This window comes from Vulpes vulpes, chromosome 3 (assembly GCF_048418805.1).
Source record: "Vulpes vulpes isolate BD-2025 chromosome 3, VulVul3, whole genome shotgun sequence".
NCBI lineage: Eukaryota > Metazoa > Chordata > Mammalia > Carnivora > Canidae > Vulpes > Vulpes vulpes.
Window position 1 is genome coordinate 33,096,054 of NC_132782.1, and position 71,784 is coordinate 33,167,837.

Genomic DNA, 71,784 nt, shown 5'->3' on the forward strand with positions numbered 1-71,784 from the left:
GTGGCACGACCTCTAGCTTTGGAAAGAAAATCATAATAACTGTAAACTGTGCTCCACGCAGTGGTGGTAAGAGGGAGTTCCCAATGTACAGAGTATTTACACGGGAATTTTACTATTATCTTTGTATTTTTTTCTTTAAAACACAGATACACAAATTCTTAGTCACTGGGGCTAGTCATTCTTCTTCCTTCTACTTCCACTAATTAAGCCGATTTTGCTGCCCTTTAGCACCACACCGAGAGGGCCACAGAGCAGAGAGCACACGGGTCCATCAAGTAAATGCTCCAAGTGTGTTTCCTTTGTAAGTCGGGGGTTTCCATTGCATGATCTTAAAGCAGTCGCACCCCCTCTGTTTGCTTTTAGTTTGGTGGGTTTGATGGGATGGAGGCTGGCGCCTTCGCTGGGTCTCCCTGCAGGGGTTTACTCTGGTGCCTGTAGCCCTGTGTAATGAACAAACCTATTACGCTGACGTGAATGTCCCAAGTGAGAAAATGAGACCTTAAAACTGCCTGCATAATTATTCTTCCCATCCCTGACCGTTGCAACAAATAATTCCTGTCGATTTCTGTAAGCAAGCCTCCCCTTTTTCATGATTATTTTCATAAAATGAAGCTTGTGATGAACACTGCCCCCAAGAATGCAGATTCCATTTCACTAATAGGCTTGGCGTTGGCCGCAGGCTTTTGGGAAATGATTAAATATTACAAACGTAAGACGTGTTAAGGGCACACGGTGTGTCTGAACTGCAAAAGTCGAGTGAAATGGGACAGAAAAAAAATATGTCATCCTAAGATGCAGGCCAGCGTGGCTGAGGGGGCCTGGGCTGAGGCGCAGGAAGCAGCAGCCCAGGTCCTGGAAGGCCCAGCAGGCCCCAGGGAGGCGTTTTGAAGCAGAGAAGGTCCTCCCGGTCCCTGGGACCTGGAGTATTTGCTCTTGGTGTCTTGGCCCAGGAAATCCCTAAAGTCCTTCCAATCTCAGTTGCCACAGGCCTTTTCTCGGAGGCGTCTCTGCTGGAAAACTAGTGGTGGGGACAGCCACAGCCGCGTCCTCGTCCTCGCCTGGCTCTGGGGGGCAACCGGCGAGAGCTGCCCCCGTCTGCGAACCGCGCGGCCCGAGGCTGAGACGCTTGGCCTTGTCGGGGCTGAGGGGAGGCCGGCGGGGTCCGGGTGCGACAAGGCCCTGGGGCCTGCGCGGGGGTGGGCAGCGGGGGGGGGGGGGGAGGGAGGGGGGGAGGGGGAAGAGGGAGGGAGGGGGAAGGAAGGGGAGGAAGGAGGAGGCAGGGAGGAGGGAGGAGGGAGGGGGAGGAGGAGGGGGGCAGGATGGAGGGGGAGGAAGGGGGAGGCAGGGAGGAGGGAGGAGGGCGAGCAGGGAGGGGCAGGGGTGTGGCGGGAGGTGGAGGTGCGGTCCGCAGCCTGCCCCGCCCGTGCGCCCGGCCGAGCCCTCCCGGGGTGGGGGTGGGGGTGGGGCCAGGGCACCCGCGCCCGCAGGTGGGGCTGTGGTCCCGGCGCCCGTCACCCGCACCCCCACCCGCACCCCCACCCGCACCCCCACCCGCACCCGCACCCGCACCCGCACCCCCACCCGCACCCCCACCCCCACCCCCACCCGCACCCCCACCCGCACCCGCACCCCCACCCCCACCCGCACCCCCACCCCCACCCGCACCCGCACCCCCACCCCCACCCGCATCCCCACCCGCACCCCTACTCCCCTCGGGCACGGTCCAGGCGCAGGCTGCCTGCCGGGCCGTGTCCCCACCGCGGCCCCATGGGCTCCCCTCGCCCCACCGGTGAAGCCCTCGGGCGGGCGGTCCGGGGCAGAGGGCGGAGGTGGGGGTGGGGGGGCAGGGGGTGGGGGCAGCAGGGGCAGGGGGGCAGGGGGGCAGGGGGGCAGGGGGGCGGGGGCAGCAGGGGCAGCGGGATTCCCAGCCCCCTCCAGCGGGTACCAACCGGCTGCCGCCCCACCGAGGGCCTGGGGTGGGGGGGGCGCCGCAGGGGGAGGCCGTCTGCACCCCGAGGTGGCTCACCCCGCTGCCCCTGCCACCCCATCTGTCCTGTCTGTCCCCGCCACCCGTCTGTCCCTGTTGCACTGTCTGTCCCTGTCGCCCTGTCTGTCCCTGTCGCCCTGTCTGTCCCCACCGCCCTGTCTGTCCCCACCGCCCTGTCTGTCCCTGTCGCACTGTCTGTCCCTGTTGCACTGTCTGTCCCTGTCATCCTGTCTGTCCCCACCGCCCTGTCTGTCTCTGTCGCCCTGTCGGTCCCCACCGCCCTGTCTGTCCCTGTCGCACTGTCTGTCCCTGTCGCACTGTCTGTCCCTGTTGCACTGTCTGTCCCTGTCATCCTGTCTGTCCCCACCGCCCTGTCTGTCCCTGTTGCACTGTCTGTCCCCACTGCCCTGTCTGTCCCCACCGCCCTGTCTGTCCCTGTTGCACTGTCTGTCCCCACTGCCCTGTCTGTCCCCACCACCCTGTCTGTCCCTGTCGCCCTGTCTGTCCCCACCACCCTGTCTGTCCCTGTTGCACTGTCTGTCCCCACTGCCCTGTCTGTCCCCACCGCCCTGTCTGTCCCTGTCGCCCTGTCTGTCCCCACCACCCTGTCTGTCCCTGTTGCACTGTCTGTCCCCACTGCCCTGTCTGTCCCTGTTGCACTGTCTGTCCCTGTCGCCGTCTGTCCCTGTCGCACTGTCTGTCCCTGTCATCCTGTCTGTCCCCACCACCCTGTCTGTCCCTGTTGCACTGTCTGTCCCCACTGCCCTGTCTGTCCCTGTTGCACTGTCTGTCCCTGTCGCCCTGTCTGTCCCCACTGCCCTGTCCCTGTCGCCCTGTGGCCCCCCCCCCACCTGCCCACCTGCCCAGCCAGGATGCAGCTCACTGGCCCCAACAGAGGGCTGGACAGGGAGGCTCCCAGCATCCCTAAAAGCTCCGTTTGCAGCCCTGCTGCCAAGAAGGTACAGCAGCCCTTTGTGCCTGCGGCCGCTGCGCTGAGATGTGCTGGTGATTTAATTTACTTGGGGAAGAATCTGAAACCCGGAACAGCTCAGCCGGATTAAGCTTCCTCAGGGACCCCCCGTCCCCCCCCAAGGAGGAAACGTACTTCAGCCATTCTGGATCCAGTGTGCCCGGGCCTTGTTGCTCACGACCTTCCTCTGTGGAGAGACACCAGGGAATAAAGCTAAACTCAGTAAGAAAAGCTTGCATCTTTCTAGCCCATTCCTGGTACATCCATTACCTAATATTTTATTTAAAAGCTCAGTCTCCCACTAATTCAAAATACTAATTTCAATTTTGGGAACATCCTGACCTGACCTGGGATGGAGTTTATGCTCAGCGTTGAAAAGGGAGAGAGGGAGAGAGAGAAAGGAGAGCAAGATGAGAAGGGCGCTGCGGCCAGGTGACGGGGTAGCTGCGTGGCTGGGGCTTATCTTAGAAACAACTTGTTTTAAAGACCTTAAAAAAAATGGCCTTTCAGGGCAGCAGCATTCGTATTCGTTAAGCGGCTGCTGGATTCTGATGGCCCCGCTCCAGTCACTCAGGTCCCCCTGGGCTGCACGACCCCGTGCTCCAACTTGGACCGTCTTTCCCTGAAGCCGCGTCCTCCTTCTCGCGTCGCGAGCATAACCAGGTGGTGACTGTCCTGGAATTTTAGAGATCCATCAATAAACACGGTTTAAAAAAAAAAAAGAAAAGAAAGGGATTCCCGGGTGGCTCAGCGGTTGAGCACCTGTCTTCGGCTCAGGGCGTGACCCCGGGGTCCCGGGATCCAGTCCCGTGTCGGGCTCCCTGCATGGAGCCTGCTTCTCCCTGTGCCTGTGTCTCTGCCTCTCTCTCTCTCTCATGAATAAATAAATAAAATATTTAAAAAAATAAATTTAAAGAAAAGAAGAAAAGTTACTTGTTTGCGCAGAGACCTGTGACATCCAATTTCCGGCCTCAAGCCTCGCCGTCTCCCCTCTGCCTGGTGCCCCACACGTCTCACAGGACTTTGCCCCCCAGTCCTGGGGCGGGGAAGAGTTCTGCAAGCTTCTGCCCTTGGCTGCGGCCTTCCCAGCAGCTCCCTTCACCATGAGGGTCTCGGGTGCACTCACAGGGTGGCGACGGAGCGGCCTAGACGGGGTGTTCCTTAGCACCCGGACCTCTCAGGAGCCCTCACCCCGTGGGCCGCCTGGCAAGCTCTTGGGGGTGGAGCACGGGAACGAGGTCTGCCCAAGCCACAGCCCGGGCCCTGCGACCCCTTCGAGCCGGTCACAGAGAGGAGGACTTGGCAGCGCCGCAACAATTGGTGTCCTTCCTTGTGATGCTTGGCCCCTGGGGGGAGCCTGGGTGACAGGGACGGAGCGAAAGAACCCCCCAGACTGCAGGAGGACCCGCGGCTGTCCACGCCCCTTCTCCAGACCAGGCCAATCTCCCAGCCAACTGCTCCCTTAAACTACCCCACGGCTGTTTTTAACCCAAGGTTCTACCCAAAGCTGTGCCTTCAAGGAGCAAGTGGACATTTAGAGCCCAAAGGCCAGTGAGCTGAGGCTCAATGACATGCAAGGGTTGTTTTTTTTTTTTTTTTTTTTGTATTATTTTGTTTTTCATTCTCTCTCTAAATGCGTGCAGGGGTATATGGTCCAGTGTATGATCCCCCAAAGGGCTCTTTTGCACACGGACGATACATCGCTACCACTTAGGAAAGAACAGAAGATTCATCCCCACGCGTTCATTTTGTCACATCCTGGAGCCAAAATTCGTCTCAGGGATAGGAAGGAGGAAAAGGAGCTGCTCCAGCATGGCCACACCGGGGGTGTGGGGGGGGGGACCCCGTTGACATGAAATCTTTCATGGGGTAAAATGACAGGAGGGTGACTTCTGAATGAAGACTGGGGATGACCTCGGCGTGGATCTTCACGTCAGTCGCAATCAGAACTGCAGTTTTCTCATTTCTGAAGTTGGGGAAACAAACATAAATAAATAAATAAATAAAAATTAAAAAAAAAAACAACAAAAATAAAGTCGGGGAAACAATATGTGCCCCCGTGCTCACTGTGGGGACCAGCGGCGATCGTGTTCAGAAAGCCGAGCCCAGTGCTTTGCGGGGAGTGTGTGCCCTGAAAGGGCCTGCGTGGGCGGGACTCAGAAGGGAGGCTCTTCTCCAAACGAGGTTCCTGTCGGGGCGTGAAGGGTAGAAGTAACGGTCGCTGCCACCAAACCAGCTGCCGCGGAGCCGGGCTTATCTGCCTGTCTCTCCCTAAAGGGGATTTTCGTTGTGGCGCCCCGCAAGATGAATCACTGGACACCAAGACGAGTGCACGTCCAACATCTATTACTGGGATCTTCCTTAATGCTTTCAACACCATCAAAAAAAAAAAAAAAAAAAAGGCCAACCAGCCAGTTGGAGACCATTCAGCACTAAATAAACATTTGGAATGGGGCCATGCATCTTGCAAAATTACAATCTGCTTAAAATAGATGGCCTCAGAGGTCAGCTTCCAATGTACTGCATCGGATGGCCACATTTGTTTACTTCTCTCCAAAGGCAATCTGGGGGCAAGGGCCTCAGACAGCTGCTCGGGGCATCAGGCGCTAAGGACGGACGCCGCCGTTCCTTGAACAGGATGTGCCGCGCCACTGCTTCTATTTTAAAAAGGCCCCCATGTGCCGCTGCCAAGAAGGCAAGGGCCCCCCGACAAGTGTGCAAGCCCCACGGTGGGCAGGCCAGGAGGGAAGTGGAAATGGTGGAAGGAGGGAGGTTGGGCGCACATCTCTGTTCTAGAGCCCTGCTGGGTCTCTAACTTCCCCTGCCTCTAGCAGAATGACCTCGTGGCTTTCTGGCAGGCAGGGAGACAGACAGACGAACAGTCCTGAAAGCTTATTGAAAAGCTAGACGCGCCTCAAAGGTTGTTTTCACAAAGCGCTATTTAGGCAAAACGGCTAAATATTTCCCCAACGTAAAGGCACGCATTGAAAATAAGGAGGTGGGTTTATGGCAAAAGTTTCTTGGGTTTGCAAAAAATAAAACATGAAAAAATAGTTTTAGATGCCGACAGCTCTCCCTTTTCATCGCTAATGAAGTAATAATAATAATGGCATCACATACGCTTTCTTAGCAGAAAAAAAAATTTTTAATGGCCGAGAACGGAACTGCGAGACATTGAAGAGACTAATAAATTGGCTATTAAAACACGTTTTAGGAAATCATTAACTTTGAGTATGCCGTGTAAAGTAGTTCTCGAGTTTTTCATTGATCCACCTTAAAATGAGGAATAAAAGAGATGGCTCCAGCAAGTACGAATTTTCTTTGTACTTTCAGAATATTTCATTTGAAGTGAAATCCCAGTTCTTCCGAGACAGCCTGCCTTGACTGTTCTAACCTGCACCACTTTTCTGCTTTGCTGACGTTTTATGGGAAATATCGTTAGTCCACTGCAGTCTGGGGCTAATCACCACAGCTTCTGTGGTTTTTGCTTAACTGTTTCACTTGTGTTTGTTTTGCTTCCCCAAGTAGATGGTAAACATTTTGAGGTCGGCGTCTAAACCTTCTATTTACTGTGCACGTATCGGGCACTTGTTTAGTGCTCAGCACACAGAACCTCCATTAAATACTTACGGAAAATAATTTTTTTTGGATTGCTGCGGTTTGAAGGGGGGTGTCTCATATGACATATTGCTTCAATTAGTGCTAGCTAGCACGCAGGTAGATTAAAATCACCCGACTGCATATTAGAATTACCTGAGGGACACCTGGTGGCTCCATCAGTTGAGGGTCCGGCTCCTGACTTCAGCCCAGGTCATGATTTCAGGGTGCTGAGCCTGAGTCCTACCGTGTCGGGCTCCACTGCTTGGGATTCTCTCCTTCTCCCTCTGTCCCTCCCCTTGCTGGTGTGCTCTTTCTCCTCTCTCTCTCAAATAAATAAATAAGCATTAAAAAAATTACCTGATAAGCTTTTAAAACATTCTTATGCCCCACACTAGATGCTAGATTAAAACAGAGAGGAAAAAAGGGTCGCGTGTCTTTGCCATCGAGGGGATCATAAATTTAGGGCCTAATGCAAATATTGCAGGTAATCGTAAATAAGTATGATGAATAAATTCTTCAGATAGACGAGTTGATCATTTTTGGCTTCTTCAGTTACCATTAATTTCTGAGGATTTACTACAGTGACCTTGACTGGACCTGGCTACTTCCCAAGCCTTCTTCAATAGCTCAGTTCCCAACCATTCTCTAAGATGAGGTTATTTTCACAGATGGCTAAAGTCATCTGTTGTTTGCTCGATGTCGATTATTTTTGCTTACGAGTTATATTTGCACGTTCTAGGGGAAAAGAACATGGAGATGTAGCTTCATGTGTCACAGACACGATCTATTAATACTATGTATTTTGGCAAAGATAAATGCCAGATTTATCCTTTCACCTAGAAGTAGGCCAGATTTGTCCTCCCACATAAAATGCTGGAAGGACCAGCTCCTAAAATATTAGACATCAAGCAAAGAAGGTTAGAGGAAGCAAAGGAGGTGAGAACTGCAGGTGCCCCAGCTCACTCCCAAGAGAAAGACTCCAGACCACGGTGCGAGGAGGGGAACCCAGGGTGAGCAGGGCAGAGGACATGGAGGAGGGAGAGCAGGGGAGTCAGAACATCAGTAGGCCATAGAGTAGAATCCTGGGGGGAGAGGAAAACTTCAAGATTTGCTGAAGACCCCCCTCGAATATTCAACTAAGTCCCGACGAGCAAATGACAGTGAGGAAGCTGCTCAAGAGTATTCCAGGGAGCAGAGCCCAGGACAGGGTCTGTTTCCCACAAGACAGGAGACAAAACCTCATAAATCATGGTTGATGGACTAGAGCAGGGGAAGGCCAGCTATGGTGCCAGCCAAGGCAGCCCCACACTGACCACAAGGCTGTGAATGACATTTTATTGACATACAGCTGCGCCCATTTCCTTCTGTACTTGCTAGGGTCGCTTTCGTGCTACAGGGACAAAATTGAGTAGTTGGGACTGAAACTTGATAGCCCACAAAGCCTAAAATATTTACTATCTGGCCCTTTGCAGAAAACGTTTGCTGGTGGACACCTAGTTAAAGTACTAAGAAGGGCCTTGTGTAGCAGTGGGGAAAAACGAACCCCGGAAGGACTAAATGCTGCTCTGGTCCTACCTAATAAAACTTCTTTTTAAAAGCAAGATCTAAAGGGAAGAGATTACTTAATGAGTTACTTAACTACGTTCCAGAAGAAAGCTCAAAAATATCTTCAGAAGCACAACAAGGTAAAATTCACAGTGTCTGGCATCCCATCAAACGTTACTTGGCAAGCGGAGGCGCCTGGGTGGCTCAGTTGGTTAAGTGTCTGACTCTTGGTTTCTGCTCAGGTCATGAGGTCAGGATCCTGAGATCAAGCCCCACGTCAGGCTTTGCACTGGGTGTGGACCGTGCTTAAGATATTCTCTCTCTCTTTGTCTCCCCTCACCCCTACCCCCACTCATGCTCACGTGCACACATGCACGTGCACTCTCATGTTCTCTTGCTCTCTCTTTTAAAAAAAGTTACTCAGCAAGCAAGCAAAGAAGGAAAATATAATCCATTAAGTAGGGGGGAAATACCAATTAAAACTGACCCAGAGGGATCCCTGGGTGGCGCAGCGGTTTGGCGCCTGCCTTTGGCCCAGGGCGCGATCCTGGAGACCCAGGATCGAATCCCACGTCGGGCTCCCGGTGCATGGAGCCTGCTTATGTCTTTGCCTCTCTCTCTCTCTCTCTCTGTGACTATCATAAATAAATTAAAAAAAAATTTTAAAACTGACCCAGAGATGACACATGATAAAATTAATAGACGAGGACATTATTATGGTTGCATGCCACGGGCTGGTGCCTGGGGAAAAAATGGAACATGCCAGACAAAGACATGAAAGACCCAAATCGAAATGTTGACCACTGACGTATATGATAACATAAACACGAAGGAGAGTAAGTGGGGGGCATAGTGTAATTTTGCTGTCAGTGTTTGTGAAGTGGTTTACTATGATCCGAAGGTAGATCGTGATAACACACAAACATGTTGTGATCTCCAGAGAGAATACTTTAAAAAAGGGAACACAGCATGATGGTGGTAAGCCCATCAAATAAAGTCTTCATTCAAAATTGTCTTCATTTCTAACATTTCCATCCGTAGGCTAACATTCCCTGTATATATTCATGTTTCTCATCAACCTTTTCCATTAAGACTTTAATATATTTACGTGGTTATTTTTTAAAGACGGTGTTTTAGAGCAATTTCAGGTTCACAGCAAAATCAAGAAAAAGACATAGAGATTTCCAATATACCCCTGGGCCCCCACCCATGCTTAGCCTCCCCTGTTATCAACACCCCCCCGCCCAGTGGTACACTTGTTACAATTCATGGAACTATACTGACACCTGATAATCACCCAAAGTTCATTCTTGTATGCATTTTACGGGATGGAACTAATGCGTAAGAGCATATATCGATCATTAAGGACCATGCAGAGTATTTTCACTGTGCTAGAAACCCTCTGTCTCTTCCTACTCATCCCTCTTACCACCAATGCTTGATAATCACTGATCTTTTTACTATTTTCACAGTTTTACTTTTTGCAGAATGTCCTATGTTTGAAATCATGCAATAGACTCTTCTTTTTTATATATACAATGAACTGAGTGGGTTTTTTAAAAAGATTTTATTTATTTATTCATGAGAGGCACAGAGAGAGAAGCAGAGACACAGGCAGAGGGAGAAGCAGGCTTCCTATGGGGAGCCCAATGTGGGACTCGATCCTGGGACCCGGGGCCACGGCCTGAGCTGAACGCAGATGCTCAACCCCTGGGCCACTTGGGTGTCCCACAATAGACTTTTCAAATTGGCTTCTTTCACTTAGTAATATGCATTGAAGTCTCATCCGTGTCTTTTTATGGCTTAATAACTCATTTCCTTTTAGTACTAAGCAATATTCCATTGTCTGGACGTATCACAGCTTATTTATCGATTCACCTGCTGGAGGACATCTTGGTTACTTCCGGTTTTGGCAATGAAGGATAAAACTGCCACAAGTAGGCTTTTGTGTAGACATAAGTTTTCACTTCCTCTGAGTAAATACCAAGAAATGTGGTGGCTGGATTGCATGGCAAGTGCACGTCAGCGTTATCAGCGACCATCAGAGTGTCTTTCAAAGGGGTTGAACCTTTTCATTCTCCTACATTCTCACCAGCAATGAATGGCAGCGCCTGTCGCTCCACATCCTCACCAGCATTTGGTGGTGTCGGTGTTCATGATTCAGGCCATTCTAATGGGTAGGAAGTGGTAGGTCAATGTTTTAATTTGCATTTCTCTGATGACATATGGTGTGGAGCATCTTTTCGTACGTTTATTTGCCATCTGTATATTTTCTTTGGGTAGATATCTAATAATGTCTTTGATCCATTTGTTAATTGGGTTATTTCCTTTTTTTGTTAACTTTTAGGATTTGTGTATTTTAGATATCAGTTCTTCGTTGGATGTGTCTTTTGCAAATATCTTCTCCCAGTCTATGACTCGTCTTATTCTCTTGACCTTGTCATTTGCAAAGCAGAAGTTTTTGATCTCAATAAAATCCAATTTATCAGTCATTCATGGATCATGTTTTTGGTGTTGTATCTAAAAAAGCATCACCATACCCAAGGTAATCTAGGTTTACTCCTACCTTATCTTTAAGGAGTATTACAGTTTTGCATTTTATATTTAGATCTATGATTCGTTTTGACTTAATTTTTGTGAAGGGTGTAAGATCTGTCTTTATTCTTACTTATTCACTTTTTTTGCACCTGGACATCCAGATATTCCAGAACTATCTGTTGAAAAAACTATTTTTGCTCCTATATGGCTATTTTAAGGTCTTTTTCTTGAGAATTTTTTCTAAAAAACTTTACTTATTCATGAGAGACACAGAGAGAGGCGCAGAGACGCAGGCAGAGGGAGAAGCAGACTCCATGCAGGGAACCCGATGTGGAACTTGATCCCAGGACCTCAGGATCACAATCTGAGCCAAAGGCAGATGCTCAACCACTGAGCCACCCAGGTGCCCCTCTTGAGAATTTTAATAACTGGGACATGTATTGATCTACTATCTTTTTTTCTGCTGGTTATGGTTAACATTTTCCAGTTTCTTCACATGTCTTGTAGTTTTTTATTGAGTGCTGGACATTATATGTAAAAGAAGAGTGGATTGTCTCCCTCTCTGATTTCTACCATTCAGCTTTCCCTCCCTTCCCCCCATGAAAGACTCTTCACTATAGAAAACGAACTGAGGGTTGCTGGAGGGGAGTTGGGTGGAAGGATGGGGTAACTGGGTGATGGGCATTAAAGAGGGCATATGAGGTGATGAGCACTGGGTGTTGTGTGCAACTGATGAATTACTGAACACTACCTCTGAAGTTAAATGTACTATATGTTGGCTCATTGATTCTGAATTTTAAAAAAAGGAACAAAGAAAAGAACAGTGAAGACTAAAGTAAATAATATTTGCAGATGACATGATGTCATATGTAGAAAACCCTAATGACTCTACCCCAAACTATTAGAAATAATAAATGAACTTATATAACTCAATGCCAAAAAAAACCCCTCACAAATAATCCAATTAAAAATGGAGGACTAGGGCAACCTGGGTGGCTCAGTGGTTTAACCCCACTTGCAGCCCAGGGCATGATCCTGGAGTCCTGGGATCAAGTCCCACATCGGGCTCCCTGCATGGAGCCTGCTTCTCCCTCTGCCTGTGTCTCTGCCTCTCTCTCTCTCTCTCTCATGAATAAATAAATAAAACCTTAAAAAAATGGAGGACTAGAATAGACATTTTTCCAAAGAAGACATACGGATGGCAAACTGACACATACCACTAAGCCTCAGGGAAATGCAAATAAAAAACACATAAGCTGGGTAGCCTGGGTGGCTCAGTGGTTTTGTGCCACCTTCGGCCCAGGTTGTGATCCTGGAGACCTAGGATCGAGTCCCACGTCGGGCTCCCTGCTTGGAGCCTGCTTCTCCCTCTGCCTGTGTCTCTGCCTCTCTCTCTCTCACTCTGTATCTCTCATGAATAAATAAATAAAATATTTTAAAAAAGAAAAACCACATAAACTATCACCTTACACCTGTCAGAATGTCTAAAATTAAAATACACACACACGAGAAATAGCAGGTGTTAGCAGGGATGTGGAGAAAGGAGAACCCTCTTACATGGTTAGTCAGAACACATACTAGTGCAGCCACTGTGGAAGACAGTGTGGAGAGTCCTCAAAAAGTTAAAAACAGAAATACCATGCCCTCCAGTAATTCTACTAAGAAAGAAAATGAAAACACTAATTTAAAAAGATCCACACACCGCTGTGTGTATTGCAGCATTACTTACAACAGCCAAGATATGGAAGCAGCCCGAGTGTCCACTGATGGATGAGTGGATAAGGCAGCTAGAGTGGACATACACACGCACAGTGGAATATTACTCACCCAGAAAAAAGAATGAGATCTTGCCCCTTGTGACAACATGGACAACATTATGCTAAGTGAGATAAGCCAAACAAACAAAGACAAGTATCCTATGATTTCACTTACATTTGGAATCTAAATAGAACAAATGAACAAAGAAACAGAACTTTAAGTACAGAGAACAAACTGGTGGTCGCCAGAGGGAAGAGGAGGGGGTTGTGGGCAAAACAGGTGAAGAACAAGAGGCGCAGGCTTCCCGTTATGAGTAAGTCACGGCGATAAGAGGTGCAACGGGGCAAATACGATCCCCAAAAAGCGTGGGGACAGATGGTAGCTGCATTTGTGGGGGGCCTACAGGCCTTCAAATCAGTGGGCCCAAAACCAATGTAACACTGTGTATCAGCCACACTTCAATTAAAAAGATTTTTAAAGATATAATATCTGCACGACACCCTCACCCGAGAAGGGATATCTCTGTCAGGCCACCAGTACCGTGTGCCTTGTTCAATCTGCCCCCCAGCTGATGAGGTCTTTTTCACAATTAGAGTCAGGTCACCATTGACTTTAAGTTTCCTGGGCAGAATGGGGACGTTCTTCTCATCTGGGTTTGAAATCTGAGAACCTGTGAGACCCTGGAGAACTCTAGGAGTCTCTAGTTTTAAATTGCTAGGGAATTTAAACCCCAGCCCCGGCTTTCTGGGCCTGGGAGCTCGCCCTCTTCCCTGCGGGCGAGCTTACCCCCAACGTCTAGTTGAGGGTTGGTGAGGAACCCCTGCTGAGTTACCTCTCTCAGCCCTCCTGCTCTGCCTCTAGTCATTATCGCCTAGGCCGTTTACTTGGGGACGCATCCTGGGAGAGAGCTGATGGATAGATACAGGCCTGCTCCACACGTGGAGTCCCCAAGGTGCCCAAGCCATGGTGCCACCTTAGACTCAGCTGTTAGAGTTTCACTGGAGGTTTGCCAAGCTTTTCCTTTCTCCAGTCCGTGTCAGATTCCCTCCAGCTCCAGCTCTTCCACCACAGTGACGGCATCTCTGGGTCTCTCTCTACCTCCCCTAGGAAGTACCTGAATTTTCTGGAATTTAGTTCAGTTAGGCTTCTTTGAATCCCTCAAGTCCCTAATGGGTTAGAAACACATCTATGATTTTGTAGGCAATCTGACTTTTTTGATTGTTGGAATAAAGCAACACTTTCTTGGGACTTTCCCCATTCCAGCTGGAAGCAGACTCTCCAGGGAGCTTACAGCGTAGAATGCAATTTGGCCATTTGTCACAGTGATGATAAAGGTGGTAGACGTAAAACACAAGAGGTATTTATGTTAATTCAGACTGTAGATTAGTAAAAAAAAAACAAAAAAAAAAACAAAAAACAAAAAACTTAAACCACTGATTCTTGAGCCTTGAAGCTAATAACTTGAGCTATAGCTTCAATAACTTGAAGCTAAGTTATTTTAATAATTATTTGATACATTTGCATAATTTGCAAATTAATAAATTTAAAAATTAATAAGTTATTTGCATAAGTCCAACATTTTATCCGTAGGGGTAAGTTTCCCACAGACCTAAATAAAATTGGAGTTGGTAAGACCTTACAGGTCATTTAATCCCACAGTCCAGAGAACTCTAGGTATCCATGCAAGTCTATTTAGAGCTGCCATGAGATGTGAGAAGCCCAGTCTGCTCTGGTCCCTTTCCCCAAACATTTAATGCTGCTTTTATCAGTTTTCTATGTTGAGTTTTCACTTACACATCATTCGAAATAGAGGTTCTGGATCCTTTTAAAACTATGAAAATCACAGCCAATTTCCCCTACATGCACACTTGCAAAAACACACGAACACACAGATATGCCTACGTTTCCTTGTGAAGGAGACTGAGGCCCCGAGATACAAAGTGACTCCCTTAAATTCACACACCTAACTAATACTGGAAATGGTGCCAGAAACCCTCAAACCCAGTCCCTTTTCCTCTCCCCATGTTCCTCCTCCTCACTAATTACTCTTCCCGCCCTGGACTATTGTGAGTCTCCAGCACACCGGTCGGTTTCCGTGTGGAACCGTGGATGAGCAGGTTTGGCGGATTGATGAATGATTCCTAGGGCTTTGGAGACTCTCGTGTGACATCACTTGGACCCAGGTGAAATGGTAATCACCAGTGTATAAATGATTTGGACACTGTAATCTCCCCCTGTGATTTGGTTTGCTTTCTTCCGCTGATTTATTTAGACTGTGTTCTGCTACATCTCCTAACCTTGCTACCCTTGGAGCACCAATAAACGTCAAACAGATTAGACAGGCCCATTACTCAATGGGCAAATTTCTAAAAATGGTACAAAGGTGAAATCCCAGCAGTTTGAGATGATTGGAGTATTTACAGAATGTTAGGAAAACATCTGCTTCGAAGATTCAGAGGTTCAAGAGTTGATGTAATGTTTTATTAGGAGCCTACACCACCACTAGTCACTGGACAGAAAATATTAAGCCATTACAGAGTGAATGAGTTTTGAGTACCTATTATGTGGAAGGGGCTGTACGGAGTTTGGCCCTCTTATAGCCACTTAGAGTGAATACATTTTGCTTTTATCAAAAGAGAGGAGAATGGAACTCGCCTTTATGGTTTTGTTCAAAGATAAATGTGGGTAGAAAGAGGTATTTTTGTCTTCTGCACTGACCACTTAGGTTTGGCCATATAGCATCCTTGCTCTGGTATAATGTCACCAAGGCTCAACAAACAGACAAAAGGCGCTAATAGTTTACCAGAACCAATGCTGGAATCTTGTCTTCATCGTTACCATAGTAACCATTAATAGATCACCAATTAAGGAGCCAAACATCGTGCAAGACTCACTTGTCTCTACAAGACGTAGGTGCGATTGTTCCCATTACACACCTGGGGAACCTGGGGCTTGGCGAGATGAGTAAATTGCTTGAGTCCACATGTCGTAGGTGGTCAAGTTGGGATCCTAACCCAATCAGATGAATCCCAAGGTTCTTGCTTTTTCCACTTTTGTCATTGGTTGTACAGAATACGTTAGTTTAAGGTTGAAATAGCACCAACCCCCACCCCCGCCCCCCGCCAGAGAGGTTGTTCTGGTTATTCTATGAGCACGAGAAGTTTATAATCTCTCTCAAGGAACCATCCAGAGTAAAGTCTGTTACTGGGGGCACACGGCGATTACCAATGGATTAGTTCTAGAATCACACTTCTGTAATCTCGCCTTCACCAAGATTTAATTACGTCTCCGGCGTTTGCTTTGTGATGCTGCTCCCCTCCAACAGCTAAGGGACAGTTGGTGGAAGTCTGCAAATAAGAACACGCTCTGCCCGACGAGGGGGCAAGTAGCACAGGGGCCGCGCTCGGCAGGAGCCCACCAGTATCTCCAGTCTGTGACGCTCAGCTCACCGCACAGTGTCACACAGACACGGCTGCCCACACGTGCACGCATGCACACGCACACGCCAGAGAGAAAGGGTGAGAGGAGGGACGTCCGGCTTCCTTCCTCTCGCTTCGCGTTTCTAATGAAACAGCGTTGAACCCGCCACTTAGGAATCACTGAGTTTGGGGCTATGTCCTCAGAACTAGGAAAACATCACCTGACGTCCAATACACGCTCTGCTGACTGGTGGGTTTTGCGTCCCCACTAACCTGCAAAGGGAACGGTACTCACTAGACCGACTGCCCTCCGTGGGCAGCTCCTGGCGGGAACGCGGCCGTGGATTAGCACGCGCAACAGAAGGCTTTTGTGACCCTGGGAGACAGTCGAACCTGAAACAACCTTCCTATCCTGTCAGGTTTCATCACCAGACCCCACTGAACAAGTGAAGCCTATTTAACATCTGTCCGGGAAGGAAAAAATCCATGTGTGTTTTTTAGCCAGGATTTTTCATCCTGTTCTTTTTTATCCTGGGGATATTTCCTTCCACCTCACTTCTCAGCGCAGCCTCACTGTGCTACACCAAGTCACACGGCGTCCTGATGTCACCACATTTCCCCGCGCCTACGCTGCTGCCCGGCCCTCGCTCCTGCAAACGTGCCCTGCAGTACCTGGAAGCCAGCGTCAGGGCTCAACACCTGGCAGGCTGAGGCCTAGCAGCACGTTTGGACAGAGATGGCTCCATCCTCACAGCTGCCCAGGTTCAGTGCTAGAACCGTTCGGGCTCAAGAAAGAATGAGGCAACCTCGAGTCAGAAAGCAAGAGTGTCTTGAATAGCACCCGGGCTCCCACAGGTACACACACACCCGAGGTCTTGTCATGCTGTCAACTGCTTTTGCAGAAGGCGGCCCGAGGTTCCTTGGCATGCCAAGGGCAGCATGCGCCTCCAGGGAGCTCTTCACAGGAGATCCTAAAAATACCAGAGCACTAGAATGAGACCAAAATAACTGTATTCCCCTCGCTTTTTAGTAGCACCCTCAAGAAACAGATAGGTCTCTATCTCCACAAGTGCTCTCCCAAATTTCCAGCTTAAATGTCATGTCTTGAGGTCCCAAGCTTCCTCCATCCATGAGACATGGCTTAGGTATAAGTTCATCTCTGATCAGAGGAGCTGAAATCATGTTTTTACAAAAATCACTAGGGGGGATCCCTGGGTGGCTCAGTGGTTTAGTGCCTGCCTTTGGCCCAGGGCGTGATCCTGGAGACCCGGGATCGAGTCCCACGTCGGGCTCCCTGCATGGAGCCTGCTTCTCCCTCTGCCTGTGTCTCTGCCTCTCTCTGTGTGTCTCTCATGAATAAATAAATAAAATCGTTTAAAAAAAATCACTAGGCAGTCTACAGAGACCTGGATTCTATAAATTAGCAGCCACACTACTTGGGCAAGTCACTTCTCTCATCTGAAACATGAAAAGGAGGGGAAAGTATTAAAATGTGTTGAGTTACTGGGCACCTTAGCATCATAGCCTAAGTAAACAATTTCCAATATTTAGTCTAGTTTTAATTTTCTACTCTTTTTACTAAGTGCTTAAATTGAGCAAAGGTTTGGGAGAGATTCTACAGGCCAGGCATGGTGCTATGCACTCCAAGAACCATTAATACCACTTTCAAGTTGAAATACAACTTTTTTTTCAATAAAATTTGGAAGAATTGTTCCTTATGGTATTAATGGGCTGGTGTCTTACTCACCCTGTCACATAATCCTGTCCGGCATTTGTCGTTTTACTCTTGGAGGAATTTTTCCATTCCTCTCAGGGAGGTGTACTGTGACTTCACTCATCTGAGATTCTGCATATTTTTTTTTTACCTTATTTAAATTCAATTATTTGACATAGTGTATCATGAGTTTCAGATGCAGAGGTCAGTGATGCATCAGTTGCATTTCACACCCAGGCCTCATCCCATCACGTGCCCTCCTTAGTGCCCATCACCCAGGTACCCCGTCCCCCACCCACTCCCCTCCAGCGACCCTCACTTTGATTCCTATAGCTAAGAGCCTCTTAAGGTTTGTCTCACTATCTTTACCTCTAAAATGGAATCTGTAAGTTAGATGTTTAATTGGAAATAAACAATGAATGGAGTCAAGGGAACAGAGTTCAAGTTCTGACTGTGGCACCAACCAGTTGGACAATAATATTAGTCAATTTACTTTGCCTATGCACCACTTTCTTCATATGGAGAATTGGGGAGAGATGGTTTAACCTATTCCTAAAATTCTTGTACAGCTTTAAAAGAGAAACTGTCTAAACCTGCCCTATACCATATAGCAGCCACTAGACACACTGAGCACTTGAGATGTGGCTATTCCAAATCAAAATGTGCCCCCAAAATATGTCATTAATAATTTATAATATCAATTGCATAATGAAGTGATAAATACCTTGGATATACTGAGCTAAATACAATATATTGTTAAAATTAATCCCAACTTTTTACTTTTTATTTGCATGTGGTTAGCAGACAACTTAGATTACACATGTGGTCCACGTTTGCGGTTCCATTATCTTTCTGTTGGGCAGCTCTGCCCCAAGCCCTCTCCATCACCGAATTACTCAACAGCCAACAGCTTGTGTAGACGTAAGTGGGCCACATTGTCCTGGTTAAGAAAGAAAGAAAAAAAGAGAGAAAGAGAGAAAAAATAAAGAAAAGAAAAGAAGAAGAAGATGAAGACGACAACAAGGACAGGAAAATGAGGAGGGCATCCCAGGGCTCCCCAGGTGCCCTGACCAGGGAAGCCCCAAGGAGTGCTTTGTCCTCACGGCCCAGGGCCAGCACCATGCAGGTTTGGGAGGCGGCAAGCCTGAGAAACAGGCAGGTGGCAAGAACCCCCACCCCATCCCTACTTTTATATTAGAAAAGACAACCAGACCCTGATGGGAAGCAGGGCCGGGAGGAAAAAGGAGCCGGAGCAGCCAGTCGGAAAGGAGTTCCAGGGCAGCTTGACACAGGGAAGGAGAGAGAAGGATCTGGACTGTGCTGGGTAAAGCAGGCGCGGCCTCCCCTCCGCTCTCACCCTTTCGCTTCCCTCTTCATCCCTTCCTTTACCCCCGCTCTCCCTCTGCCAGGGGCTGTCCCCAAGGTGCCTCGTTCTGTGGGAACGGGTCTCTGAGGCTGGTGGCATCGCCGTGGTTCTCCATCACGCCCCGAGGGTCACAGAGGTGGAGCCCCTAGTGCTGCCCGACGGCCCCCGCCAGCCACAGCCGTGCACCTGCTCCCCGCCGCCTCCCCGGCGCGAGTTCTCCAGGCCCTCGGTGAGGACAGCTGAGAAGCCCCCGTGCTTCACATTTGAAAACTGCTTCCTAAAATATGACAGGGCTAATTTTTGAAAACTCTTTTTCTTCCTGCTAACTAAACACTGTCCAAATATTAATCAGATTTGAATACTTAGGCTAATAAAATAAGTAGGTCTCTGCTCATTTGAAAAGCTCAGTCAAACCTGTGAAGAAACACAATTAGCTGATACCCTGTCTGCCTTGCAGTGAGAGATTTGGGCAAAAGGCACATTAAAACATTGTAGCCAAAAGAATGAATTTGGTTGATTATGAAAAATCTACTAATATAAATGCGTGAACCCAAACCTTTAAAATCACGGTCACGTAACTTCTCTAATTTGGTTTCAACAGAAGTAGCAAAATATTTTTCCCTTTCACCTTCAGGAACCACAGAAGACAAATGAAATACACACATTGTACTTACTTGAAATACGGTTCCACAGTGTTCCATCTGTAATACCCCAAATGCCAGCGTTAATCCATCTCTAAATCCATGAGGCTTTCAGTTCAGACCCCAAGGAAGACATAAGTAATACACACAGAAACTGTGCCAGTTCAACACCCACATCAGAAGCCAGAGCCTCCTAAGACTGGATTGGGAATTAGACTTCAAACAAATCTCTAAATTGAGGATTTAAACACAAACAGGAGCTAGGGTGGGTTTTTTTTCTTTTTTTGTCGGGGGGGAGGGGGAGGTTGTGGTTTGTTGTAAGTCATAGAGAACACAACTCTCCAAATCGTTTTTTTATTATTTCATCTCAACCTATATTTTCTGTCTGTGTTGCAAAATCCTACAAAGAAAGAGGAGCTAAGTATAATCTGACTCTAGGAGACCCAAGAATATCTAAATACACCATCAACAGATGCAGGAGGTGAAAGTTGTTCTCTTTGCCTAATAACTTTATTTACAAAATAATTCTGAGTTGTTTTATGTAGCATTTCTTCTGGTGCATTTAAGTATAAATATATATACTGTAGATTAAGGTAGGATAGAGGACGGTAATTAGAAGCCATACCTAACAAAATCAATGAAATTAAGACGAATTATCTATAAAATATAAATTACAGGAAATGTAATTTGATTTATAAAATTTCAATGCTCAAGAAACTTTCACAAGTACCCGTATAACATAAAAGAAGGCATTTGTGTGTGTAAATAAGTTAGAGGGAGCCTGGGAGATACAGTTTGATAGACAGGAGATGTATATGGATGTATTTTTTTCCTTTTCAAATCAGGAAATGTCTATAAGTATTTTAAACAAACTCAAAGTTCAACTCAGCACAAAATTTCAGATGCACCTCACCTTTTGTCACAGACTCTTAAAATTTTGTCTAAGAATCACATTTATATGAACAAAGTGTGGTGATGACCCAAAGTATGGTCATCGGTTAAAGTATGGTCATCTGGTAAACCCAAAGCATGATCATCTGGTGAGTCCTTTATTAAAAACAATTAACTACTTCCTCACTTGTGTTATAAATTTTTCATTCCACCAATAATCCAGCCGCACCCTCTCTGTTCCAGGCACCAAATCTATGGCGCCAAACAAGGCAACATAGTCCTACAGTCAAGGAACTTAGAGTCTCCATGCACAGACAAACAAGCGAATAAAACAATTTCTTAAGTACAAAGTGTGCTGAGGGCTATCAAGGAAATAAACAAACTGAATAATCAGGGAATACTTCACCGAAGTGACATCTAAGCTAACCTCTAAAAGCTAAGAAGGTGCTCACCCACTAGTCAGAAAGAGAGCAAACGTGTGTGTGCTTGGTGAGGTGCCTCGTGGTGGAGGGAGCCACATCCAAAGGCCTGTGGAGTGAAGAAGGCCGGAGGGCAGTGAGGAAGGAGGGGGTGGGCGGAGAAGGGGTCACACAGGCTGGGGCTGTGGACAGGAGGTGGGAGTTTAATCCAAGTGGTATTTCTGAACCCTGCAGAGACTCGACTGACGAGGGGTAGTGGAAGCCAAGCCACGTGTCAGGAGTCTATTGCATAACTGGAAAGACGATCGGAACTGGACTGAGGGTTTATAGTGCAAATAGAGATAGGTGGGAGGACAGGAGCAACAGGGCTTGCTCAGGGCTTGGATGCAAGGCTTGATGAAGAAGTTCACATCAAAGACACCTCTCAGATATGTCTACAATCCAGATCTTTACATAAACTCTTCTGATGTAATTCGAGGGCTGCATTCTAACTGCGTGCACCAGTCCATCGCATGCGAAAATGCACTCCGGTTTAGTAAGAATCCATGTAAGCTTCCCAAACACAGATCCTCAAGACCATTCATAACTAAATTTCCATGGGAAAAAAAAAAAAAATCACGTATTGAGCCAAACACGGAAATCTGCAATTTTATCTTCTCTTCATAATATATTTAAAGTGAGACTTTATTATTTTTTAAATTCCTCTTCAAAATCTTTAATAGCTCCCACCTGTGTTGTTGTTTTCTAAAGCTAAATTGGTTAGCTGGTCGTCTGGTAAACCCAAAGCATGGGTTTCATTCATGGAATGAAAAATTTATAACACTGGTTATAAACTGGTTAACCTAGAAATGATTCAAGGAAATCATTTAACCAGGCCACTGCTTGGAGTAACCTGCCTCAGTGTAGGCTGTGAATCCAAATGGCTAGATGATATCGGGGTAATAATCTAATCTAGGACAACAATCAGGGACTTGGCATGACCACTTTCATGAAATAAAGGGAAAAAAAAAAAGAGCAAGAAGGACAGCATCCAACATGCACATACCGAACCGTAAAACTTGTGGCTAAATTACTGCACCAACTTGAAAACCTTAAGATCTAGGAAGAAAAAAATGACATTAAAAAATTGCTCGGAATGCTTTGAATTATCAAGTTGATTGGCTCCCATTAATGCAGAATGCTTAGAATTTGGGTTTCCAAAACTTACAAGCCACATGACAAAGCTCATGTAAACCCATCAAACTCCTGAGTGTGTGGTTCAGACGTGCTCCTGTGCTATAGTTTTCACCAGCTCATGTCAAGCATCTATATATTATGGGAGGATAAACTATAGGTTTTCCCCCCAACATTTTCCAAGTGACTCACCTAAGCAGTGGGGCGTGGAGAATGGCCAGCAGTGGATGACGGTGATGTACCTTGCAGACAACCCACAAAGAAACAGGAAGATGTCAAGGACCCACCACAACGATCCTAGACACCAGCACAAGCAGGGGCAAACTGCTGAGATGATAGATGATAGCTGAGTCCCTACGAGAGCTTTGCTCACAACTCCCACCGGAGGCCTGGCTCACAGTTGATACTGTGCTGACCCATCTGTAAATTGTATGGTTTTCTCCAAATCTGCTCCAATTGCTCACTTATCTGCTGAATTTCTAATGAACGTTTATCGTGTCTACTCAATTTTTACTGAACTTTTATACACACCGAGTGACTGTTCTTTGACTTGCACAACCATTATGAATTTTATCTGTACAGATCTAGGTCAGCTTCAAGAAATCCTGAATATCCTATATAGGAAAAGAGATGCCTAGGCGAAACAGATTCATGCCTGGCTCCCATTTGAAATCATTTCTTCTCACTCCTTTTAATTTCTAAACAGCTAGAATTTTAACTTTAAGTGCTTTGGAAAGTGCTTATGATAACTAATCGGCAAGGGTGCCTGTCAAGGCTCAGCCTCCTGGATCTTGTTCAATGTGGAAGAGTCTCAGTCTCCTTTTATCCCATGTTTATTAGCATTCTCCAGAAAAACAGGACCAATAGGATGCACGTATTGTTATATAAGGAGATTTATTACAAGAATTGGCTCATGTGATCGTGGAGGATGGCAGGTCCAGATGCGCAGCGTGGGCCGTAGGCTGACGACCCAGGACAGCCAATGCTGCAGATAAAGCGTGAAGACAGTCTTGCTCAGGGAGGCCAGTCCTCTTGTTCTGTTCAGGCCTTCCCCTGATTGCATGAGGCCCATCCCATGATGGAGAATAATCTGTTCTACTGATTAAAATGTCAGCCTCACCCGAAACACCCTGGCAGAAACACCCATAATAGTGTTTGACCAAATACCTGGCCACCTCACGGCCCAATCCAACTGACATATAACATTAGCCACCAGATCTTGTCACGTCCAATCTCTCCTTTATCCAAGTACTAAATCCTATGGTGAAAAGAGCTCGGCCGCAAATTTCAAGGGCTCTCAGGCCCTCATGAGCAATGTAGTTTAGCAGCAGAAACACAAGTGGGTGTTGGTATCAACTGTAACCGGTTCAAATCCTCTATCAAGCAAGGCGGGTTGAGGACCTCAGGGAAGTCATGTGACGTCCCGGAACCCCAGTTCAGCTCCTTGTGCAGTGGAGATGACAGCTCGTCTCCCCTGGGTTTATGGTGAGGAATCAACTATCATCCCCCAACGTGCCTGGCACACGCCAGGCTGCCCACGAGGCTCGTCGGAGCGGGTGGCACGGCTGCGTGGCCTGCGCCTGACATCAGCTGTGTCTGGCTCCAGGTGGGTGGGTCTACCCGGGACTGAGCTTCGGGAACCCAAGAGCCCCGTGGGAAAGAACCCACAGGGAACGTGGCAGTCAGGCGAGCTGGCCCGAGAAGAGCCTTAGTTATGGGGCAAGGCTGGCTTGGCGAGTCCAGGGCCACGGCCCGCCGCCTACGGGCGCCTTTCTGATAGATCCACACCAGAGGCCGGGGGAGGGAGGAAGGAAACTCTGAACAAAAACAGAGTTAGTTTTGCTAGAAACCAAAACCAGAGTAGTTTTGGCTTACCCTCTTGCACTTCCTCCCCTCTTCTTTCCCCACGCACAGGGGCGCCGAGACTTCCTTTACACTGGTGGCTTTGGCCTGCAGAGCCCAGCTCGGTCTCCACACCTGCACTCTCTGCCGGGTGCCTTGGGGGAGGCAGGCACCTGGCTTCCTGCCGGTCCTCCCCAAAGCTGCATTCTTCGGAGGGATTAGCATTTACAGGGACCCCAGAGGGACTCAGCCCTTCTGACCCAAATAGGCAAGCCCACTTCCCGACTAGCAACTTAACAAGTAAGCCACGTGTTACGTTAACAGGTACATTCCCTGGTGGGCCACCACGCCAGCGTCCCCCCTGGCCCCCTGCCACACGACCCCTCCAAACACGGAAACTGGACTCAGAATCAGGGCGGCATCAGGAATTCACCTTGGGAACTGGCCCAGACGTAAACTGGAAATACAGTACAGCGTTGGTTCGGTTTTACGGGCTGAAAATGGTCAAACCTGGTGCACCCAGGATTAGATCTCATCCTTTCAACACTAAGGCTACACCTTCCCCACCCTGTGCTGGCCAGTGTCTGTCAGTAGAGAGAAACATTTCTGCTCACCCTCCCCACCACATCTAGTCCTTCTAGATTAGTGCTGACCAAGAGCATGCCCTGCAACATCGGAGCTATCCAATGTGACAGTTATGTGTGGCCCCTGAGCACGTGAAATGTGCTAGTGGGATTGGTGAACTGAACTTTTAATAGTGATTCAAGTTGACGTTGCCCCTGATAGCTAGTGCCTACCGTGGTTGCATCGTGCAAATGCAGGTAATCACTCCTCAGCCATATGAGACGCCTGTCTGGCATTTAATAGACACATAACCCTGTTTTCTGGACTGTGGATACCAGCTACACAGCTCTACTCTCCTTGAAAGTCTCAAATTTTAAGGAATTTGAATTCCTCAGTGAAGGAATTCATAGACAATAATTTCTGGTGGGGGAAGCCCCGTTCAACCCTCAAACCACCCTGAGGGTTAATCTTAGGCAAGTTGTTTCAAGGTTCATCACTCGCAAGCCCTAACAATAGAAATCCAAAGAATGAACACCAGTTTGGTTGTCTCTCCAATTCCTGAAGACCTTCTGAGCTCCCTTGGTTCCCAGGATATTCCCAGTAGACCTTCTACCATCTACCCTGTGTACCTGCTGGTCATGTCCTCCCCTCAGTAGACTTAGGGGTGACCCTTCTCATCCCTGAAGGCCAGAAGTATATTCATAGAGCAAAAGCATTTCCCCATACTCAAAAATGTTTTAAAACCTTTTCGCTAAATAATAATAATAAATAAATAAATAAATAAATAAATAAAACCTTTTCGCTGACTTCTTATTCTGAACAGGGCCCATTCTATGTGCCATCGATATGCAGGTTCTCAGAATCCGCCCTGGTGGAACAAAACTAAATGGTCCCCAAATCCATCCTCAATTTTCAGAGTATGTAAGACCAGGACAGATTCACAGATGCCACTATATTCTCATTCAGTAGGTCTCAGGTGGGTCACCGAGATCTGCATTTTTACAAGCAACCCAGGGAATATTGACCCAGCTAATTCCTGGACCTCACTTTTAGGAAATCTAAACTAAAGACAATAGCTCAAGTTTCTTCTTTCCATCTGTTGACGTGGTACAAGAAATTTAGCCACGTTAAGTGCCAACTAAATAAATGCAGCCTAGAGCACCCTCCGATAAACTAGGCTACATTCAACTGTCTTTAGCTTTCTCCTGAAACGTCCAGATCACTTACAACCTGTAGAAATATGCTTGCATCCTTCCCAAGAATCTGAATCACCAGGCCTACCTCAGGGACCCGTCCTGTTAGAACAATGCCACAATCCACAGGTCGCCCACCTGCCCTAGCATCGTTCTCGGGGCCCATCATGCACAGGTGCAAGTCACTGCTTCTCAGACCATGTCTACGCCCATTCAGATGGGGGCTTTTCCAATAGCCCATGACATGTCATACCTTGCCACTTTCTCACATCCAAGGGGCCCATGCTTAATTCTTCTATCTTGACTCTGCTTCTACTCCTGCTGCTAACCTTGAGTTGTTAAAGGTCTGACACACAATAACAAGGCCTTTGACGGCAGCAAGTCTGTGACAGGTAAGAAAAGCTCATACATTAAAAGTAAGATTAGAAAGTTCACGGGCTACTGAAACCTCCATTCCTGCCCAAGGCTCCCTATTTCCTTGCATCTAGAACAAATTATTTTTTGCCCCCTGGGGACAAATCCATTTGACACATATCTGTCACCTACAAATCAATGGGCAAACCAAGCACACTAGTAGCGCTTTAGAACCTTCAGAACTTAGGCTACCTTGGGCAGGAGTCATGATGGGTAGTTAGGAATACGGGAGGAGGTAGAGGGAAAATAGGCAGAGCGCTCTAATTCCTCAGAGCAGAGACTAGGGGAACTGACCCAGGTGCAGCAGCAAACCTGGTGAGGGGCAGGGGTAGATAAGAAGGTCCACACGGACAAGATCCAGTATTTGAGCATCAGGTTGTTTGAGAGGCACAATGGTGCAAGACTCAGGTGGCTGCAGTCATCCTAGGGGGTGTGTGTACGTTAGAGACTCAAAGTAGGGCAGGTAGACAGCAACGGCCAGCCAGATGGAAGTATCCTACAGGTGATGACCCGGGCCCTGCAGTCCCTCAGAGCTCACAGCAGGCGGTGAGCAGAACACAGCCGGGCAGCAGTCACCAGGGTCTCTTAGCTCAGTCACGGCCAGGTCGCTGGACCTTGGTCATGGAAATCACTCCATTCTTTTTTTTGTTAATTTACGTATTCATGAGAGACACAGAGAGAGGCAGAAACACAAGCAGAGGGAGAAGCAGGCTCCCTGCAGGGAGCCCAATGTGGGACTCGATCCCAGGACCCCGGTGTCACTCCCTGAGCCAAAGACAGACGCTCAATCACTGAGCCACCAAGGTGCCTGGAAGTCACTCCACTCTTAACCCACAGCCTGGACTGCAGTTAGTGGCAGGGGACATGGCTTCAAGGAGGGTCTTTGCTCCACCAGAATTGGCACGGGAATGGTGCGGCCCAAGTAAGACCATCAGTGGCCTCGGCCATTTGTGCTGTTGCTCATCAAGACAACTGAGCTGGGCTTCTAGATACGGGGACTCTGCTCCAGCCTGAAACACACCATCCACAGCAGCTGTGGGCTCCACGCCCAGGTTTGCTACCCATCCTACACGTGACCACCCCCCAAGGAATCGGGAGGGCCCAGGCTGACGTGCAGGACCATCGCAGGCTCCACATTCAGTTCATGTCCCCCAAGGGTCCCATCCCCCTCTTCCTTTCCTGTCACTCACCTCTATTAGTTGGGAGAGTACCGTCAAAAGAGGAACCTTCAAGCCCTGCCCAGCTAGCTAACATTTTGGCGGTCAAAGTAAAAGTGTTTATTAAAACTGTATCAATACCCACTAAATAGTAAATAACATAAAATCAAAGGTACAAGATCCCCAAGGGAGGGAAAAATACTTCTTATAGCTTGCAAATTCTTCATGCTTTTGACAAAAAAAAAAAAAAAAAAAAAAAAAAAAAGTTAATACAACAATAAAATGGAGCAAATGATACAGGCAGTGTGTGGGCCAAAATCTGTTCAACCCAAAAGATTTTTCTGCTCAGTATAAACAAGCCTTAATTTGCATGTGTTTATTACTCCTAATTTTCTTTTCTTTTTTTTTATTATTCCTAATTTTCAAGCGTATTGGAGGTCAATTAAGAAATTGATAAACCTCTGTCTTGATAAGAGCAAAACATTAGCGTACGATTAATATGTTCAGCAGAAAATAGAAGTCAGTAATCATTGCTGAAGGTTAATGCCCATGTTAACATGGCCTGATGGAAGGCTAATGAGAAAGCTGTCCTTCTTTTCACACCTCTGATAATGGAAGAAATGGAATCTTCATCTACATTACAACAGACATACATTAAAATGTTCCATACTTGGAAAGTAACTCCTGTCAAACTCAGAAAAGGGCTTCCTACTGCTTATTCATCCAAGCTTCACAGCTTACACCGGGCTTAATAAACTAATAGTGTGTTTATTAAGTATCCCAAAAAGTCAAGTTCTAGAAAGGATATACATACTATCTACAAGAGAAGACCAACCGACACCTACAAAACTTAAACTGATTGAAGAGTATTCGAAGAGGTTTGGAGAAAAACCACATCCCTAAATGAAACCTTCATTTTGATCACATTACAGGGCCCGAATTCTGGGGTGAGTAAATCATGCCCCTTTCCATCAGGAGAGATGCTGCAGCTTTGGCTTTGAGTAGAACTAAAGGAACTCATCTTTCCATCATCCATTCATCCGGCCAATTGTTGTTGAGCGTCTACCAAATATTTGGCACCATGTTAGCCAGGAGATTCAGATGGATTCAATCAACTGAGCTACAAGTTGGAAGAGATGTTCCCGTTCCTGCCACGTGTCATTCTCCCATTACCAGCTGACCCACTGAGAGCCAAAAAGTAGAAACCAGGCGACGGCTGTGGTAGAGGAGGGGTGAGAACAAGGGGTGTGTGCTGAGGCTCAACCCACAGGCAGAGGTGTTCAGGCACTTCCGAGGCCGGATGCTGATGACATGCCCTCTGGGATTGATTGAAGGTTTTAAACTGAGCAGCAGGAGAATCATCTCTCTCTCTCTCTCTCTCTCTCTCTCTCTTTTAGTATATCTGGAGATGGGATGATAGGATCAGGGTCTGGATCAAACCTGGCAGCAAGTGGGTCAATCATGAGCTTCTGTAACCAGAATGGTGGGGATATCTGCACCCGAGAAGAACTGAGGATATAGTGAAGAGTTCATCTCCACTGGACTAAGTGACCTGGTGAATATAAGATGAAGAGATGGAGAAGGCCAGGATAATGCTCACATCATCTCCCTGGACTCTGATTTTCTCATCTATAAAATGCATTTATTAATATAATATGATTACAATGCAGGATTGTTGTAGGAATGAAAAAAGTAATGGAAGCTGCCTCCCTTTGTAAACTGAGAAGCTCCGCACGTCTGTTGAAAAGGACAACAACAGCAGAAAGGTGCTGGAGGAAGAAATCCTCGCTTTTGGACTCCAGGGTTTCCGTGCACAGAAGATGGAATCGTGAGGTGCCTTCCGGCCCTAATGTTCTCCGAGTCTGACAGTTTTCCCCACGGTTCCTTCAGGTCCTTGAGATAAGAGGAAGAAGCAGCTGGTGACCAGCACCCCCCGTTTCAGAGATGAGCCTTCGAGTCTGCGCTGTGCCCCCACCTGTGCAGGCAGGTGTTCACCCCCAAGCAGTCCTCACCGCAGGCTTTCTGTCTGAGCCAGGCCGCACATGACACCTCGCATGATGGTGTGATTAGGACACAGTTTCCGGGTGGGCCACCCACACTCTGAGCTGCCCTCCAACCACGTAGATGGGATGGACGCTCCTATTACGTGCGTAGACTTTCCTCCCTTGCCTTAGAGTGAGGCCAAGCCAGCCTTCCAATGGTCCCTCAAATAAATGCTCTTTGCTTTTCAGGATTCTACTCTCCTTCTCTAGACTTATCTGCCTCACTCCCGGTGACGGCACTGGGATCTACTCCTAAATTAATAAACTTCAACAAAATGAATGGAAAGCCAGATTCATCGATTGTGTGCTTAAACAGCTATGGTCATTAGAGCTATAATTGGTCAACTTTGACCAACTAATCCCTCATCGATTTATCCAGAGAGAGTAAACAGGAAGAAAAAAAAAACAACCGAGTTCACCACTCTCAGCATATAAATCATTCTACAGTAATTCAGATACCGAGAATATTCTCGTTGCTCCCTTGCCCCTCTTTTCAACTGTAGGCTGGTCTTGAACCTTGTAGGATCCCTCATCTCTCTAAATTTACCTTCTCATCAAGTTTTTAAGAAAATAAAACAGATAAAATATTACAGTTATTTAGATTTTTCTACAGGGACAACGACTTGACGTTACTATGATCGGGGAGAAACACAAGTCTCTGGACCTTTCTTTGTGGCTGAAAACCATAATTGTCTGCATTCAGATCACTCTTTAAGGCATTAGTTTCGCCCTCGGATTTCAGTTTGAGTTTAAAAGCCACCAACCATTCTTTCCCTTGCAACTCGATTTTGGTTGCTAGCTGCAGTCAAAAAGGTACAATCCATAGGGGCTAAGAAAAAACTTCTCAACTTAGTTCTACTCAGAAAAACAGGAGAACAGAAAATCTGAAAGAAAACACGTTGGTAATCCAGCCAACCAGGGTAATTCAGAGAGAGATGTTTAAAGACATATACAAGAAACAGAATTGAGGGAAGTGACTATTCTAATCTTGCCCTAGTTTTTTTTTGTTTTGTTTTGTTTGTTTTAAGGATAACAGCCGTTCCAATTTTTTTCCAAGTATAGCGTCCCTTATTGTTTCTAGCTCATTAACTTTCCTCCATCTCTCCCAGAACAACACATTTCACCACTGTTTTGCATATGGGAGGCATAAACAAAAGCATGACATTTTAAGGCATGATCCCATGGGGCCTTCGAGAAGTTTATGTTTCACTGGAAACTCTGAGAATCTTTTGCCCAGTTAGGGAGAACATCTGCTTCCTCTTAGCAACTTTAAATACGCTTTGATCCTGACGTCTCTCAATATCACCCACACAATGTATTTGAGGTTTTCCTGAGTAAAATGGGAGAACAGGGTGACATTTGAGTTGGGGGCAAAGTGCCACTTTCCAGGAGACGTTCAACTAAACCTTTTGCTCAGGAATAAAAAACACAGTTTTAACGCTGGTTCTTCCTTAGAAACCTCCTTCTGCAATAACACTTAGCATCTATGCAGCGTTTTTCAAAACATCAAACAAATTACTCCTCAACCAACCCTTTGTCAGGAAGTCAATTAGGTGGAATATAATTTGTAGATGGAAAACCAAGAAATGAGCAGGCTTAATTAGAATTCAGACGTGTACGCCATGCTTCCCATTACCCCTCTCCCCGACCACCAAGAGTTTCCATATGTCAGCATGATTCTAGTGAAGATCATCCAGTAACATTACTTTGTGATAATTGTCTATTTTGAATTTAAAATGTTCCACCAACTGCATTATTTTGGGTTCCTTTATTTATTCACTCCAAGAGCACCTACTGAGTGCAGAGTAACACTTTAGACGCTGTAGTTCATTTTTATTAAATGAAATAATCCAGCTCATGGACCAGAAAACTACAGCCCCTCGTCTCTATTTTTGTAAATAAAGTTTTATTGGAACAGAGCCACACCCATTTATTCACATATTATGTAGGGCTGTTTTTGTACTATACCTGCAGAGGCGAAATGAAAACTTGATCCAGAAGTTGTGAGAGAGCTCATATGACCCACCAGCTCGGAATATTTACCCTGTGGTCCTTTAGAGAGTAAGTTTTCCAACTTTGTTCTAGTTCAACAATTTCTAAACACTTCGTCTAGTTGCAAGCGGATCTGCTGAGAAGCTGGTTAAAGTCCAGGTTCTGATTCAGTAGGCTGCTGGTAGTGGTTTGTAAGAATCTGAATTTTAAAAACCCTGTTCGAGGGATTACACGATATCATTCCATTTGAGAAATGTTGTTCCAGGTGATAGATTTTAAGGGCATCCAAGGGACAGAATTTTTTAAATGGGAAGAAGGTTGCTCATGGGATGAGATCAGGGAAAAGCTTCCTGGAGGTGGTAATTATCTGCAGATTTTGATGGATCTGGACTGTTGAGAGAAAACCCAAAATTTATTATAGGCCGTAAAGACAATGATAGGAATCAAGATATGGATATGGGAAGGAACAGGGTGAGTGAAGCATACGGCCAGGGAGCAGGCCTAATGGAGCAAGAGTCACGGGGAGTCATGGAAGAGGCTATTTGTATGGAGCTGGGGATCAGAGCAACAGATGCCCTTTAAGGTTTATCGAAAAACACTTTCAATCCAACGAAGAGTTCAAGATCCACAACCGGCAGGAGAGCGGATCCAGCCAAGCCGCGTGTCCCAATCTCTTCAATGAACGACTGAGGACATTTTTAACATGGTGGCTTAGGGTGCAGAACAAATCACTTCACGGTTTGCACCTACAACTTGAACCTCATGAACAGTGTCTAACACGCATCAGCAACGCTTAGCGAGCTTGTTAGAACTCAGAGAGCTCCATCTCACCTCCAGAGTTTATGACTCAGTAGGTCTGTGGTGCAGCCTGTGAGCCTGTAACTTCTAACAAGTCCCCAGGTGATGCTGACGGTGCTGGTGCGGGGACCACCTCTGGAGCACAGCGCTCTAAGCAAAGGAAACAAATGTCTGGAAAAGAGGAGGCGTAACGGGTGCCCACGAATGGGCTTGGTCGCGGTGAGGTCCACGCCCTTCCACGGCTGATGAACCACGGCAAACACACAGTGTCCTCCAGGCTTGAACCTTTAGAGGTTACTGCCAGTTTGGATGAAAACCAGATTGAAATCACAGAACCATAGATAATCATAGAGTTAATAATGAAATAGGCCTTAGAGATCATTTTATTTTGTAGACTAGACGGAGAAACTGAAAATCAGAGAGATTACATGGCTTGCCTACATCCAGTTCCTAATAGCAACCCAAGAGTTTTATTCTTCAAAAAGAACTTGCATAATAAAAATGAGTGATATTTAATATCAAGAAATTAAACTAGGACTTAGTCTATGTACCCCGAGTTTATTAAACAGCTTATAGACGGCAACAGCAGATAGACTTTCTCCCTAGTGATCATACCAAAAACGAAATCCTCATCGAAGGGAGGCCCACATTTGTGACAACAAACCCTCCCCAATCTCCCCCCCCCCAAAAAAATAAAAAGCCAATCCAGATTAGAAATCGATTTTGGCTTTTGAGTGATTAGTCCAAAAGCTATTACTCTATCACCTTGTGCCTTTAAAAGGCAAAACATCACATTATGAATATTGACCACATATTTTTTTTTAGTTCTTGACTGTTTCACTGAATTTCAAGTGCAAGGAAATTGAAGCTTGATTCAGGTTCAAGTCCTAGTCCCTGATTATGGGTAAATGACAAGTCAGGTAATAGCTGCAATTGATTGAGAGTGACATCTAAGCAAAGATGCTTTTAGCTCCCTCCGGGCTCCCAGGACACTTAGAAATAATTCAGATATGGTTTCTTATCAGCTGGGTATTAGCAGCCTGTAAATATGTATCCCCATTCAGCATAATGGGTTCTGACAGACTAAAAGCCACCTGGAAAACATTTAAACGTCCCTTTTTCCAGTGGTTGTTCAGCCACTTTCCCCCTGAGGGGCAGCCAATCAACGATGCAGGATTTCAGTTTGTTAACATGTGGGATGTGTCAGGCTTTTCTCCTGTCCTGTTTTGTTTTCTGTTGCTCTCTGTGCTCTTCACCTTTCAAAGAGAGACGAAAAAGGACCAGTTTCCTTGTCCAGCCTCGTGTCACAGGTAGATAAAAACGAGTTAATCTTTAATGAAGCAGAAAGTGAGTTATATAAAGGCAATTTCCTTCCAGGCTTTACATGATGGCTCTTGTTCATTTTATTGGGTTCATCAACCCAGTGGTTATTTATTCATATATCCATCCAGCACCGATCGAACACCGCTACGTGGAAGGCATTTTGACAGATCTGAGCCTCCCCACCCCCACCTTGTAATTATTGGAAAAGGAGGAACAAGCAAATTCTGCTCCCACACCAGGCACGGTGTGAGCCCTAACGCCCCGTTGTTCCTCTGTGGCCTGACTCCTGCTCTCTGGCGTGGTTCAGCATTTTGCAAACAAGAGTACTCTTCCACCACTCCCAAGACGGTGAAATAAAGAATTTCATGACCTCTTCGGTCGGAGAGTCTAGATGCGATGGAATTTTCTGTTCTTTGGAACTTAAAACACAATTTTCTCCAGCCTGGTATTCTGGGTGCTTTGCCCACGCTCATCCCAGACTTGAACGGGACAGCGTTCGCGTCAGGCCTGTGGATGTGCTGACCCTTAAGCAGGTCAGGAGTGCCCACCTTGGGGTGTGGCTGCTTCCCTCCCACCTGGAACACGCGCCGGTTCTACAAAGACGAGGAATCCTTCAAAGACCAGCTTAAAGTACAGCCTCCTCTACGGGGCTCCCTTGGGAACCCCTCTGAGTGCTCCTTCTCCAGCCTCCCAGGACACTGACTACTTTTCTAGACCGTGCATTTGGCATATCCAACGCTGCCTCACATTATCAATGATTGTTTAGAAATATGTGTGCCGTACGCTCTTTGAGTACAAGGAACAGTGGGGACAATTCCCTGCACGTCTCTGAGAGCTTAACAAATTATGAAACGGTCAGATCTGTATGAATGGAAGTTCATTCTTCCATTGGCATGGGTGGTAGTTTTAACAGCACTGATAGTAATCATCGTAGCTAGAGAATATTTATTGGAAGTTTTCTCCAGCAGAAAAGTGCCCACGGAATCAACAAAAAGGCAAAAAATAAATAAATTAAATAAATAAATTAAATAAATAAAATAAAATAAAATAAAATAAATAAAAACCTTGAGATACTAGAGTTAGTTGCTCAAAAAATTAAATGTTCTTTTTTTTTTTTTTTTTAATGATAGTCACACACACACAGAGAGAGAGAGAGGCAGAGACACAGGTAGAGGGAGAAGCAGGCTCCATGCAGGGAGCCCGACATGGGATTCGATCCCGGGTCTCCAGGATCGCACCTTGGGCCAAAGGCAGGTGCCACACCACTGCACCACCCAGGGATCCCCAAAAAATTAAATGTTCTGAAGCAATTGCCATTGAATTTAAAAGGGTCTTTTTTTTTTTTTCCTAAGAAGCTGGGAAAACTGACCTAATGTCACATAGCTAATGCAGGCTTGCAGTAAGGAGTACGTTTATTCTTCAGAGAACTTGAGAAATCTTTGCTAATTAATCCACTCATTAATCACTAGCTAAACTAGCAAGCAGGAGAGAAGGCTGCAAAAAGGAAGGTAAACGGTTGTATCGGCAGCAACCTGGAAACCTAACCGCAGCCTAGAGAGCTGAGGGAGGGGTGGCTGTTCCCTTGGTGACGTAGGGGGCCGGGGACTGTCCCTGCGTGTTTGGGTTTGGGCATGGGGAGTGGATCTGGCTTTGGGAATGGACAGTGCCCTGCTAGCTGGTGCCTGTTCTTAAAGACAACCCACAATGCCAGCTTTTCACACACTGGACACTGGAGTTTTTCATCTCATCGAGTGAAATGGGAGGCACAGAAAACATCACGTAGTGCCCTTTATGCCGAAGCACCAAAATATGCTTCAAGAAACATGTAGGAGGGAGATGGAGAGAGAGAGAGTGGCAGAGGAGATGATGCAAAAGAGCAATTCCCAGTTTTAGTAAATGAACCAAATCCTAGAATTAGAAAGAAAATACTCAAATTGGAAGCTAAAAATGTCAGACCATTTTAAATCTAGGATAATGGCAACTTGCAAAATTGAGGCCTAAAAAGAAAAAAATCAACATGTCCCACCCCCCACCCCCACCCCAATGCCTCAACCTCTATTTTGAAGGACATCTATTCGGTGGCTCTGGTACTCCTGGTGTTGAGACAGACGGGGAGGTGGGGGGGGGGGTGTAGGGCATCTCAGGGAATGTACAGGCCGCCCGTTTATTCACCCTCAGAGCAATTTTAAAATCAATGCAGTATTTCCTGGGCACGCTGACGTCACCCCGCTCACATCAGAGGAGGGGACTGAGCTGCTGCCTTTGTGCTCATTAAAATTCTGTGTACTACAGTCTGCAGGAGCCAATGCCTATTTCCAGAACACCCATAAAACACAGCAAGTGTTCTGGTCTCTGGGGCCAAGGTGGGGAGAGCCGGGAGGCCTTGTGTGGGATGAGGTCCACACAGGGGAACGGGGGCGGGGCAGGGGGGATGCACAGAATCTCATTGTTTGCTGTTGGTTTTGTTCTTTTACCAAATTCTAGCAACAGAAGTAAGTGTCAGCCACACAGTAAGTGCACAGAACAGGGCAATGAATGTGGGAGGACTCTGGGAATCTCAAGGGAAGAGGCCACCTAGGGCCTAGGTGAGGGGCCATCTGATCTGCAGAGAAGGACCTCACACCCCAGAAATTGGAAACACTCCTCTCAGGTCTTCTTCTATTTCATTAAGTGGGTTTTCTTTCTCACAACCCATTTATAAAGGAAGATCTCGGTCACCTGTCACCCGTCTGGGTGCTGCCTGCGTGAACACGGAACCTACACCTGCCACGCAGACCATGTGTGCACGTGCACCGACTCCAGGCCTGAGGGACCCCCCCCCCGGGGCCTGGTCACGGCCGCCACGCAGGGGCTGTGGCTGTGACCCGGGCGGAGGAGGGCGGGCGCGGTGAGCTGCGTGTGCGGGCCGGAGGGCAGAGGCGCACCGTCAGGTCGGCGTCATCTGGCTGGTGCCCGCGGGACAGCAGGCCCTGCGGAAGGGAACCCCTGGGCACAGATGCTCCCGGAGCCCTGTAGGGGCGGGCGCACCGGGCCCTCCGACCCGCCACGTGGCCAGGAGGCTGCCCACCAGCCCGAGAGAGCGCAGCCTTGGGTTCAGGCCCGACGGTCACCTCGTGTTAGAGCATTTCCCGTGAGCACTGCCCCCCGACAGCCGGCACAGCCCGTCCCAAGCAGCGCTCCAGAATTCTTGGAGACATGCCTGGCTTTCTCTTCATTCAGCTGCTACACACGGACATGGATGCCCACACACAGGACACAGATGTGCACACACACGGACTCACATGGACACAGATGTGCACACACATGGACTCACACAGGGACGCATGCACACGGATATGCATATGGACACGGATGTACACACATGCACACAGATGCACACCACGCACTACCAGTGGACCCTACACATGGTAAGAAATCGTCTCTTCTAGGGGCGGGTGGCCGAGCTCCGAGTCCATATACACACGGCCTGCATGACAGCACAGGCTCTCGCCCTGCCAAGTGGAGCTCCACACTTGAAGCACCAGTGGAGGGCCTGGGGGCTGAGGGTCTGGGAGCTGGGGGCCTGGGGGGCTTGGGTGCTGGGGGGCCAGGGGGCTGGGAGAGCTGGGCCTGGGGGCCCCCTTCTGTAGCCCAGCAGCGGCAGCCCTGCTGATTGAGGAGAAGTGAAGGCGCAGAGTGGTCCCAGGACGGGTGGCAGGCTGCCTGCTTGGCACAGAAGGAAGCCCAGCGCTCTCTGCTCGCGTCAAGTCTCCAGGACAGCCTGCTGGCAGCTCTCTGCTGGAGGCTCGGCCTGGACCAGGTGGGCGGCAGGACCCCCTGCGCTGCTGGAATGTCTGAGGGAGGGATCTAGAACTCACCCCACACACTGATATACAAAGGCCACCCTCAGTCCTTGGTCCTCCCCATCCAGGTCACGTTGCTTTTTGAAATGGCTCGGTGGGGCCACAGCCCCGTGGGTAGGACACGGTCAGGGTCGGGGCGCTCGGTGGATCCACACCGGCCACGGCTGGAGCAGAGCAAGGCCCCGGGCTGGGTGGGGGCCCGAGGGCATCGGGCCGGGCCTTGCCCTGCACCAGCCTGGCGGCGGCCGAGCACCCGGCTTGCAAAGCATCTTCAGAAGCTGCGGCTGGTGGCACCGAGGTGTCCCCAAGATGGCAAGACGTGCAGACAGCGCAGAAGGCTGCGGGTCCAGGATGGCTCGCGGGGACCCCAGGCCTGCCTGTTGCCGCCAGCATGTCCCCTCAGCCAGTAAAGGACAGTCAGGCCCCTGCTATGGCCCGGGCGCTGCTGGCAGGGAGGGAAGTCGGGGGAGCAAAAAGGAAAGTTCTAACTAGAGCCCGGGAGCTAGGCCTCGAAGCAGGAAATGTGAACAATGCAAAACAACACTAAGCAAACCCCCAAAAAATAAAGACTAAAAGGAAGGAGAATTGGCAAATAATTACTCCATCTGTAGAGGAAACCAATTACTTTGCTGAAAATCGTGTCCTTTCTTCTGAGAACAGAAGAGCCTTCCTTCCCTCGCGACCGTCCGTCCCCAGCCCCTCGCCAGGCCCGCGGCTTCCACGGCCACTCCCCGGCGTCACCAGCGGCCCAGGCGCGAGTCCCGGCGCGGTTACAGATGCTCCCCATCCTCCGTGACCGGCTAAACCTCTAACGCGCCTTTTCCGAGGTTCTCCCAAACCACGAACCTTGGCGTCTACACTGGCTAAGTGGAAGCGCCGCGTTCCGGGCCCACGTCCTCTTGGTGTAAAAGCGCGGGGCCACCCGCCAAAGAGCTCGCCTCAGCGGCTGGGATCCCGAGGACGCGGGTGTCTTCCTGAAAGGGCGGACTCTTCCCCTGGCTTGAATCCCACCTTCTTTCTCGGTGAGGACAATGAGGGAAAACGCGGGGCCCTGGGAGCAAGCGGGAAGTAATCCAAGGCCTTTCGAGACGGTCCCAGAACCTTCAAAGCCGTCTGGTCGGTCTTGTTCTCCTCGAAATGTCAGCACAAGCCCTTCTGGCCCGGGGTTGGTCTGGTTCAGAGGCCGCTCCAGGGGGGCTCGGTGCCGAGCGGAGGGAGGAGGGCGCAGGAGTCAGGGTCTCCCCCATGCAGCAGGGCCGCGCCCCGCCGTGGAGGGCTCCCCCGGCCCGGGCCCGTGCGAGCGAGTTCTGGGGCGCGGGGCCCTGCGAGGAGCAGCGGTGTTTCGGGGCGAGTGCGCCGCCAGCGATAAGCAGGAGCTAAGGTCTCGTTACTCTCCCTCAGAGGCAAAAGGAACATCCGGCCTCGGTAGCAAGGGGGAAAACAACCTGGGACCCGGGGCTCCAGCTCGGCGCGCGCCGAACAGCGGTGTTGGGTGCCCCGCGCCTTTAGATGCTTTTACTTGGAAACCCGCGTGGTCCCAGAGTCGGGAGCGAAGAGCCGCCAGGCAGAGGCCAGGAAGCTCTGGCTCGTTAGGCGGCGCGGAGTCCGGGGGAAGCCGGGGAAGGGCGGCTCTGGGCTGACCCCGCAACCTGGTGGCAGGAGGCCCATCTGGTGCAAGGTCTGGCTCCGCCCTTCAGGGCCTGCATGTCGCTGACACGCTGACCGTCCGGGAGCAAGACCCCCGGGCCTCCCCAGTGCCACCTCCCAGGTACACTCCTGTCCCCGTTCCCGTCCCTGTCCCCGGGCTCAGCTCACGACGCCCCGGGAGGCGCCGACTCGGTCTGCTCGTGTGTTCAGAGACGCCAGTAACGGAGGAAGGACATAGTCTTGTTCCCCGGGGCCTTCCGGAGACAAAACCTTCACCTGGAGGTTCCCCAGTCGCGGACCAGCCTAGTGCCGCAAGGCCACCGTGCAGGGGTCACGGGCAGCCCGACTGACTTGCCCTCGGGGCCACAGCGGGGCAGCGGCCGCGCCCTGTGTCGCAGCTGGACACCTGGCGGCGTGGCCCCGGGGGCCCAGGCGTCCTCCCCTGGAAGCCCCAGGCCCGGCCCGGGGGGGGGGGGGGGGGACATCCGGGCCACAGGGGAGGGGGGAGCCTTTCCAGAAGGGCGCCGGAGCCATTTCCCTCTAGACCCCCGCTCCTGCGTTTCTGGTTCTCTCAAACGCTGCCTGTGACCTCATCGTGGAAAATACACGACACGGGTGCGTGTGTCCCTTATAAACCCCTTGGCGGGGAAGTCACGTAGCCTAAGGAGGGAAGCCGGCCTTGGCCGAGGCTGGAAGCGGGTCCGGGGCGTGTGGGCACCGGGCCTCACGGCTGCAGGCAGGCGTCAGCCCACCCGGGAGCAGCCTGAAGGTCCGTGGCCTAGACCCCGCGCGTCACCAGGCTGTGGGGCCAACAGGCAGGACGTTGGCAGCCGCGGCCCAGCGCCCGGATCTCACACTTGCCCTCTGCCGTTGCGCCTGCTGCTCCTTGACTCTTCCAGGCACAATCAAGAAGTGACTCCATAGAAACACTGTGTGTGTCCTTATGGCCTTTCCTAGGGGCGCAGAGTCACCCGTCCACAAAGTCACTATTCCTAGACACGCGCCCAAAGGACGCGGCTTCCATGGCTTCTCCCCCAAATTACAACGTAGCTTGTGGCCATCGTCACCGATTCTGACGGCCCCGCGCAGTCTGCAGGCAGCTCCGCGGAAACCCCACCACGCTCCGTCCTGAATCGGACGACAACGACGATGACGACCAGGACAGAAGACTGCAAAGGTGGAGGACAAAGGCACCTGGAGCAAGCGGGTGCACCTGGCACAAGAAGGTCGGCGAGGCCACCGGAGCCTGCGGGCCAGGGATGCTGCAGCGTCAGGGGTACCTGGAGCTGTCAGCGTTCGCCCAGCGGGACCTGCTTCCTCAGCGGGCGCCCCGTGAGCCCTGCAGGTGTGCCCATGAGCCCCACAGGACCCCACAGGTGTGCCCTGTGAGCCCCGCAGGTGTGCCTTGGAGCCCCCAGGTGTGCCCGTGAGCCCCACAGGTGTGCCCATGAGCCCCACAGGTGTGCTTTGGAGCCCGCAGGTGTGCCCGTGAGCCCCGCAGGTGTGCCTCGGTGAAGGGAGACAGAGTAGAGGTGCCACCGAATGCACTTGAGAGGCAGGCCCCGCGCATGGGGCAGAGGACGGAGGGGACGTCGCAGGGACAGCAGGCCCGGCCTCCATGGGCCATGGCGCCTGAGGATGGCCACGCAACCCCACGGCTCCCAGGTGACAGTGGCGGGACCAAGCCGAAGGGAAAGGTCAGCGGCTTATTAAGACTCGGAGATGCCGATGCCTCCCAGGTGATCCTGCGTGGGAGCGAGTCTCCAGAAAGCTTTGATCCGTTACACACATGTTTACAACGCGAAGCACTGAAAGCATCTCGCTCCTCGACGTTAACCCGCCCGACGTGTCCGTGGCTCTACCAAGCCGGTTCCAGAACGAGGACACCGGAGGCAGACGCCGCCCGCGGGCTGCCCGTAAGGCCAGCCACGCCGTGTCCTCAGGGAGGGCGTCTGTAAGCCTGGAGGGCCTGTTCCAATGAAGAATGATCGGATAAGCTCGCTCCCCAATTAACATCTTTGAAATGGAAGAGCAAAGGCTTCCGAGCTGCCTCAGGGCCGTGAGTCAGCGGGGCTCGGCCCCCCGCGCAGCCCCCGCCGGAGCCACCGGGCTGCTGTGCACAGAACCTTGGCTCATCTTGGCTCACCCCGACTCCAGCAGATTCCAAGTCCGCTGCCTTGACACCAAGTGGCAGGTGTGCCAAGCGGAGCCCGGCCTCCCGGAGCACCTGGATCAGCCCCCAGGGCGCCAGGTGCGGCCGGGGATACCAGGCCCCCCGAGTCACCGCAGGAGACGACGAGCTACGTGGGGCGACGAGCACGACGTATGCCAGCGCGTGTGATGCACACATGCGCCCCGACAAGTGGAGAGCGAGCCCTGCGTGGGCACACAGCTCGCTCGCTCGCTCCCTGGACGGACGGCGATGCCCACGGGCTCCTTTGAAAACAAAGGCTGCAATTTGGACCCCGCCACACCTGCCGCCGGGCCCACCCCGGGGACCAGGTGCTGCTGCCGCTGGCTGTGCACCCTGAGGGGGTTAGTGACCTCTCTGGGCTCCGCTTTCGCCTCTAAATGGTCATAGTGCCGAGCCTGGGGAGTTGGCGAGGCTCCTCATGCAGGACGATCAAGAACCAACGCCCTTCGCAGCAGCCTGTACTCAACAGACGGGCACCGCGTCCTGCTTCCCGTTGCGAGGCTTGGTCTACAGGGTGGCGCCCGGACCCCACAGCCGGCAGGGCCGAGCCCCTCAGGCGCACCGGGAGGGCCACAGAAACAACCCGCAGGGCAGGAGCCCCCGCCCTGGGGGAAGCTTTCCTAGGCACCCAGATATTTGTAGACTATTTTTTAAATGGAAAACAGACACACACACACCCCAAAAGGCATAGAGCAAACACCCAGAAATATCTTGCTTCGATTCTCCATGGGTTCTTTCTGCAGATGTGTCTCGCCCTGTGGATTTCATCGAGAATGAGACGAAGCCGCGGCCGCGCTCCCATGGAAACCTGCGCGCGTGTGATTGGCCCGGCCGTCTCCAGGCGCCGCAACAATACCCCGGACCGCACGAGCGCCCTTCATGTCTAACAGACACACTTAGCTCTCCCCACCCCCTGGCATCTGTTATGCAACTCGCTCTTAATAAGGAGATTCCGGTTCACCCCGGCGTCGTCTCACCCTCTAAGCGTCCTTGAGAGGTTGCTTTGCCCGTTAAATCCCGACACCCAGAGAGGCAGCAGCAGGGAGGGCAGGCTGGGGGGGGGCAGCGGGGAGGAGGGGGGTTGGGGGCTGAAACCCGGCAGGTGTAATAAGATAAAGCCTTATCATACTTGTAATTGCACCTGCCTCCATCCCGTTTGTTTTATTTCAGGATAGAACAGGCTGCAAAGGCAGGGGGTGGGGGGGTGGGGGGGATGTGCCCACAAGGAATGTTTTCACCATTTTCACCACTTTGCATTCGACGGTGATTAAGGAGGGAAGGATCCCGTCACCTACGATGATTGATTGATTGATTGATTGATTGATTGATTTTTACCTACGATGATTTATATGACCACCAGCGTCCTGGTGTGAGCCTCCAAGCAAGATGGAGCCACTGATAGGGAATTAAATGGCCCAGAGGAGCCCGTGCGCACCTGCCAGCGGCCCCGCGACCCTGAGCATCCGTCAAAGCCTCCGGCACCTGGAGCTTCGGGTGAGCCTCCGGCCAACACAAGGGAGCACGTCTCTTTGTTCCTGAAAGTTCCAATCTGCAAAGGAGTCAGATTCCCACGTGATCGTTGTTTCCTGTGACTCCTACACCGCCCGGACACCTGAGAGCCTAATATTCAAAGCTGGCGAGGCTCAGGATCCGCATCGCATCGGGCCGGACTACCTAACCAGGGGGCGACAGCGCTGGGGCCAAGGGGCCGGGGCTTCCCCTGTTTCCGCGTCATCAGCCCACGTGCGGCCTTCTCGCTCGAATGCCTTCTTTGGGGCCGCACGTCTCAACCCCCAGCAGAGCACACGATTTAAAACCCTGAACATCTAGGTTTAGGTTAAAAAAAAAAAAAAACCTTAAAAACAATCAAGGGGAAAAAAACCACCATGGTCTGAGCTCACATACCAGTGACTGTAGAGAGAGGTGTTGCCCTTGTGCCCGAGTCCAGCGGAAATCAGGTGCGACGTGCTCTGGGCGAGACCCGGCCCTCTCTCTAACGCTGGTATTTGCCGATAGCCCCAAAGTCGGCTGTCCGTGCGCCTCCTGTAAACCTTTAAACTGATATAAAGTTGAATAATGGGGTAGGTTCGGACATGTGTATACAGTAGGAGCTCAGCTATGATCAATGAACCTACGTTTGTAAAAGACTAAAAAAAATCATACATCAAAACATTAACCACAGCCCCCCCCCGGGGGGCCAAGAGTTAGTTGATTTTTGTGGGGTTTTCTTTTCATTTGTCTCTTAGTCTCATGGCGTTTTCTACACAGAGTATGTGTCATTTTAAAAGGGGGAAAAAAAAAAAACATTAAGGAAACTCTCAGGATGCTTCTCATCTTTCTCCGTAAGGATAATTAAACCTTAAACATACTAAGAGCCTTCCCACGTTCGAATGCCCCGAGCCCCCAGTATCTCTCTCCAGGCACGCGACAGCCTGGGGCGGGCATCCCGGAGAGGGGCTCCCCCACGGATGGGGACAATGAGGCCCGGGCCAGCCCGCGGGGCAGACGGCGGGGACGGGAATCACACCGAGGCTCAACAGTCAAAAAATGACTTTACGACGACCCCTTCCTCCTTGTACGTTTGAAGACTCCTCTTTGCAGCTGAACATTTCAAGAGCCGACAGGTAGCCCTTCACTCGATTTTCTTCTTTAGACTATTTTCCAACGTGTGAAACTCTGAGGGTTTAAAACACAGACACCTTCCCGGCCACCCACGAGGGAGGAAGGGATGCAAGAAATGATAACATGAGCATCATCCAAGCAGCTTGCGACGAGCCGCACCTAGAAAGGCGATGGGCACGGCCTGCAGGGCTGGCTCCCCGGGCCCAGTGCAAGGCAGAGGGGAGGAGGGTCCCCGCCGGCCGCCCTCTGGGTCTAGTCCCAGAGTGAGACCAGTGGGACGGACGGACTTCAAGGGATGGTCCCAGGACACACAAGAAGGAAGGGGGAGAGACGGAGAGCCAGACACCCCAAGATGCCGACACAGAAGAGAAATCGAGGCCCCAAGTTCCCTTCCTGGGTTGCTCATTTGTTGTGAGGAATCTGCATCAGCAAAGTCACTGGGGCCCCACAGGAGCCAGTCGGGGACAGACACAGCAGACACAGTCCTGAGCGGCGGGTGCAGCTGGCTGGGAGGACCTTCCAGCCCAGGAACTGCCGCGCCGCCAGCGACCTGTGCAACTGTACGCGGCGGCCCGCGATCAGAAACATCATCAAGTCGGGTCGGCCTCCGGCTGGAAGGATGGCCAAGTCCTTGGTCACGAGGGATCCTCTGGTTAATGTGGGCGCACACACACGTGTGACACAGAACTGAGGCCGAGAGGTGATTTCTGGAGCCCAGAGGTGAATGAACCATCTCCCTGGGGAGAAGGCCGTGGACACCGGGCGCCGCGCTGGTGGCACTGAGCACCGAACGTCGGGCACGGAGCCCGGTGATAGTCGGGACGATTCTGCCCACGACGCTCTCTGGCTGTAAATCCCAGAGTCTCGGTATCTCCCCACGAGGAGGCAACGTTGTCCCCCGCTCCCCAGCGTCCTGGCACCAGGCAGGCCCGTGCAGCAGGCAGGGTGCAGGCAGGGTGCCGCGACCCCACGCCGTCCAGGGAGCTGCAGAGCAGATGCGGATGATGCGCTAGCGCGACTCCAAGCCGCTCTGGCTTCATGTCCTGTGATGAAATAGAAACGTGGCCCACGTCTGCGAAAATTCCACCCGCGATCGCGCCGGGCCTGTGAGGCCACCAGCCCGTGACCGCGAGCGCATGGTTCACAGGCGAGGACGCCAGGGCGGCTGGGGGCAGAGCGGAGGCGAGGCGACGTCCCTCGTGGCCCCGTGCAGGGAGCCGGCAGGGCTGCGCGGAGAAACAGGCCGGTGGTGCCTCGCCGGCCTCCTCGGGCTCCCCCGGACGGGCCCGCGGCTTCCGAGCTGCTGGGGCAGCTGTGAGCGCGCCTTCCCTAGCTTCTTACCAAAGTCTGGGACCGCGCAGAGAAGCCACCCGCCGCATCCTAACCAGGCCGGGGCGGTGACGGACACAGCCAACCTGGGCCCTGGCTGCCGGCCTGGCATTCGGCGGCCCCGTTTCAAAACACCCTGCGTCCCCTCTCCATGGCAGCTGCCACCCTATCAAAACGCCTAGAACCCTAGGATCTCACAAGTAGACAATGAAACACCCCCCCCCCCCCCAGTATTTACGTGTTAATAAAATGTCACGTGCCCAGATCTTTCTGACCTTTTATAGCTTCAGGCAGGGACAGTTTCTAGAGGATGGAACTCAAGGCAGTGATCTAACATACGGTATCTTATTAAATGAAAAATGATGCAAATCGGAGAATTTCTATCATTGAGGCAAATTTGAAAATAATGGAGTGCATTGTGCAGAGCACATCGGAATTAGGCAACGCACACCCGGGTGAAAACGTAGACGAGGTAACAGAGTAGAGGCGCGTGAAAGCTACGGGGAAGCAGAAGTAGATTCCTCCGGGAATCTGTGCCTCTTTGGAAACAACTCAAAATCCCTGAATCTGACCATCACTCATGCCCATAAGCAAATTAAGTCGCCACTACTGTGATGCTATTAAAAAATAACTCAAAAATAAATATATGGGGGATGCCTGGGTGGCTCAGTGGTTTGGCACCTGCCTCCAGCCCAGGGCGTGATCCTGGAGACCCGGGATTGAGTCCCATGTCGGGCTCCCGGTGCATGGAGCCTGCTTCTCCCTCTGCCTGTGTCTCTGCCTCTCTCTCTCTCATGAATAAATAAATAAAATCTTTTAAAAATAAATAAATAAACAAACATATGGATAGTTGTGATGCTATTTGATCCCATTTATTACCTGCCCTGCCACGTACCTTAAGCATCAAGTGCATGTTAATTCAGTGCTTTGTAACCCACAGGTCCTACCCAGCACCTTGAATAAAGGAAATGCTTCAACATTAATTCATTTACACTCCATCCGTACATCGTTCTAAGTTTAAAATTGCTATCTGGTTAAAAATAAGACAAGCATTTGAAATGCAGAAGGGAATTATTTTCAGGACCATTCTGTTTTTTTCCCCCCAAGTGGACCTCTGCCTTCATGTATCCCACGATGAGAGGCAGGAGGACCTTTGCGAGGTTTCCCGGGGGCCCCAGACTGAACACAAGGAGCTGTCCACCCACGCCCAGGTGGGGAGACCAAAGAGGGAGTGAGCTGTTGAAATAATGTAACGATCGGTAGTTCCAGCTCTCAGATAACTTAAAAAGAGAGTGACGGTGGAAGGCTGGATCAGGAGCTACCTACTGGCCTCCTCCGGCAGATCCAGGGACGTTCAGACCCTCGGGGCAGCGACAGTCACAGAGATGCAGCTAAACACGCGTGTGGTCTTCACGATTGGGAGATCCTACTGAGTCCAGTCCCGATGCCCCCCGACGGCTCATGGCAGGTGCTCTGCATTCGAGGAGACGTGAGCTGGGACAGACAGTCCCTGAGCATCAGCTCTTTGGCTACACTAAGGAAGCACATATGTGAATGACACCTACTTCCCTTGAGAAACAACCCCCTTCCCAGTTAGCCTTCTCAGGCCAAGGGAACCCCGCCCACGCTGCAGGCCGGCCCCAGGCACTCTCACTGTGCCGTCAAAGTCAAAGTTTCCGGAGAGACAGCCCGCAGAAGTGGACGTTTAGGAGAACAGAGCATTGTCTGAAGGATCTTTGTGCTACTCCCAGGACCTACAGGATGCGTCATCTAGTGAGCCCTCAGCAGGGAGGGTTTCTTGAATGAATAGATGACGAATGACTCAGCACACGGCCCTAGAGAAGAGACACCAGGCACAGACCAGGGGCCATACGCAGTGAAGACAGTCTTCTCTCTTCTCCCATCGAATTGGCATTTATGCCATCACACTCATAGAAAAGAACCTTGGTCCAATACAGTCCTTGGCCTTGACCCTTCTTCTGCTGCTGCTTGGGGTGAGTGAGAGGAGAAGTCAGAGCTGTCCCTAGAATTGGGACTACGACTAGTAAATGTATCTTAAGAGTACGCTCCGGGTATCGCTCGGGGTAGAGTAGCAAACAGGAGAATGCACGTACTTTATTCAGCCTCAGGGTTCAAGAAGGCTTCTTGGAAATGAGGTCACGTGAGCTATTTACATGCCACGTGAACCATCAAGCCTGCCCTTCAGAAAAGCTTTGCACTTGGACTCAAAGAGGATGGCAGTGAGCAAGAGAACCGCATACTTTCCCCTCTGAAGAAAAGGCAGCACAGACAAGCGACAAAACGTTGCCACAGACATCAGAGACTATTTCCTGGCAACGTGACCCTTAACGTATTTAAGCTGGTAGCTTATGCAACAGCTCAAAAGTGAGACATCGAATTAAGAGGAATTCAAATGTAGTCGAGAACACGGAATAAGAATTTAAGTATATGCCTCTAGGTCTACTGCGAAAGACTGAGAGATACTTTCCTTACCTCCCGTCTCCAGGGAAGAACAAGGATTCGTAACCTGGATATCACCCAAGGAAGGGAGTTTTCAGAAGTTTAGGCTCCCAAAGTAAGTGGCTCGGTTGTTTAAGAGGGAAAAAGCTCAAAAATCTCTAAAAGACATGACTCTATCCTAGTTGGTGTTGGTCTAGATGTCTAGGTCTAAACCCTGGGTCCTCTGGCCCAGGAGGGATAAAAGATCCCATGGCCCCACTGGACACGTGGCACCAAATCCACACGCTTTTCAATGAGCCACTTTACAACAAGACCAGAGGCCTTTCCTCAGGTTTTCTGGAAGGTCTAAGACCCTCAGTTTCCTTGAATGACCAAAGGAAGTTGCAGGGCAAAAATGGGTAAGATTGAATTTCCAACAACCTTGCAGGGGAAAGGAGGGAACAGAGCCAGATGTACCTGAACATGAAGAAATACAACACTTCCCGCTCCCCGCACTGAGGCACAAATTCACACCCGTTTTAGAAGTTTGACCAAACTTCAAGAACAAAAACCACCCTAAAAAAAAAAATTAAAAAAAAAAAAAACCCAAGCCCCTAGGTCTCTATAAATGAACAACAGAACTCTACGTGCCTCAGGGTACCCGTATTTACCTGGACACAGCAAGTCAAGTGGAAAACCAGCCAAGCTTGAGGAGTTCACCCAGTTTCTAACCTTCCCGGAGCTAGAAGAATGTCCGTCTCAAGCAGTTTCAGTTATTGGCCTGAGATGACCCAAGGACGTCTCCCCATTAAGAATCACTCAAAAAGAGATTAAAAAAAAAATCCGCACACCCAAATTCCCTCCTTGGCCAATCCCCTGCTTCCCTACATGGATGGGAACAGAGAGGGGCTAATACTTACGTGGAACTAACGTTCCATGCAATGTGAAGGCTCATGTTTTCTTTTGTATTTCCTTTTTCCACAGAACACGTTAACCTCGTCTAAAGGTAAGAGGAATTCCACGGGGCGCTTCACTTCTCTGGGTGGCAGGTGTTCGTCGGTTCTTGAACGTTTCCGGCATGGCCGAGTGTCCGGCTTATTGTGTCTGAGAGAGAGAAAAGCCTTTTGAATCAAAACAGAAGGGGACGGCGAGATGAGTTCCAGTGAAACACGAGCAAGCAAGCACATCTAGGAAGGTTTTGTTAGGACTTAGCCTTCAAGGGATGGGGGGGAATAAGACACGTATCCAACCCATCACCCGCGACTTCCTAGGCTCCCCGACCCGGTAGTCGATTTGCCAAATGCCTTTCTTCTTCTCTAATCCCATTTTTCAATATCTCATAACTCCAACTGGATTGATCATTTGATCCCATCGGCCCAGACTCATTAGGGCAATTAAGTCAGAATGTATGCAGCAGAGAATCAGGCTCGCTTGGCTCTGGAGGAGCCATCCACAGCTGCCCTCCTTAACGTCCCACCATGCGGGCTCGTTCCAAGGGCTGTGATCCTGCATGGGCGGTTTGCTTTTTGTTTTTTTTCTTTTTAAATTTTTTATTTTTTTTAGGGGACAGCTTGCCACTCAGAAGGACTTCTCAGGGCCCTGGACGGGCGAGGAGGAGGGTGGAAATAGTAGTAAAACCCAGAGCAATCTGACAAAAATAGGATGCCTCGTCACCCAAACTCTTAGGCGGCTCACACATATGGTGCCGTATTTTAAACATGAAGAAATAGATCCTGTCTTAAAAACCTAGTCCCCTTAGAACAGCAATTCCCAGAGACCTCTTCTTTGCTGATGGACGTTTGGAGGGAGGCACTGTTCTAAGGAAGACTCATGAGTTCGTTGGCCAGGTTGTTGATAGGGTGTGGTGTGTGGTTCTGCAGGGCACCTACCGAGGGGCAGGACATGGGGTGCTTTCGTGAGGGCTTGAATCCGCCTACAAGAAGAGAGGCCTCGTTTATGCTATTTGTCTAGAGGGGACATGTCTCCTTACATCTGCAAAAAGGCATCATGTGTGCTAACAGCTTGCAAGATGAGTAACAAATAGGTTGGATCATGCCTTAGAGTCCAAAAGCCTGACAATGCTGAAACTTAGCAGTGTTCCTTTTAGGGAGTCTCTTGAATTCACTTTGGCCCCTTAAAGGGTCTTTGTCTCACTCACCCTTCTACAAGCCTGGGATGTTGGAGCTTTTGGAAAATAAAAAAATAAAAAAGGCAAACCAGAGGTGTGACGCCAGCTCTGAGCTTCCCTCAAGACAGGGTAGGAGAATAGAGAGGAGGGGGAGGGGCTGGCACGTTTCATATCTAAATTCAAGCACATTTGAGGTCAAGGGCTGGGTCTCATTCACTGCTATATTCTCAGCACCGTGCGCTCAGTAAATCTATGCAGAAGCAATGCATTTAAATCCATGTTAGTCTTTCATTTTGCTGTGTTTTCGGTTAAAAAAAAGAAAGAGAGAGAGAAAGAGATGGTCCAAACCCATCTTAATTTTTCATATCCACAAAATTAAATTCTATGTTAACTTGGAAAATAAAGCACCTTTGTGAACATTTTTCAAAATCCGCTAGAGGATCCTAGAACCTTAGCGTGAAGAGGGTCTTAGTCCAACCCGCGTAGTCACAGATGAGGCAACAGGGTTCTTGAGAGTTTCGGGGATTTGGGGTGAGTCACACAACCTATTGGAGGCAAAGCCAGAACCAGAGCTCAGGACGCCAGTCCCCGAGCCCAAGACTTTCTCCAGTGGTTCTATGCCTAAGAGAGCGGCCATGTACCTCTCACACAAGGGTTGTTCCCTTACGTGCTAGGCTTTGCCGGCCTCCCAGGGGCCCCAAGGCCTTACCACCACAGCTGTGGCCCCTCTGCAAGCACCATTCCCTTTCCCGGTGCGACCTGACACCACCCAACCCTCTGTATGGTCTTACATTCCAGCCCACACCTGGACTCACAAATGGGTGATCAGATGCCAGCACCCTAGCATTTACATACAGGGGCTCCAAAGAAAGTGTCAGCCGAAAGCCTGTCACTTTCGAATCCTTTGTGGAATGAGCCTTGGAGAAATAAATAAACGATCCCTACCAGACCGCAGAGCAGGTAAATGCGCCTCACAGCATCCTTGAACATTGGAGGGGCCAAGCCAGAGCAGCAACCCACAGGGAAGGCCCCATGGAGTCACAGAGGAACGGCCTGGCTTTTCCAACATCACACATCGCACGCGCTGCAGAGACTCCACGTAAGGCAGCCAGGATGAAGCAGGAGTAATCTAGAAGAAGGGCTTACTCATCATCTGATCCTTCTCTGGTAGAAAGGATCCAGTGACTGCTACTAAGCAAAGTGGAAATTGTTTCTAGGGAACACTGGACTCGAGTCAACCAGTGGAACAGCATTTAAAAGGGTATTTTGTCTAGGGAGTAATTATAGATTTTCTCAGCTCCATTTCTAATAACTGGAATGGCACATGTGGCTGGAACTCAATAGAGAAGAATACGTGAAGGCCATTATAATAGATGGAACATTCTAGTTCAATAATAACAAGCCATTCCTTCCTCGGGCAAAAGGAGCCAAATGGCTGAATGTGCGGCAAAGTCAAAATTCAGAACCTCAATTACATGGGCCACACTTGCATTTCTGGCTCAAGATGAACTTGAAAAATATAATAAAGAGAAATATATGACGAACAACATATCTAAGAGCTCAAAATGTCCGTTTGTCCTCAAAAAGCCTGCTCGAAATAGATTTCCATTGTATTTTGGACATAATATTCCATCTTCTAGATCCAGAAAGTTCAAACTTGACTAACTACTTATAAAGAAAAAATAATAATTTTATTATGACTTGATGCCTTTGTGTTTCTAGTCAACACTTTCTCAACTGAGAATACCTAGAGCCTTGTATTGGTCACCGTTTCATATTTATCGAGAGCCAGTGCTCAAGATGCCATATAGAGGACGTGATGAAAATTAACTAGATTGGCAAAGTGGAGGGGAGAGGAGGGCTCTGATCCACTGAACTTGAGCAGTTTTCTAAAACTGGAAGCGTTTCTATTAGCAGGGTCTAAATAATAAATTATTTCTGGGACTGTCTTGAGATTATGGAAGAGGGCAAAAAAAGGGGGGGAAGGACCTGGAAAAACCTTTATAAATGGCTGTCTAGAATATCCCAACTGAAGGATACTCTACAAAATACCTGACCCGTTTTCCCTACAACTGTCAAGGTCTTCAAAAACCAGCAAAGTCTAAGAAACTGTCCGAGCCAAGAAGAGCCTAAGGACACATGACTACCCAATGTAATGTGCTGCCCTGGACTGGGCCTCTGGAAGGTAAACAGGACGTGAAGAAAAGTGACGGGAATTTGAATGAAGCATGGATTTTAGTTAAAATTAACTAACTTTAGTCAAAAGCATGGATTTAGTTAAAATTTGAACCACCCTGGTTCAAACACAGCATGCTAATGTCAGATTCTAATAACGGGGGAGACCGGGCAACGGACTTCTGGGATGCTCCCTGTATTCTTTTTTATCTTGTTCTGTATCTTTCTATTGCAAAAAATAATAATAAGAAGAAGAATGAAGTTGGATATAGGAAAAAGAAAAAAGTAAGAGGTGGCTATTAAAAGGAAATAGAAGTTCCTAGCCACAATCCGCTGGAGCCTGGACTGCCAGCCCTGGAGGAAAAAAAAAAAAAAAAGTCAAAATTCGTCTCTAAATGCCAACGGGAGCTGTTTGGAACAATGTGTTAAGAATAGCTGGGAGGGATTCATAAACACAATTAGCACCTTGACTGACTAGGACCCAAAAATAAGGCAGCTGTGGGCGAGCAAGCCGCCCAGGGTCGTAAGCAGGTCCTGCAACGAAGCACCTAAAATGAGAGAAGGTGACCAAGGAGGAAAGTGTCGGGTAAACAGAGTCCACGCTTGTCGCAAGAGCCCCTGTGGGGCGTGTCCTCCCTGGGGTCCCTAATTAGGAGGAGGCACTGACTTCTTCTTTTCCTGCAAAATTGTCAGGTTGACGTTTTTGTCACTCGTATCAAGGTTCTTACGTCTAGATGTAGGCAGCCCCTGTTGCTCACCTTGAATGTCGCCTCGCAGGACAGGGCCTAAAAACGACTCCTCAGCGCGCTGGCTCTGACCAGCCTTCCGTTCCAGCGGCAGATTCTTTATTTGGAGGGACTGAGTCATCCATTTCTCACCTTTCTCACCAGCCAAGTATTTTTAACTCACTGTCAGCGATGGAGTGAACAGAGAGTCTAGGAGGGAAAAGACAGTCCATTTTTCACTTTTCTGCTCTCGGTTGCTGAATCCCAGAATGCATGACGGCACAGGGGAAAGTCTTTTATGTAAAAAGTAATAATAATAATAATAATAATAATAATAATAATAATAATGGTCTGTTCAACACTTTTCTCCATTTTGTTAAGTGCCCAAAATGGGTCTCTGCTACCCAGACAGAGACAACTTCTCCCCTGGAGGCAGCGTCTCTGTACCAACCTGGGGACAGACACTATACATGACAAACCCTGAGCTCCCCAATGGCTCCAGAGACAGAAAAACCAGAGAGATGCATCCAGCCTTCCAGCTCAGAGGGGCCTGCCCCAGAAGCTGAGCTTCCATGCACGTGTTCCGCTGGACCGCAAAGATCTGGGGAAGGAGAGAGACAAAGTCTGGACTTGTGCCTACAAGCCACCACCGGGCGCACCGAGACTCCAGGCGCTAAGCTTCATGATTACAGTTTGTCCCAACATCTAAAAGAAACTGTCAACATTCCACTGGGTTCTTCGGTGCACACTGAGCCGGTGCAGGAAGGGGAGGCTACTGATGGGATGAGGAGGGAGTGGCATTTTCTCATCATCATTGCAAGTGGATAAGATGCCAACTGCATTTAGAGCAAGGCTTCAAAAAAAAAAAAAAAGGCTTCTGTGGCTCCTTCTGTTGTTATTTGCACCTTAGATCTAGGACGGATTTCATAGTCCGGGGTAGAAAAAGGTGTGGCAATGGCTGGAGAGAGCAGCTCTGACGTTCAGGTAATACGTGTCCGTGCGGTGCAGGGGAAACCCAAGGAGTGAATGATGCCTTGGCATAGGAATGCCAGGGGGAGCACCAGAGCCACGTACGAGATGATGAACAGACAGGCTAGCTGAGACGTACTCTGTGCCCAGAGTCGCCAGCAGGACAGACGGAAGGAGGAAGGCAAGACGAGAGGAGGCCACCTATGGAAGGTCACCAGAACGGGCGCTACAAGGGCGGCGGCGAAGACAAGCCCCGGGGACAGGTCTGACAAGGGAGGCAGAGTGACCGCTCGGGAGGAGGGGGCGAAACCTGCAGCATGCACGTCTCTAGAGAAGCCCACAAGGCCTGCTCCGTCCTCAAAGTCTTTGAAGACCCATTAGATGGCGACGCCAGATTCAAGCCTGTGAAAGGCAAGTGAGTAAGGATGGTGAACACTCGTGGGGCAATTGCCACAGGCCAGGTGGCGCGTAAGTCTAGCCACTCGGGCAATGCTTACGGTGCTCCTCCCCGGCGGGGACTTCGCCGGCCTACTTTACTGTCCTATTTTACAGATGAGGGAACTGAGGCCCAAAGCAGTCTAGAACCGTGTTAGGACCTCCAGGAATTACAGCTGACCCTCGAGCAACCGGGCCTGAGCTCACGGGCCCGCTCACACGAGGGTTGTTTACAGTAATGACGTACACTGCCCACTGCCGTCGGCGTCTTCTCTTCCTTGTGATTTGTGTAGTGACATTTTCTTGTCTCCGGCTTACCTTATTGTAGGAACACGGCATACTCCGTATGACATACGACATGTGCTACCTGGTCCAGTAACGCTTCTGGACACCGGTAGGCTCAGTAGCTAAGTTCTGGGGGAGTCAAAAGCTGTATTAGGATTTTTGACTGCACGAGGGAAGGATGACCTTAACTTCCATCCTGTCCAAGGGTCAACTGGATTTTTTTTTTTTCTAAAGTAGACTCTGTGCCCAGGGTGGAGCCCAGTGTGGGGATTGAACTCAAGACCCTAAAGCCAAGACTTCAGCTGAGATCAAGGGTCAGATGCTTAACCAACCTGCCACCCAGGCGCCCCATGGGTCAGCTGCGTTTTAAAGCAAACTGTTGGAAAATCATAAATAAATAAATAAATAAATAAATAAATAAACAAACAAATAAATAAATAAAGTAAACTGTTGGGCAGCCTGGGGGGCTCAGCAGTCTAGTGCCTGCCTTTGGCCCAGGATGTGATCCTAGAGACCCGGAATCGAGTCCCGCATCGGGCTCCCTGCATGGAGCCTGCTTCTCCCTCTGCCTGTGTTTCTGCCTCTCTCTCTCTCTCATTAATAAATAAATAAAATCTTAAAAAAAAAATAAACTGTTTGGAACCACTTTGTTTCTCCATGTCTGTTCTTCCCTCAACCGCGGTACAACTATCTGGTGAACGCACCCTCTGCACTGTGTACCGTCCTAGGATGTAGGGATACAAAACGTATCTTTCTGAGCATATGTTCTGGTGAGGGGCAACAGCACAATAGATACTAATGTCATGCAGTATGTGATGATGAGTGTGTCGGCGACAAAGCAGGGAAGACGGGCAGCGGGCAGCGGGGGCATCGAAAATTTTCACTGGTGTGAAAATGGTTCTCTGAGGCCTAAAGGGGCTTGGAGGCAACAGGCCATGCAGCATTCAGAGGCCGCATTGTAGGCAGAAGGGACGGGACGGGAAGCATAAATACCCCCAGGCCAGAAGAGGACAAAATATCCCAGGGACATTGTGACTAGAATGGACTTAACCTCGGCTAAGCCCCTGGGCCAAACCTAAGAACGTTTTTTTTTTTTTTACTTCATATGTAAATGAAGTACAAGTCATTTCTAAATGACATTTATTTGGGGTTTCATTTTTATTTTATTTTTTAGATTTTATTTATTTATTCATGAGAGAGAGAGAGAGAGAGAAAGGCAGAGACCCAGGCAGAGGGGGAGGCAGGCTCCATGCAGGGAGCCCGACGCCAGACTCGATCCCAGGACCCCGGGGTCACGCCCTGGGCTGAAGGCGGCGCTAAACCCCTGAGCCACCGGGGCTGCCCTCATTTTTATTTTAAATCCCAGTGTAGTTAGCAGACAACGTTATGCTGCTTCCAGGCGTAGAGCATAACGTTCAAAGGATAAAGCGCGCTCCTTGCTCTCCCCCATCCGTCCGGTTCAGCCGCCCCCACCGCCTCCGGTAATCACCTGTTTGCTCTCGATACCCAAGAATCGGTCTCTCCGTTTGTCTCTTTTCCTTTGCTTGTTCTTTCGCTCTCTTAGATTCCACGGCAGAGTGGAACCACATGGCATTTCCCTTTGACCGGATGACTTCACTTAGCAGGGGACTCGGTTTCCACCCGTGTCATTGCCAATGGCAAGATGTCATTCTTTTCACGGCTGAATACTATTCCCTGGTGTAGCTACACTACATCCTCTTTATCTGAGGGGTAGTAGCCAGAATATGTTAAGGACTCCTACAACACAACACCCCAAACCCAAATAATCTGACTTAAAAACGGGCAGAAGATACAAACACATTTCTCCAAAGAAGACGTCCAGGCGGCCGGCAGACACGCGACGATGGTCGTGGTCACCCAGCATCGGGGAAATGCAAGTCGAAACTGTAATGAGATCCCGCCGCGCATCGGTCAGGATGTTAAAATCAACGACACAAGAATCAACAGGTGCTGGGAGGGTGTGGGGGAGGGGAGCCCTCTCGCCTGTGGGTGGGGATGCAGGCGGGGGCAGCCACCGTGGAGACGCGTGGGGGGGCCTCAGGACACTACAAATAGAGCTGCCCTTTGATCCAGCAATTATGCTACCGGGTATTTACCCCAAAAATACAAAAACACGAATTCAAAGGGGCACCTGTACCCCTAGGTTTGCAAACTACGTATATGTCACCTCCTGCTCAGCCTGCAGGGGTTTCCCTTCCTAGATCATCTTTCCAGAAATAACTCAAGAGCCACCAATGCTTCCCGGCTTGTTCTTTCATCTCTTGTGAGCAGCACAACGTGCCTTTTCCAAACTCCTTAGCGTATCCGTCACTTCCCACCTCCCTATGGATTAGGGTTACTTTTGCCTCATCTCCCTTTAACTTGTACACTGAAGGCAGGAAATGGATCTGATTCATCGACTTATTCTCTGCGGACTTCAGCCTTGCCCCCGGTAAGCGTTCAATAAATATTTCTGAGAACTTTTGAGAATGTGCTTTCTCTCAAATTAAGCTCCAAATTGGGATATCATCAACCTCACCTCCACATCTTTATGATAACAAGGAAATCTTTTTAGCCGTACTTCCTTGAATTTCAGGTCGCTGAGTACTCAAAGATTTTCGCCAAAGTATTGCAACTCATCAATATGCAAAACTTCAAGCTAATATTTCCAGCTCCAACAATCTTGAGGAGTAACACATTTTCCCCACGCAATCGCAAACAGAAAGAAAACCATTAGTTTTCCGCAACTTCGCTGTAAATAAATAAAAATGACAGATTGCAACGTAGCTTTGCTAAATGTAATCAAAAATCTAAAAAAGTATATATTTAAATATCGCAAGTAGGTAAAACATGTAAAAACCAGGCTGAATTTCCACTTTTGCTCAATCTGGCGCTGACCAGTGACTTACGCCCTGTTATTTCCTGAGTGAAAAGTTCATTCCAGAAGATGCCTCTTTGTAGGAGAACTACAGGGTCTGACGCGGGACTGTGAGGATGTGACAGCCAACACGTCACTCCAAAAATGAGGGACGGAGACGACGTAAGACGGCGTCCTAGAGCATTTAAGATAATTTGCTCCCAATTTTTGCTCATTCCTCCAAGGTACAGAGGGGTCTAAATGCCACGTCACTAATTTGTAACTGACCGGGCAGACATTTCAGCTCCATGGTTCCTGCTGCTTTTCAAAGAACAAAAAAATAAATGGGGACGATAATAAGGGAAAAACAAGCTCCCCCTATTTGGGGGAAAGCAAGTCCTTCTCTGGAATCGCTTCCTCTTCTGTGCTTGTCTCCGTGCATGACGCCAGGTGACACCTGTCGGGGTTTCCGGGCCTCCGTGCGGGGGCCTCGCCCGCAGAGGCGGGTCCTTGGCCTGAGGGACGCCCTGCACCCAGTTGCATGCGGCCTCCAGTCTGGCGGCAGGTGGACCCCGCGGATGCAGGCTCGGCAGCTGTCTGCCCGTGACCTGTCGAGGCACCAGGACCTTGTCCCCGGGGACAGAAGGGCTGAGAAGCGAAGGCCGCACCACAGTTCTGGCCATTACATTCCAGAAACTCCCCAGCCCCAAGGAAAACAAGGTCATGCCCCCTGGGTCCTCCTGGGTAGAGACACCCGGGCCTCTCCCGGGAACGACCCTTCCCGTTCGCCTTCCCTTCTCCTGGCCCAGCATCCCCCTTCCTTCCCAGCTACAAGAGCATCACTGCCTCAGTCGTCTAGGATGCACTTGCTTTTACCCAAAGCCAAAGCCAGTCCCAGCTGGCATCTTCACCACTCGCCCAGGTATCCACGCAGTAAATATTTCAGGAGCACCCACCACGCAGCTCACTCCGCTAGGCTTGGGAGACCAAGTACGGGGCCACACAGGTCCGGGCCCGACAGTCCCTCGCTGCGGGTGGCAGCCAAGGGCGAGCACCCTGAGAGTGGGGAGCCAGGGCCTGGGTCAAGGGCTTTGCTGAGGCAGGAGGCCTGCGTCAGAGCCCGGGGGGGGAGGCGGGGACAGCCTAGAGGCCCCAGGTGCTGGGCTGTGACTGTCCGAAGCTGCCCTCGGGGACACGGCACAAAGCAGCCAGGGGGGGACAGCTCACGGAGCTCCGGGTGCGGTACCTGCAGCAGGGCTGCACCCGAAGGCTCCTGGCCGAGGCTGGAGGGCTCCTGGCCCCTAACCGGGTGGCAGCCGGGGAACCCTAGCTGTGCCCACGTCGGGAGTTACAGGGAAGACACGGGGCCCCAAGGCAGGAGAGGGCCCCACGCTCCCAGCTTCCCACCATGCACTGCACACACCTGGCAGGGCAGCCCACGGGAGCCCGAGTCCGACAGGTGCCACGCGGAGGCTGCAAGGCTGCTGGGCAACATCTGTGGGACCCACGTGGAGCCCTAGCAGAGTGGCGGCAGGCCCCACGGCCACGCGCTCCGAGCCCAGCTGCCTGGTGCCCCACCGTAAGGCTCCCTGGAAAAGCAAAAGGATAGACCGAAGATCAGCGGTCGCTGGGCCTGGGAGCAGGGGGGCGTGGGAGGAAGGGGCCCTGGCCAGGCGGAGATACACCCGGAGCGCACCCCATGACGGCGCAGGTGGCTGCGAGTGGCTGTCCTCCAGGCGTCCAAGGAGAACCCCCAGCTGCCAGCCACTGGCTGAGCGACGTCGCCCCAGTGGCTAAATCCCTTGGCATCTCCCTCCTTCGCCTCAGAAGATACCCGAAACCTCTTCATTGCAGGACAAGCTGGACCAGGTGGGCCAGTGTGGACGGTGCTCGGAGCCGCCCGTCAGCCCGGCAATTCCGCTCGTGCGGGCCCCGTAGTGCTGCGGGTGGGCCCGCTGTGTGCCAGGTGCCGTGGCGCAGTGGCTTTGGGCGGACCCCCTCCTCACCCCCCGGCGGGGGACGGGCCGCACCAGCACTGGCCCCGCAGCGCACTCAGTCCTCAGCCAGAGCCGCCCAGGTAGCTGCAACGCTGTGGGGATAGCAGGCCTCGCCCTGCAGGGCGGGCTCGGTCCCGCTCAGCCGATGGCCTCCCGGTGGGCAGTGGGACATCAGCGTGCAGAGGCCACGCCAGAGCACCCGGGGCCATCTCCCCGCCCGGCCGACGCTGCGGCCCCTGGGAAGTCACTCACCTCCTCGGCGGGGACGTTCCCGCGTGGGCTCTGGCAAGGATGAAATGCGCTACGGAACGCAGGCCCTTGGAGCGGTACCTGGCACGGCGCGGGGCCGTGAAGTGTTGGCGCGTATTCCCCGGTTCGCAGGGATCCAGTCCTCGTCGGACTTCCTGTGACCTTCATTTTCAGTGCGGCCACCTTCACGTAGCTCATTTCCACGCTGTCACTTGTAGTTTTAATGTAGATTCATGTTCCCCTGTTGCTTTATCTCAACTACAAAATGAATCTGAGTCCTATTTCAGTTTGCAAAACAGGGATTCAGAGAAATTAAATGATTTGCCCAAGATGAGACAGCCAGATGGTATCATGCCAATTTGTTCTCAGAACTTGGGCTTTTCCCATCACGCCACCCCAGTTACATAAGGAGCTATTGAGAAAGAGGCTCCGCAGACATACTTCCGTGCATGTGTTATGTAAAGTACAGGCCCTAATAAAGAGGCGATCACAGAAAAGTTGAAAGAACATGAACGGGTGACGATCCGGCCCCCTCCCCTAGCTCTCGAGGCTTCTACCTCGCCACCGAGGCCCTGCTGGCCCGGCCTCTGCGTGTGGCCGGCGACCAGGAACTGATGGCTTCCTGGGGGGGCTTGGGGTTGTGCCGCGCTCTCCATCAGAAGGGAGCTATTTTAAGCCACTTTTCCTAACTACTACCTTCCCTCGTCACTGCTAGTCCTGTCAGCGGAGCCGCCCCAAATAAATCTTTCATCCACGTACTAAGCCTCCAAGTATTTGAAAACAGCTACTATAGTCACGTCCTCGCGTCCAAGCTAAACGCCGCTGCCGTCTTCCACCGCCCTCCCCGACACAAGGCTTTGGTCACCTCTCCCCCTCGTGGATGTCCCCCGGAACACATCCTGCTTTGCCAGCACCCTGAAATACGGTGCCTGCCAGCACCCTGAAATACGGTGCCTGGCCCTAAACAGATCCCCATCCCTGAACTAAGCATGTTTTCCTGATGAATATAATGTTAAGAACGACCCTAAAACCCTCACGGATATAAACGCTGGGGCTTTCACCACCTCTGCCAAGGGTCTGCCTTCTCCCTGGGAGCCCCGTCCCTGGGAGGACTCCCGTGACTCACAAAACCGCCTTCCAAATCACTGCCACCCTTTCCTCCCTTCGTGTTGTCTCGTGATCATCACCCACTTAATATTTGCCTGCTTAGAACCCAGTATCTCGACATGTCCAGAGCGTTTTGTCACCTAACCGACATCTAGACCACGAACTTTCTTGAACCCAAACCCACTTGACGATCTCAGCATCCTGCCACCCAAGTCTACCTCCCACACCTGCGTGGAAACAACTGCCTGCCAAAGGCAGTGAGAAAGACAACCGCCAGGCATGCTCCCGACCGCCCACTCGTGTCCGCTCGGGGTCCCGGGTTCAGCCGGCTGCAAAGCTCCCTCGGCACTCCCGAACCCGCACCCCCTGCATTTCTCTCAAGGAGACCAAGGGCGCCTGGTCAGATACGGACCAAATGCTCGGTGTGTGATGGGCCTGTCGTCCCCGTAGTCGCCTGGTCTGCCAACCTGGGCCTCCACGGAGCTCCAGCTCAAGGACGTAAAGGGACCCAGGGCTACACCAGGGCAGACGAGGGCCTCCGGGGGAAATTCCCCGAGGACTCGGGGCTGTCCAGAGAGACGACACGGCCTAGGCACACAAGCCAATGAGAAGAGGGCATGTTTGAAGGAGTGAAACAAAGCCCACAACCGAGGGAGAAAGAAGAGTGAAGAGGTCCGGGGCTGCAGAGGCCAGAGGGGCCAGACCTCGCACGGCGTGTTAGGGAGGCTGGGCTTCATCTGAGGGCGACGGCGAGCCGGGGAGCCCTCGACTGATGTTAACAGAAGAGTGACACGATAAAATTTGCATTTTGCAAAGATCACAGACTGTTCTGGGCACTTCTGCTTTGAGAGAGAAATGGGAATAGTTCACCTCCAAGGTCCAGACCAACGTAGAGTCTGTGCTTCTCTTGCTTAGCTAATTAAGAGACCCAAAGGACGATTAGCTTCCTCTGGAGTATTGTACTTTTCTGCTCCTCATTAAACCGTCTACACTCATCACTCCCGTTGGGTGAATTCTGGTGTGTGTGTGTGAGAGAGAGAGGAAACCGGGGGGCCTTGGTGCAGCTCGCATCACAATATCCTTGCGTGCCACGGACACGATAGATTCTCACGGTCGCTGGCGTCCTTCCCGCTCGGCGAGTGGGGCGGCGGAGGGCTGAGACCATCAGCGGCCTGATTCATAAGCTGCAAAGGACACGCGCTCCGACTACCGGTACCGAGAGAACCAAGGAAGCGACGAAAGGTTGACAGAGACTCGATTAAAATTTCATTTTTACCAAGCATCATGCTGTCAAAAAAAGAAAAAAAAAAAGGAGCAGATGATTAGGTGGTGAATTCAGGATTCCTAATGTCACCTGTTGAGAAAAGTTACCTGTAACTTGGAGACAAGAACAAAAGGCGGAGTGTTGTTGTTTCCATGCCACACTGAAATAGTATTGAACAGGTCTGCTCAAGGATCACTTAGTTTTCCAAAACAATCCGCCTCTGCTTGACTTTGCTATTGAAAATAGACATTAGGGGCACCTGGGGGGCTCTGGTTGAGCGCCTGCCTTCAGCCCAGGGTGTGATCCCAAGGTCCTGGGATGGAGTGTCACGTCGGGCTCCCCGCATGGAGCCCGCTTCTCCCTCTGCCTGTGTCTCTGCCTCTCTCTGTGTGTCTCATGAATAAATAAATGAAATCTTAAAAAAAAAAAAGAAATAAAAAATAAAACTAGACATTAAAAAAATAACAAAATAACACAGACATTAAAGGCTCAGGTTCTGCGAAGTCACATGTCCTCTTACAGACCTGTGTCTAATACACAGTATTTTTTTTTTTTTTTTTTTGCCCAAATGAAAAAGTAACCCCAATGTCATAGTTCATCGTACTGGTGGAGACTGACCACTTTGTTTCTAACATAGAATCTACCGAACATCCCTTTATTAAGTTACGTACAGACCCCCTGCCCCTCAGGTGCCTTTGAGCCAGCTTTATGATTTAGTGACTTCCTCATTAATAAAGGAGTCGGATAAGGTCTTTGGCAGGTATTCATTCTGTATTTGTATGAAATTCACATTTTAATGTTTGCAAAGTATTCTTTGATGTTAACACCCCGAATTCAGTGCCAGGAGGCCTGGGTGGCTCAGCTGGTTAAGCGTCAGGCTTTAGGTTTCAGCTCAGGTCATGATCTCAGGGTCAAGGGCTCGAGCCCCAGGCCGGACTCTAAGTTCAGGGCAGAGTCTGCTTGAGATTCCCTCCCCTTCCTCGCCCTGTCCCTCTGCTCCTTCCCCTGGGTCGCGATCGCTCACTCGCTCACTCTCAAATAAATATATAAATAAAATCTTTAAAAAGAGATGGAGAGAGAGAGAGAATGCAGTGTAATTTTTATTATGTCCCTGTCTTTCTGCCGAACTTCAAGGTCTGATTTTTGAGGGGCAGGGGGATTTTTTTTTCATAATGTTTTTTTCTCATCCTTTCTTCGTCGTGTGTTGGCTCCGGCAAGAAGGTCAGCGCTGGGCAGACTCGCACACCCTTATTCCTGGCATCTCCGGAAACAACAGCACATATGAGTGATACTTATTCTGGGCGCAGAAGAAAAGGAGGCCCCGTATCTTTTCCTTGCTCTGTTTTTACCACTGAAGTTCTCCTCACAAAAAAATTAAAAAAAAAAAACAAACACAAAAACTAAACCAAAAAACCGATTTCCTAGAAATGTCTTCTAAGTTGTGAGAGGATTCTTGTCTGCTTTAGTAGAACATACGTGGGTTATTTTGTAAGTTATTTATGTATTTAGGCCCAATGTGGGGCTCAGACTCATGACCCCAAGATCAAGAGTCACATGCTCTTCCAACTGAGCCAGCCGGGCGCCCCCAAATAGAAATCATATTTAAAACCAAGTCAGAATGCCCCTTACTGCTCGGTCCGTGCTCCTTTTATTTAGTCCTACAGAGTTCCTACGCCTCCGGCTTTGTCTCCCTGCGCGATAAGCACACATGAAGCCAGGTGCTGGCTGCTGGGGGAAGACGGTGCCTCCTTACAGACACATGGAAACCAGTGCCAAAAAACAGAAGATGGAATCAATGAAAAATTTCATCACAATCTAATACCTGATGGAACCCAAGGCTTTTGTTCCACCTTCCGATGAAAATAAACAGTGGTACACTTACTTGTATATTTATGACCATCGTCTGAGTTTCCCTTATACTTTGAACCTGCTGCTTTTCCCCGTGTTAAAAAAAAAAAAAAAAAAAAAAAGATTTTATCCCTAAACATCATATAAAAAGGCCTAGAGGACATAAGCACCCCTGGCTCCTTACCGTCAAGCTAATTCAAAGGGAAATCGCTCTTTTTGATGTCAACTAGAATCACCTTAAAATCTGTTATGTGGGTTCCTGTGGCTTTTTCAAAATATAATATTGGTCTTAAGAACTCAGATTTGGGATCATTTTGACTGTTAGTGTAAATTTTAGGTCCTTTGATGCCAGAAGAATTCCCCGTTTCCAAGCCGTTGGGGAGGTAAGTAGAGGCTGCCGATCGGGCTCCGGGGCCGTGACAGCCTAGGCCGCGCCGCCAAGGTCCCTGGGGACCAGGTAGGGTTGTGCAGCCTGGGTGGCCTGGAGGCTGCCCACGGCCGCATCGGTTACAAGGGGCTGCGGCAGGTGCTGCTCGGCCGCAGGGCGTCCCACTCGGCAGGCTGCACAGTCCGGCCTGCTCTCCTCGGGTCGCCAGGCCCTGCGACAGCCCGGGAGCTCATCTTGGTGGCGGCGGGGGCCCAGTGATGGCAGGCACCGCAGGAGTGAGGCTGTACAAACACCGCAAGCAGGGGTGAGGCTCTATGAGCACCCCAAGCCAGGGCCCCAGGCCCACGGCCGGGAGGAGGCCGGAGAGGGCCGGACAATCATCTGAAGCGTGAAGTCGCTCCTCCCGGTTCGCTGGGGTTTCCGTCAGTGCCCCATTACTCCAGCCCCCTGCATTTCCAGGCCATCGGGAAGGCCAGGCCTGGAGGCAGTGCCGCGCTGAACGTGCGCCCCAAGAGTCAGCCTCTCTCCGGCCGGGTCTGTTCTCGGCCTCCAGACAGCTGAGCGGAGCACTGAGCCCCCGCGAGCTGCCCCCGCAGTGCCCCCAGCCCGCACCCAGGGGGGAGGGCGGGGAGCGAGCCCTGGGGTCCCACAGCCGCCAGGCCTGGCAAGCGGTGGGAGGAAGGCTGGGCCCGACTTCCCCCCAGAGCCGCTCAGCCTGGTCTGCGCCCCGAGGCAGGAGCCAGAGCCGTGGCCGAGCAAGCAGCGGGCCAGCCGCACCCGCTGGAGAGCCCGGGCCCACCACGCCCCTTCCCTGGGGACAGGTCTGAAGACTGTGAACTGCCCCCGGGGAGCACGGGGGCCAAGGCGCAAACAAGGCCGTTGGGTCCACGTCTAGCACGGGCCTGGGAGCAGAGCGCGTGGGCACCGGCCCTTCTGAGGTGCAGAAAAAATGCCCGTGTGCTCGCTCCCCCTTCACCCGAGCTCGTTGGGCACTTCTCTGCCCCGCGGGCACAGAACCCGCTGGCCTCGGGCCTGGTCCCTGTCACCTGAGAGGCACACCGGTGGCCTGGACCGCGTGTCACTGGGGGTGCCCCTCCAGAGGCAGCACGCGGGGTGAAATTGGAATAAATCTCATGTCAAATTCCACTTGAAAATCCTTAAGAAAGGGCTGGGTTTTCCTCCAGGGTGAGAAGTGATTATTCTTTGATTGGGTCCCTGGTGAAGGAGTCAGTCGTCCTGCGTTTAGGTTCAGATCACGTGTAAAAGCGAAATACTTACATACTAGATCCTTCTTCAGCGGGAGAGCTACCCACCAATGGGAGCTTGAGAAACCGAGCTCAGCTGGTCCCGAGTGAGATTTAGGTCTCCCGGCTTAAACCCACTCCTTTTTTTTTTTTTTTTTTTTTTTTTAATTAATTTTTATTGGTGTTCAATTTACCAACATACAGAAAAACACCCAGTGCTCATCCCGTCAAGTGTCCACCTCAGTGCCCGTCACCCATTCCCCTCCAACACCCGCCCTCCTCCCCCCTTCCACCACCCCTAGTTCATTTCCCCGAGTTAGGAGTCTTTATGTTCTGTCTCCCTTCCTGATATTTCCCAACATTTCTTCTCCCTTCCTTTATATTCCCTTTCACTATTATTTATATTCCCCAAATGAATGAGAACATACACTGCTTGTCCTTCTCCGATTGACTTATTTCACTCAGCATAATACCCACTCCTTTTTAAATAAGTGCATATGCTTTTTCAATCAACTCCTCTCTCTCTCTCTCTCTCTCTCTCTCTCTCTTTCCTGCTTTCTTGGGGTTTTTTCATCTAGCTCTCTCTCCTTGTTTTCCTCTCAGCACCTCCCCTCTTTGTCTTTGGTTTGTTTATAGGTCCGACTGCACGTGAAGCACACATAAGGGGCAAGTGTTCCGGGCCTCACCTTAAGCAAAGCGACGAGAGCTATGACGGAGCGGAAGTGGAACCAAGATACTGTAGATGATGCTAACTGTATACCTGGGAGTTCACTGCTCCGGATTAAGGAACTCAGGTTAATTCCAAAGTAGCATTAGGATCAAGGAGAGCCAAGAGCCTTCCTGCGCCGCACGTCAGCAGGGAGACTGCTGAGGCCTTGGTGGGGAGCCCCCACCCCCCGGCATCGGCACCATTGTGTGCTGGGACCCCGAGCTATTAGCCTTCAGTTAGTATAGCACCATATTTGAAAAAAAAAATCGTATGTTGATTTTTTTTAATCTTTTTTGGAATGATTCCAAGATTTGGGTGCTTTTGAGCTTTTTAAATCTGCAGTATTATTAAATCCCCTGAGAAGAGAGTAGAGAATTCTTCCTGGAGAGTAAGAGAAGCCTTCACAGAACAGACAGTCCTTTGAGCTGAGCCTTAAACAGGTTGAAGAGGATGCCAGGTGGGCTGTGGGGTGAATCCTCACTGGGGGCAGAAGGACTCGAACAGAAGCAGAGAGAGTCTCCTTCGTCACAGAACTAAAATCACAAAGTAGAAGAAATCCCACTACTGTCTTATCACCACTTTGCCAGCACCTGCTTGCCCTACATCCCTCCTCTCACCTGCCAGGAGCATGGGTCTGCACCCGCGGCCCGTTCCAGGCAGGAGAAGCCCAAACCTACAGGCAATTCTATTTCTGTTCCCAGCACAACTACCCATGTTGAGCTAAGGTGTTGGAGTTGGCGAGATCTTCACGCTCTGGCCTCTTCCCTTGAGCTTTCCCCAGTCTGTCCTCTACCAGGGTCATCTTTTCCCGGTCCACGTCCCAGCACACCCCAAGCTCTGCTACGGCGCACCAGCACGTACTACATGGACTCATCGTGTGCCGGCCCTGGTCTGTCTCCCCGCCAGGGACAAGGCTCCTTTGGCAGCAGGGACACGCTCTCCCGCTTGTACTAATCTGAGCTCAGCCAGCCTTTTCACAAATAGATTCTTTCTCTGGGAAAATAGAGACCAAATGAGGAGATGCACTGTTTTTATTACTAAGTGATGACATGATGAAAATATTGGCTTCAGACACGGACTCCTTCACTACCTTTGTGCCGTCCATGTTTTAAATATCGTCTATTTTCATTTTTATTTTCAGAGACGCGTCTCGATAAAAATGAAAGGGTTTATGACACCCAATGTACAACTTGCTCTAACAGCTTGGCTCTACTTTGTGAAGCCTTCTGGTTCTCTAATTCATCTTGCTCTCACTAAAAACTGACAGAAATGATTCTTTTTAAAAAACCCAAAAGCTTCTTTAGACATAGTGGTCTTTACCACCCAACCTTGCAGTGATTTAAGTGCAAATCAAATTTAAAACATACAGATTAATTGCATAAGGATTTGAAATGTTTATTGTACTATAACCTTCCCATCTAAAACAAAATGGCCAAGCACAACAATGTCAACGTGCTCTATGCAAACCAAGATTCACTCGGTCTTACCTATTTTTTTTTTCGGTCTTACCTATTCTATATATAAAATATTTTTTACATTTGATCTTTAATAACATAAATTAGTTGATCATTAAAGTCAATAAACTCATCCACTAGACCAGTATCAAGCGGTCTGTATAAGTTTCACCATACGGTAGATGTCCACTACCTTCTCTCCAACTGGAAAAGATTAGCCTTTCTTCTTAGCAGGCATTTTTCTTTAAATCTTGTTTTTATTTCTATTTTTTACTTTTATAAATTTATGTTTTATTGGTGTTCAATTTGCCAACATACAGAATAACACCCAGTGCCCATCCCATCAAATGCCCACCTCAGTGCCCGTCACCCAGTCACCCCCACCCTCCGCCCACCTCCCCTTCCACCACCCCTAGTTCATTTCCCAGAGTTAGGAGTCTCTCATGTTCTGTCTTCCTTTGTTTTTATTTCTTTTTTTTAATTTTTTTTTAATTTTTATTTATTTATGATAGTCACAGAGAGACAGAGAGAGAGGCAGAGACATAGGCAGAGGGAGAAACAGGCTCCATGCACCGGGAGCCCAATGTGGGATTCGATCCCGGGTCTCCAGGATCACACCCTGGGCCAAAGGCAAGCGCCAAACCACTGCGCCACCCAGGGATCCCTGTTTTTATTTCTTAATCAGGGTTTCCACATTTAAATTTTACTGCTAAAGAGTGATTCTAAAAGAGTGATCAGATTCCTCTTCTCCAGCAAGATCATTTTCTTATGTTCAGCATCTATGTCATCTCCCAGAAATTCAAATTCAGATCCACGTCCCTAATTTGAGAAACCAACCTTAGCATACTATGGCATATATTCTGGCCATTTCATCCACTGTTGGTGGCAGTTATAATTAAGTTCTTTCAAAATGAACACTGGCTATCAAGAACCGTAAAATATCCAATATGGTAGCTACATGTTCTGTTCCTTAGATGGAAAATCAACCTGCAAAATTTTTATACGGATCGCTGAATCAGATTTCACCATGGTGGGCCCTGGCTCTGCCCAGACTATAAAACCTTTCATTGAATTTTACAGTATAATTATCTGGAGGGCTGTAGGATGTGGAGAAAGACGAACCCTCATGCACTATTGGTGGGAATGCAAGTTGGTGCAACCACTATGGAAAACAGTATGGAGGTTCCTCAAAAAATTAAAAATAGAATTTCCACATGACCCAGTAATTGCACTACTGGGTATTCGCAAACAACAACAACAACAAAACTCCCTGGTATCATTCAAAAAGTCATATGCATTCTTATGTTTGTGGCAACACCCTTTACAATACCCAAAATACAGAAGTAACCCAACTGTCCGTCCATTGATGAACGGATAAAGAAGAGGAGATCTACATAGACACACTGGAACATTCCTCAGCCGTAAGAAAGAATGCGATCTTGCCATTTGTAACTGGATGGAGCCACAGAGTAGGATCCTGAGTGAGCGAAGTCGGTCAGAGGAAGACACATACCAGATGATCTCACTCATGTGTAGAAATTAAGGAACAAAACAAAGGAAAACAGGGACAAATGAACAGACCCTCAAATACACAGGACACACGGGTGGTTTTGAGAGGGGAACTGGGGGGAGGGCGGGTGAAACAGATCCAGGGGACTAAGGGGCATAAGCCTCCAGTTACGAAATAAATCAAGAGACAAAAAGAACAGTGTAAGGGGCACCTGGGTGGCTCAGGGGTCGAGCATCTGCCTTAGGCTCAGGGAGTGACCCGGGATCCTGGGATCGAGTCCCACATCGGGCTCCCTGCATGGAGCCTGCTTCTCCCTCTGCCTGTGTCTCTGCTTCTCTCTCTCTCTCTGTCTCGTGTGAATAAATAAATAAAAATCTTAAAAATAATAAAAATTTTTAAAAAACAGTACAAGGAGTATGTTCAGTAAGGTTGTGATAATGTTCAGTGTCAGACGCCGACTACGTTCACTGCAGTGAGCACTAATGTCCCGATTGGTTGGGTCATTGGGTTGCAAGTGAAAGCCCCAGATCAGCGCCTCCGTGTTATGGGGCAGCGCACGTCACTTGGTGTCGCCTCAGTTCTTTCACCTGCTAATCGTGGGCACCAATATTTATTGACTCTACAGGTGTGAGAGGAAAACCACGAAATCTGGAAAACACCTAGAAAGTGCTTAACTTGGTGGCTCTGCTCAGCAAGTAGTGAAATTAAGGTTTTTCTAGGAAAGTGTAAGACGCACACGGGCTTGGATTGCGGAGAAGACGACTTTGTTAGAATTAGATGAGAACTTTGTAACTGAGCAGAGGAAGGAATCGTGAAATCTGTGTAATCGCACTGCGCGCCCAGCGCCTTCGCTGTTCCCGCAGATGGTAGGAGTCCAACACACGTTCTCCCTTTAACTTTCCATTCCCTCCGCCTCTCTTACCCTAAGGTCATGTCCTATGTCCATAATGATCAAAAGCAGAAATCAGTCATGTTTCTGAAGGACTGTCGCACGTGTGGTTTTGAATAATCGACCGTGGGGTTACCGTCCATCTACCTGGGGTATCTTTCAGAAAACGTGGCAATAAAACATCCCTTTGAGCCTTACGGTAATTTACATCAGAATTCCAGAATTATTTTTGAGAGGAAAAAACAATTTATTCGATTAAAGTGGTAGCTGGGGTGCCTGGGGGGGCTCAGCGACTGAGCGTGTGCCTCGGGCTCAGTGGTGACCCTGGGGCCATGGGATGGAGTCCCGTGTGGGGCTCTCTGCTCCTTGGGGAGCCTGCTTCTCCCCCCCACCCCCCCTGCCCCCACCCCCCATGCTAGCTCGCTTCAAATAAATGAATAAAATATTTAAAGAAAAGTTGAAGTGGTGGGCCCGGTGCAGAGCCATCGAGCTCGCCTGCGCAGGCCGCGGGTAAGGGCAGGCCACGTGCCTCTGAGCGACGCTGTCCACCGTCCGCAGGGCCCGCGACACGTCGGCTCGCAGCAGCCAGGCGCGTGGGAGCACATCGGGCACGACCATGAGCAGAGGGCATTTTCCGCTGGACGACCCGCCCTCACAGACCCCTCGTCGGCCGCACAGGCCTGAGCCAGCCCCAGCGGTCTCCTGGGCTCCCGGCGGACAGGGAGTCAGGGAGTCGCCTAACTTGTGTCCAGAAAAAGGAGAAGATGTGTGGACGGGCGCACTTGCCCCGTCCCGGAGACAGGCGGGTGGGCGCTCGGTTGCCGATCCCCCGGGATCTCCCTGCCTCCTCCCTCGCCGAGGGGTTTCCTCTGTCCTGCTGAAGTAACACCTTGGAATCGGCAGAGCAGAGCCGGGTAACCCGTGACTGCAAAGGGGTCCCAGCCCCTCGCCTCCGCCGCACTCTGCGGACAGCGGGATCTACCCGTGAGGCGCAACAGGACCAGAGTTGTCTTAAAGATGCACAAGATAAAGTCCTGGGACTTGGACCATCATAGCAAGTAAATTCAGGGATGCTCAGTTTTAGCGTTATAGGATATTTTGAAGGATTTTTTCTTTTTTGACCAGGAAGGAGGGCCAGCTTCCTGTTAACCAAAATAGCATTTCCAACCAGTCTAAAGAGATCGGCGTTTCATCCGTAGGCCTTTCTCTCCCCCTGCTCTCCTGCTTGCTTTCCTTCTCCCTCTCCGAGGGGTGTGGTCCCCGCTGCCCTAGGCCCCCTCGGACGTGTTGCTCGTGAGGACCCTGCCACACAGCGGCCCACAGGTCCGGGGCGATGCAGCCGCTCCCCGGGCCCGAGCCAGAGGAGGCTGCCCTGGGAGAGGGAACTGCTGGCGACACCTGCCCCCAAGGAAACTGCGGGCAAAGTCCTGCGGTGTTGGCTGCTTTGCCTGAGTAACAGCATCTCCTGTGTCTGCAGGTCATCTCTTGCGACCTGCGTGGTCACAATTAGAAGGGACTTGCCCACCCGCTTCTCGGCACCGACTCTGACCTCCCAAAGCTGCCCGGGAAGCCGACAGCGGTGAGCTTGTGGCCCGTCACCCTGGTGACCACCCGGCTAACCATGTGCTTCCTTCCACGAATATACTTTTCACCCAAATGCTGACTTACAGAGGGTCTCGTCATAACCCAGGTACATGGAATTCACTTACTCTTCATACTTCTCCCCTTTCAAAAAAAAAATTTAGAAATATATTTTCTATCAAAGATACTTTCTCCTTTACATCCACTCTGTCCCTCAGTCAAATTTTAGTCTCTAACATTTCAAAAGGAGACATTTTTAGACAGACTTTACATAGTTGTCGCCCGGTTATCAATTTGACGGAAGACCATCCAGGCACACAGGAGTTGAGCCTCTAACACTCACTAAATATTTGTAGAGTACCTAACGCTGCTGCTGTGTGAAGATACCCCACGAACACGAAACGCCGTTCCCGATTCCAAAAATTGTACAGCTCGCTTGTGGAGATACTATTCATTGGGTTTTAGGATGCAAAGGGCATCCAAGTTCATCACTTTACAGATGCAAACAGGAAATAATTCATTGTCGAGAGAATAAAACACAAAGATGGTCT

The 71,784-nt window shown here is 50.0% G+C and overlaps 1 long non-coding RNA gene across 2 annotated transcripts; it reads right to left on the reverse strand.

The window, feature by feature from the left end:
• Positions 1 to 2,472: 2,472 nt before the first annotated feature.
• Positions 2,473 to 60,124, reverse strand: LOC112910476 (uncharacterized). 2 transcript variants are annotated; one of them, XR_012000361.1, is made up of 7 exons: positions 59,243 to 60,124; positions 58,417 to 58,582; positions 52,481 to 52,657; positions 48,340 to 48,523; positions 6,711 to 6,879; positions 3,891 to 4,923; positions 2,473 to 3,144 (listed from the first exon to the last, which is right to left on the reverse strand). It is a non-coding gene; the product is annotated as an uncharacterized lncRNA (long non-coding RNA). The 2 variants fall into 2 exon arrangements; XR_012000360.1 differs by lacking the exons at positions 6,711 to 6,879; positions 58,417 to 58,582 and having other exon boundaries at positions 59,243 to 60,117.
• Between the last annotated feature and the right edge of the window lie 11,660 nt (positions 60,125 to 71,784).